The sequence below is a fragment of the Camellia sinensis genome, chromosome 5 (assembly GCF_055761805.1).
Source record: "Camellia sinensis isolate YWXY chromosome 5, ASM5576180v1, whole genome shotgun sequence".
Lineage (NCBI taxonomy): Eukaryota > Viridiplantae > Streptophyta > Magnoliopsida > Ericales > Theaceae > Camellia > Camellia sinensis.
In genome coordinates, this window is record NC_138965.1 from 191,273,007 (window position 1) to 191,345,095 (window position 72,089).

At 32.6% G+C, this 72,089-nt stretch overlaps 2 protein-coding genes and 1 long non-coding RNA gene across 7 annotated transcripts; all 3 read left to right on the plus strand.

Annotated features, from left to right (window-relative positions):
* The first annotated feature begins 22,827 nt into the window (after positions 1-22,827).
* On the plus strand, positions 22,828-23,535 carry LOC145791088 (uncharacterized). Its single transcript, XR_014330738.1, has 3 exons — positions 22,828-22,884; positions 22,998-23,081; positions 23,195-23,535. It is a non-coding gene; the product is annotated as an uncharacterized LOC145791088 (long non-coding RNA).
* A 732-nt stretch (positions 23,536-24,267) lies between these two features.
* Positions 24,268-28,327, plus strand: LOC145791087 (glutamate dehydrogenase B-like). 4 transcript variants are annotated; one of them, XM_082870915.1, is made up of 9 exons: positions 24,268-24,424; positions 24,575-24,796; positions 24,941-25,015; positions 25,355-25,471; positions 25,748-26,253; positions 26,713-26,776; positions 26,869-26,971; positions 27,379-27,551; positions 28,181-28,327. In XM_082870915.1, exons 1-5 carry the CDS (start codon positions 24,305-24,307, stop codon positions 26,009-26,011), a joined length of 798 nt encoding a protein of 265 aa, XP_082727041.1. In that variant the 5' UTR covers positions 24,268-24,304; the 3' UTR covers positions 26,012-26,253; positions 26,713-26,776; positions 26,869-26,971; positions 27,379-27,551; positions 28,181-28,327. The 4 variants fall into 4 exon arrangements, with proteins under 4 accessions (XP_082727041.1, XP_082727042.1, XP_082727043.1 ...); XM_082870916.1 differs by lacking the exon at positions 26,869-26,971; XM_082870918.1 differs by having other exon boundaries at positions 24,269-24,424; positions 26,713-26,971.
* A 26,306-nt stretch (positions 28,328-54,633) lies between these two features.
* LOC114288914 (LOB domain-containing protein 40) lies at positions 54,634-55,951 on the plus strand. 2 transcript variants are annotated; one of them, XM_028232531.2, is made up of 2 exons: positions 54,634-55,036; positions 55,188-55,951. In XM_028232531.2, the coding sequence occupies exons 1-2, from the start codon at positions 54,967-54,969 to the stop codon at positions 55,766-55,768; spliced, it is 651 nt and encodes a 216-aa protein (XP_028088332.2). In that variant the 5' UTR covers positions 54,634-54,966; the 3' UTR covers positions 55,769-55,951. The 2 variants fall into 2 exon arrangements, with proteins under 2 accessions (XP_028088332.2, XP_028088331.2); XM_028232530.2 differs by having other exon boundaries at positions 54,636-54,885.
* Positions 55,952-72,089: the final 16,138 nt, after the last annotated feature.

Sequence of the window (72,089 nt, forward strand, 5' to 3'; positions counted from 1 at the left end):
CAACCACCGTGCCTCACCTCGAGGTTCCAAGTCCATTCAAGCTACGGCTGTTTTGGGGTGTTCGGATTCACTCTTCTGTTTCTGTCTTGTAATAGATGTTATAGACTCCTACTGTACAGTTATGGCATAAGGATTGAATCCCTAACTTGTATGTATGTGTATCTGATATGTAAATGTGTTTTGGTTACGAATGTGACTTGTTTATAAAAGTCTTTTTGCATTCAGACTGTCACAGCTCATTGGACACCTTTTATTTATTGTTTTGGCTTCCGCCAGCCCCTTTACTCTGTATTACTGTCATTACTGTTAAGTAGGCCTTTGGTAATTACGGATTATTGGCCGGTTGCAATGCTAAACCCATAGGGGCGGGTTTGGGTCGTGACAAAACCCAACTCCAAATGTGCATTTCGAAGTATTGAGTCGAAGCTGGTATGTTCTAAGGATGTCAAAAACTACCTTCAAGTCGGCCAGATGATCATCAGGTTGTTTGGTCTTCACGACCATGTTATCAATGTATACTTCCACTGTTTTGCCAATTAGATATCTGAACATCTTGGTCACCAACCTCTGGTAGGTTGCTCCTGCATTTTTTAACTTGAATGGCATCACTTTGTAGCAATACAGCCCTTTTGGGGTAATAAATGCAGTCTTTTCCTCACCAGGAGAGTACATTGCTATCTGATGGTACCCCCTGTATGCGTCCAGGAAGCTCATCCTTCCATGCCCTGAAGTGGCATCCACCAATTGATCGATTTTGGGGAATGGAAAACTGTCTTTGGGACAAGCCTTATTCAGGCTAGTGAAATCCACGCAGACCCTCTACTTTTGACTCTTCTTCTTCATAACAACTGTGCTTGACAACCAAGTTGGGTAGTTTACCTCTCGAATGGCTTTGGCCTCTAGCAGTTTATCGACCTCCTCTTTTACTGCCTCAACATGCATCAAGGTCGGCCTTCTTGCTTGTTGGATGATAGGTTTAGCCAACCTGTCTACATTCAGACTATGACAACTGATTTCGGGGTTAATGTTAGGTATCTCGTATGGTGTCCAGGAAAACACCTCAATGTTTGCTCGTAAGAATGCTTCTAACTCATTTTCCTCCTTCTCGGCCAAACCTGAGCCGAGAAGGAAGAAGCGTTCTTCATCCTCTTGTTGGACAAGGATCTTCTTTAAAGCTTCCTCGCTTTTGTCGGGCAGTTCTTTGCCGACGTCATCCAGGACCTCCATGTCTTCGTCTTCAATCTCTACTGTTTTTACTTCTCGCACGTTGCAGGTGGATTTCATTACTGCCATGGAGCAATTCTTTGCCTACACCTGATTCCCTTTGATCTTCTCAATTCCATGCTCTGTTAGGAACCGCAATAGCTGGTGCAGTGTGAAGGGAACAACCCTCATTGTGTGCAACCATGGCCTTCCCAAGATAACATAGTAAAGGGAGGGGATGTTAATGACGGTAAACTCTGTGCTCACCATCCTACTGTCTGCCTATACCTCCAAATTTATTGCCCTCAAGGGCCATGTCGGCGTTCTATTGAACCCGACTATTGGACTGTTGGACAGCTCCAGATCATATTGGTGAAGGCCAAGCTGCTTGTAACATCTGACATACATGATGTCACAAGAGCTGCCTTGGTCAATTAGAATACGCCTTACTTGGCATTCTCCAATCTTGAGGGATATCACAAGCGCATCGTTGTGTGGATACTGCACTATGTCTAGGTCGGCTTCAGTAAAGGACACCATTGGTCCCTTGCACTCGTTTGCCCTAGGCCTTTTTTGTTGGACCTGATACACGTGTTGTAAGTATTTCACCCTCTGAGTCTTCCTACGTACGTCATTCTCATTGATCTTTGAGTGAATTACATTGATCACTTGAGGTCCGTCTGCTGGCAGTTGTGGTGCTGGTGGAGGTGGTGTTATCGGTGCCTAGGACAGCCTTGCTTGTTCTTCCTTTGTTCTGGCCTCATCTACCAAGTCCCTTAAGTGACCTTGTCTCACAAGGTCTTTCAAATGTGTCTTTAGGGCTTTGCACCCCTGAGTCAGGTGCCCATCCTCATTGTGGTAGGCAAAATGCTTCCCCAGGCTTCTTCCCATAAATTTGCCAGGGATCTTCTTTGGTGCTCTGTAGTAAGGCTGGTTCCTGATTCTTTCCAGGACTTTGTAAACAGGGATCCGGAACACTGTGGTGACTGCTTGTGCAACCCTTAGTCATGTTTCTTGTTTATTAAAATTTGTATTACCTCGGCCTCGCTTCGGCAAACCGTTCATCTTCTCTTATTTTGACGCATTTGTCCCTGGCGTGTCTTCCTCCGTTCTCGCGTATTTTCGATCCTGGCCATAAGTTCCTCTTTACTTTTAGGTAATGTCTTTGCCAGTAACTTTCGAAGCAGACAGTCGTTGTTCAGGCCGTTCTTAAAAGACACGACCGCCACCTCTTGGTTGAACTCTGGTATTCGGTTAAACACCTCATAATTCCTCTTGGCATAAGCCCTGAGGTTTTCATCATCGCCAATTCTCAAAGCCATCAGGGAGTCTACCCTCAATGGCTATAGTTTGTTTGTAACAAACTTGGCCACAAACATCTCGGCCAAGCCTTTCCAGTTTTTCATAGTTCCTTTCGGCAACTTATGAAACCAATCTGATGCGATTTCCCTAAAGAATAAGGGGAACACCTTGCAGAGCAACGGCTTGTTCCTAGTCTATAGTGCCATTGAGTTCAGGTATAAGCCGACATGAAAGTTGGGATCTGACTTACCGTCGAATATTTGGAATCTCAGCATGTGAAACCTTTTCGGGGCCTCAAATTTGTCCAATTCCACCGAGAACGGTGTTCTCGGCTTAACAGGAGATGTTACCTTGACATCCTGTCGCTTCCTCTAGAGGTAATCCTTCAAATCCTCCTTAGTCCGTCCGGGAGCTCGGTTGTCAACGGATTTCAGCCTTTTTGGTGCGTCACTCCTGGTATCGTTGTGAGTCCTTTTGGACCTTCCTTTATTTATCGTGTCAAAGCAAAGCTCATTTCCTTGAACATGCCAATGTTCTTTGGCGTAGGTTTCTTTGGCATGATGTGTCTTTTGAGACTCTCCTCTCATCGATTTCCTCGCCCAACCTCCCGTGAAGGCCGATGAGAATGCTCTCTCGCCCTGTCATGCTGGGGGACTGCGGGGATTGCTTTCTGTCCCCCTTTCTGGGCATCGTTCTTGGCCGCTGGAATCGGCGTGTCCTCCAATGGAAACGGTGGTTGCATGACGTTGTTCTACATCATGAAATTATCAACCGATTGTAGGTCTGCCAATTTGTTTGCTATTCCTTTCATCTCGTCGTCCCTCTTCAGGCATCTATCTTTCCATACCTGGAGGTCGCTTTGGTTGTAATACCCGCCCTGACATGCTTTCTTCGATACATCTCCCCCTTAGCCAACGTCTTTTTTTTCGGGATTCTTATCCCGAGGTTCTTCATTGTAGTTGTCCTCCTCTATGTTAGGTTTGGTGTTTTTACCACTCCCACTAGGGATGTCGCCCCCAATTCTTATTTCTGCTTATTGTTGGCCATCTATTCTTCTTACGTTTTCTATAGACGACGCCAAATTATGGGTGCTGATTTCTGACCACACTGCCAAATAGGTACTCAACAGGAGAGCACAGGCAAAATAGACTGTGCCCGAACAACGTGTCACAAAAAGATAAGAATTCTGGCGGTGGTTCGTCCATCCGGAGGCACTTCGACGATCAAGTATGTACTTAATTATCTCTCAAAGATAGCAAACAATGCTTAACTTACTAGCCAGAATACAAAAAACATACATTAGACCCATAAGGGTGCCTTATTTTTATAGTCAGCCCTAATCTGACCCTTGTAGAAGCATAGCTTCAATGGACTCTGGCTCAATGCTTATCTTGGACTCCCAGCCAGATAGAGATAAACTCCCTAAGAGCATGTTTGTTTTGAGGGATAAGGGTGTGGGATTGAACTATTAGTCCCACCGGACTAATAGTCCATTGTTTGTTTGCAAAATTTTGCTTCGGCCGGACTATTAGTCCCACAAATATGAGATTATTCTATCCCATGGGGGGTGTGGGATAGAAACCATGGGATTGGTATCCCATGGGATTATTTGGTGAAATGTCCATTTTACCCTCCATGCTATTACTTAGTAAACAATTAGAAAGGGTAAAATAGTCTTTTGAACATTTATAAATTATTTTTTTAGTGTTGTTAATTTAAAACTATATATTAAATAAAAAAATTAAATTATAAATTATAAATTAAATTTAATTAAAAATAATAAATTAAAAATTATGGCCTTATAAATTAATTTTTTTTAGTGTTGTTAAAAAATTAAATTTACATATTTCTCTAAAATTATTTTTTTAGTGTTGTTAATTTAAAATTATATATTAAATAAAAATTATAAATTATAAATTAAATTTATTTAAAAATAATAAATTATAAATTATGGCCTTATAAATTAAATTGTTTTAGTGTTGTTGAAAATTTAATTTATATATTAAATAAAATTATTTTTTTATTGTCGTTAATTTAAAATTATATATTAAATAAAAATTATAAATTACAAGGATAAAATAGTCTTTTGAACATTTATCCTTATCCAGTCCGTCTAACCAAACATTAGATTCATTAAAAATAGTCCAATCCAGACATCTAATCCCATGACTAAACAAACATAGGATACAAATCCAGTCCAACCAAATAGTCCGGGGACAATGTATCCTGGGACTAACAGTCTGATGGATTACAATCCCCCCTTATCCAGTCCGTCCAAACAAACGCACCCTAAGGCCATGTTTGTTTGGGTGGACATGAGCTTAGGATTGGACTAATAGTCCAATAAAATTATTAATCTGATGTTTGGTTAAACAATTGAAGTACGGATTAATTATTTTAAACTTGACTATTAATTAAGATAGGATACATAATCCAACGGATTCGTAATCCTAGGACTATTAGTCATGGGAATGCTAATCCAGTCCGCCCAAACAAACATGGCCTAAGGGTGTGTTTGATTGGGGGGATAAGGGGGGGACTATCCACTATTTGGACTCCATGTCCGGCCTCCCTCCTTATCCGTCGTTTGATTTTTTTTTAGTCTGGCGGACTCCATGTCCGGCCGGACTCCATGTCCCTCATATGGGGGACTATCCTATCCTGGGGGGGTGGGATTGTTTTGGGGGGACTAATCACTGTTTGGATTAGATGCGAAAATGACAATTTTGACCCTCTACTATTTAATTATATATTATATTTAATAAAATTTAATAAAATTTAAATGTCTCAATTTAAAAATAAAATAATTTTATTTAACTTTTTATTAATGTTTTATTTATTTAATTTTTTAAAATAATTTTTTATAGATATTTTATTGATGTTTTATTTTAAAATTTTGTTTATGTTTTATTTAATTTCATTATTTAAATTTAATAAATGTTTTAATAGATGTTTTATTTAAACAATTAAATGTTTAATTTCAACAATAAATAATTTCATTTATTTAAATTATGTTTTATTTAAACATTTAAACATTTGTACATCAACATGTTTATTAAATTATTTCAACATCTGTACATCAACATGTATATTTATTTAACATCTATTAAATTATGTTTTAATACGTCAACATTTGATTACATCTACATTTGTTAATTGTTAATTACATCAACATTTGTTAATTGTTTAAACATAATCTGTACATCAACATTTATTTAATTGTTAATTGTTAATTGTTTAAACATAATCTGTATCAAAATAATTTCAATGTTAATTGTTTAAATAAAAATTTAAACATTTAACCATTAGTATGTTTAATTTCAACAATAAATTTTTATTTGTTTAAATAAAAATAATCTGTACCAGTCAATTTTTTATCAATATTAGTATTTTAAATATCTTTAAACAAAATTTAACCATTAGTATGTTTAATGTTTACTAAAAATAATTAAAATATTAAAGATATATTTAATATTGCTATTACTTAGTAAACAATTGAAAAAGGGTAAAATAGTCTTTTGTTCATTTATCTTATCCAGTCTGTTCAACCAAATGTTGGATTCACTGAAAATAGTCCTATCCAGACATCTAATCCCATGAAAAAACAAACACAGGATACATATCCAATCCGACCAAATACTCCGGGGGATTCGCAGTCCCAGGACTCAAGTCCGATGGATTCTAATCCCCCCTTTTCCAGTCCGTCCAATCAAACACACCCTAAGAGTCTTATCTTTATCCAGACTAAGATCTTCCCCTATTTTAGGACTCATGTCTCTTATCCAATCATCTCGGATTCCAGTATCTCCGCAGATAACCTCGGCCTAGCCGAGATAACCTCGGCGCCATGACCAAGACACGTGACACTTCAGCTGACACTTCAGTGTCACCTTGGCCACGTGTTATCATTCACAAAATATGTCCCCACAATAGCGATTCAAACTAATACTTTTAACACTGAATATGATTTGCCCAAACTTAAAAAATTTATCTTACGGCTTGGTTTGGAAAGTGGGTTGACTTTTTGACTTTTTGGTTTTTTTGACTATTTTAGCTTGGGCTAAAAAGCTTGGTTTGGGGAGGATTTTTTAGTTTTTTGATTTTTTTGACTTTTTTTGTGAGAGAATAGTGTAATGATTATGGGTTAGATGTGATATTTTATTTTTTGTGACTAAAATAACTTATTTTATTTTTTGTGACTAAAATAATTAAAAAAATCCCATATTCTTCTTTCCAAATGGTGCATAATTATTTTTGTCTAATCCTGAATGCTAGTAAAAGGAAAGGTTCTTACCCAAATGCATGATAGTAAAAGGAAAGATTGTTACCTGAATGATAGTCTAATCCAAACGGTGCATATGTACTATTACCCAAATGACTAATCCTGAAAAGAATAAAACGTAAAATCTCAAGATTTTTGTCTCAAGACCTTGTTAAGTTGCCACACCTCTTGGGTTGGATGGGGTTAGGAGAGGGTTAGGGCTGAGCAAGGAATCCGTGAATTTGTAATCCAATCCAGTCTAGTCCAATTCGATAGGTTTGCATTGGTTTTTTGAATTCGCGGTTCGGTTTCAGATTGAAGAATTAAAAATCCGTAGTTCACGGATTGGTTCCGGATTGAATCCCACGGTTCCGGATTGGAACCGATCCGGACCGTATACAAATAGTCTATATTTTTATTATACAACCTCCCCCATAGTATCTTCTCTTATTCTATATAAAATCTAAACTCAAACCTAAAACCGTATAATATCTTCTTTTATTACTTTTGTTTGTTAGTTTTAAGTTTTAATTTGCAATGGTCTAAATACTTATGGTGAAACCAGTTTTCTTATGGTTGTTTAAATTATAGAACAGTATGTCGTTATTATAGAAAAACATATTGCTATTATGGAACTAATATAGCGTTATATTTATATTTTTATGAAATTCAAGTGTTATATATATATTTTTGTTATATTTAATTATGTGAATCCGTGGTCCTAAACCGATCCAATCCGTATTTAAACGGATTGGTTCGGATTGGTTCCATGATTTAAACGGATTGGATTGGTTCCAATTTTTCAGGAACCGTAAATAACGGATTGGTCCTGGTTTTATCCGAATCCGATCCAATCCGGACCATGCTCACCCCTAGAGAGGGCTAGCCAACAATGATTGTGGAGACGTCGAAGGAGTGGAAGGAAAAAAAAAGAATGATAGTAAAAGGAAAGGTTGTTTTGTAATGGAAAATGTCTCGTAACTCAAATTTTGTGGTTCAAAAGTGGTTTAAATGGTCAAAACGATGTCGTTTTGATCATTTTTATGTTGTTCTGTACTTAAAACGACGTCGTTTTGGCCATTTGAATCACTTTGAGCCACAAAATTTAAGTTACGTAGCATTATCGTTTTGTAATTTCGCAAAGATTCTCACATAATTATAATTATTTTATGATTTTTTTGGCCATTAATTTACAATTTGTTCTATAAAAATAATAAAGGGCTCCTTTGAAAAGTGAGTTAGTTTTTTGACTTTTTAATTTTTTTATTATTTTAATTTTGAATTAAAAAAATCTCATTTAAGATAAATTTTTTGACTTTTTAAACTTTTATAAATATATATATATATATATAATGATTATAAGTCTTATTAAATTAAAAATTTTATTTTATTTTATTTTATTTATTTATTTATTTATTTTTGACTATTTCAATTAAAAAAAAATCCTACACTACGCTTTCCAAACGAGCCTAAAATAATAAATATAGCGCTGTTGGTTTTCGAATCGAGTGCATAACAGTCTCTCTTTCTCTCTCAAACGGTAGAGTCGCCAGCATAAGCTCACTACTAGTACTTGATCCTAGAGAGAGAAATAGTAAGAGACAACCATTGTGCATCCGAAAAAGAAAAAAAAGAGAGAGAACCCAAAAAGCTCCCAAACTTCATCGACACAGCAAATCTAGACAAAAAAAAAAAAGTGTCATATCAGCAAAAAGTCAGATTTGGTGAACTTTTTGTATTGTATGTGGGTTCAGCGGCGATGTGGTTCACCGGTAATCGGAGACTCATGCACTCTTCTCTGGCTGTGTTTCTGCTGATGATCTCACTCATCCATATATGGGCTTGCTGTGATTGCAGAGTAGGGGCAATTCGGACATTTCCACAAAATAGTGTGGTTAAAGAGAGAGAAACACAAACAGTGAAGGCCACCAACAAGAAGAATCAAGAAGAAGAGGACTTGTTTCAAAAGTACTTCTTCAATGGAAGTGCTTCTCAGCAGCTTCTCAACAGTAGTAGTGGTTTAGAGCAGAGCAAACGAACAGTACCCAGTTGCCCAGATCCTCTTCACAACAAGTAGCATCAAAATTATATTATTACTTCTTTTTATTTTATGTTTGTGTTATTTTTATCCAAAATACCCACGTTTTTCTCTGTAATTTTGGTATACAACTGTTATGGGTTTTAATAATTTGCTGAGAAAATCGGGGGTATTCTGGTATTTCAAGATGCCTAATTTGTCTGCATGGAGCTAGAATTATTGAAGAAATGGATTATCATGATCTGTATAGACGATGACTTTTTCTTTTTTTTCCTTTTTTTAAGGTTTATTTATATATTGTTTTTGGTCTGTGATGCATGTTGTATGTTACTGATGAATAAAATTGAAATGTACCGAAGTGCGATAAAATAAAGGAGAAATTACTCAACAGAGGTCCTTTCAAAAATATTTGCATACTTATGGAAAAATTTATAATTTAAAAGTTTAATATTTATAATATATATCATTAATATGTAATTATTTTTAAAATTTGGACTGAATAGATATTTTCCATAAGATAAAAAAAATAAGTTTACATAGACAAAATTAAAAGATAAAAAAATGTAAGATTTATTTGGAAATTGACTTTTTTGTAATAATTTTTTTTTATAAAAAAACATGTAAAAAAAAGTAAAAGTATGAAGATTAAGTTTTTGAAACTCTCCTTTCCCAAGTGTATACAAGGGGTTGTTTGGGGAGTGATTTTTTTTTTTTTTTTTAAGACTAAAATAGTTAAAAAATTAAATTAAGTTATCATTTCACTCTCTTTATTTTTTTTTTAAATAATAAATACATAAGAGTTAATAAGATTACATAAAATTTGTTATTCAAACATATTTTTAAAATAATCTTATCCATCCATATTCAAAGTATATCAATTTTGTGAGTTAGTTTATGTGTTTCTTGACTTGTTTATTGCAAATTTAGTACATCTAAAAAACATTATCTTTAAATAATAATGATAGAAACTTAAGTGAATTATTAAATATTTTACGCAACAATACCAATGTGGGTTGGATCATTGGATGGACTCAACTTATTAAAGTGATGATTTTGACCATATCAACGTGCAACACCCAACAAACAAAAATAGGCAATTATCTTAGAAAAATGTTATAAATTTTAAATAATTTATCAAAATTTTCATATGGGTGTGAGACTCACACAAATCAACATGTGTGTGGGTCCCATACCGTGTGAGAGCTTTGATAAAAAAATTAATAAATTATTTAAAATTCCTAGCATAACTCATAATCTTAACGTGTTAAAATGCCACTTGTATTAGTAAAACAACATTGCCAAAATTTAACATTTTGACACCATAGAACAAATTATAATTTTGACACCTATAAAGTTGCTCTTAGCTGGATTTTAGTTTATTCATTTTTAGATTGATATATAAATCTTGGTATTTCTCTCTATTCAATTTTGTGTACGTAGGGCATTCTCTTTTTATTTTATTTTTCTGTGTGAAAAAGAGGGACAAAAATGTAATTACAAGCAGGGATTCAAGTTCTTATATCACTGTATAAAATTCAAAAAAAGAAGTAGACAGACACTTCTTTCACCATTGGAGTAAATATATGCTTGGTTGTCTTTCTGTGTGTCTGTCTTTGAAGAATAAAACCTTTCAATTTTGAGTAGTTATTATTCCTGCCTTTATTGATTGATCAGTCATTGCGTTTGCAGTTTTGGTATTCCTTCTTCTTCTTCCAATTGTTATTTTATATTCCTTCTCTTTTGACACCTTTTGGCAAACTTACTGTTTTACAGTTGGTGTTTGTCCCTCAGTAGTTTTCTATACATGCTAATAAATTTTGAAGGATTCTCATGAGATGAGCATCAGATGATCTATGCCATATGATTGATGGGCCTATGTTGATACGTTTCACTGACCCAAAATTCATGCAATGTTTTTGAAAATAATAGAGTTAATTATACTTACCTCCCCTAAAATTAAGAGAAAATAGACTAATAATTATATTGGGTCCTTTTAAAATTTTAATTCACATAACACCTAATCACATTATTCACCCAAAAAACACCTAACCGCGTTTTCATATATTGTCATCTCCTCTACATAAGAATGTGCATTTTACCTTATTTATTTTTGTGTCTACATGCTATCTACATTATTCAGTAATTAGCTTTACTAAAAAAAAAAGGATAAATTACAAATACATCCTCTAAAGTTTGCTTAAAATACAGATTACTCCCTGTGATTTGAAAAATTACAAATACCCCCTTATTAGAATTTTTTATTTAACTGAATTAACTAAAAAAAATAAAATTCATAATTGCTCTCCTATACAATAATAAAATTACCTAAGTTATTAATTGAAACATATTTTTAATATCATTTTGATGATTTATTAATAAAATAGGCAATTTGTTATGAAATTAGAAACTTCAGGGGTGGAATGTAATTTTCAAAATTACAGAGAGCGATTCGTATTTTAATCAAAACTCAGGGGATGTATTTGTAATTTATCCCCAAAAAAAATATTTCATAGTGTCATATATATAATTTATATGTATCAACAAAAAAAAAATTCAAGTTGTTAGGATTACTTGAGTATGCACAAACTGTTTTCAAATTTAATTTGGATTAATAAATTTTAGTCCAATTTCTAACTAAATTTAAAATTATATAACTCAAGCCCTAAAAATTTTTGGGCTAGGCTCAAGTTCTTCGGATTAGCTCTACCCAAGTTGCATCCCTCCCTCTAGGTCCAATTGTATTTTGTTCTTTAATTTTTTACAAATTGCCAATTTAGTCCAACTGAACAAAAATCAGGCATAGAAGGATATATATTCAAGAGAGAATGGACCATTTCATAATAGACGCTAACTTCTCAATCAATTTGAGGAGAGAGTAATGAACTATTTTGTCTTTTAATTTCAGACCAATTTTTAAATGAGCGTTATCAATTAGACTAGATAAACACAATACACAAAAATTCAAAAGTAAAATTGGTACAATTAGAATTATAAAGATCAAATTAACACAAGGGATGGATTATAAAGACAGTGGGTATGATATGCCCTAAATTTAATTTTATTTAAAATTTAAATGGTCGGTTGTATTTTGTAAAATTAAGATATTTGGCACGAATTAGTAATACCACTTGGATTCTATGTGAGAAAAAACAAAATCTTCAAAACTGAGGTCCCTCAACTTAAATTTTGAAAGGTGAGATAATGTGATTTTCATATCATTTTTATTTTTATGCAAAAATAGTCTTTAAAAAGTCAAAAATAAATTTTTAATATTTCTTAAAAAGTTTGTTATTTAAAAAAAAAAAAATTTAAACCTGTCGCCAAACAGAAATGAAAACACAGTAAAAAAACCAAAATCACAACAAAAAATTGTAGGTTCACCCCTGGGTAAAGTTACAGAGCATTATATATCTATTCTATTATTAAAAGCCAACACCAATTTTGGTGTCATGAAGCCTCAATCATGTCCACGTGTAAATTAGATGATTTGACAAAAAAAAAAAAAAAACAACATCCCACGTTTACCACTTTCTCTCTCAATCAACTACCCAATACTTGGTTGTTCAAAAAAAACTACCAAATACTCAATTTCCTATCTCTCTCTCTCCCCTTCGTTCACACATTATAGCAATTGGTGCTTTTATTGATATGTGCATAGAACTTTTGAATTCTACACACCTAAAGTTCTTTGTCAACGGTGTCTTCAACCCATCTCACATGAACGATTTTGAGCACTCTGGAATGCTTCTCATGTTCTTCATCTTTGGTGTGGTCACTCTGCTCTCAGAAAAAAATGGGCCAGTCTTTCTCTTCCTGAACATTCTTAATGTTTCTCTCTCTCAGAAAAAAATGGGTCAGTCTTTCTCTTCCCGAACATTCTTAATGTTTCTCTATTTTGTTTTACATAATCTGTTTAGTTCTGTGAATAGTATAGGAAATAAAAACAATAGCTTCGGTCCTTGATTTTTTTCATCATACTAAAGTTACTAAATATTGTTAATCATACTTTCGATAAAAAAATGTATAGAAAATGAAATGTTTCATTGTGTTATCAGGTTTAAAAAAAAAAAATTGATTATTATTTTTCTTGGTTTATATCAACATTTGTGTTTGTGTGTTTATAATTTATGTCTTAATTTTTTTAAATTTTTTTGGATTTTTTATTATTTATATTAATAGATTATTATTTATTTTTTGTATTTATATTATTTAAAAAAATAATATGAAATTTATATTATAATTCTAAAAAAAATTGCACACGCATCGCGTGTGCTCGGCCGCTAGTATATATATATATATATATATTTATTTATTTATTTTCCTGATCTTGTGTCCCTTTCAAATTAAGAAAAAGATAATGCTCACTAAATTTTTCTATTGGTGGTAGGTTTCAATCTTTTTCTAAAAAACTAAAAAAATAAATGTTTTGGTCAAAATTGAAATTCAAATCCAAATCCAAATCCATTACAGCAAATACTATCGCGTCTTGTACTAGTGGGATGTATGCATGAGTTGTCTCAGCTAGGCGGAAAACAACATTGATTGAGACACGTTATGTTATGCAATCATTTATTTTCAATAATACTATGAACATATTTAATTATTTAAAAATTATTTAAAATTATCGTCTTATAATTCAAATTTATTCTATATATAAATATCATAATACATATAATATTCACTTTACAGCCACTTATTCTGAAAAATTTGAGTTGATAAATCGAAGTTCCCAAACCTTTTCATTTATTTTTTGTGCATAAACAAGCAAAAAAATGTTTTTTCTTTTTTATAAATACTTTTTCATTTTATTTTCATTTTTCTAATTAAAAAGAAAAAAGCTTCTTCCATTTATTTTCTTAAAAAAATTCAAGTTCCAAAAATATCCTGACTTGGCTAATGGCAGGATTTGCATTTCATATTATGATAAAAGAAAACCTCTTCAATTAATTTCATTCAATAAAGTAATGTTAAAAAAATAAAGAAATTTTATAAATAAATAATGCTTGTAGAATTACTATGCAATGACATGATATTTTGAAATCATTTCATTTTAAATAAAATGCCTGCTATTGTGAAGCATAAATTTAAAAATATCATTACCCTATCATTCTTGATAAGTTTTTAATATTTAGTTTATGTATTATTTTTCAATTTGATATTTCAAACTCACTTTGTAATAAAATCCATATGTCTATATTCTTTAAGCGTTTTGTTTGATTACGAATCTTCAACGAAAAAATAATGAAAGAGTGGATTCAATCTTTAAATTGTGTTAAGAAGATGATTAGTTGATAATTAATATTCTTTAATTATTAACATCATCTTCTAAATACATCACTAGATAGAAAGAAGGTCTAAAAGTAAACCTTTATATCATTTTTCATAATAAAATTTTCACATTGTAGGTCCAAATTCTTAGTTTGGGAATGTTATTCCTATTGAAAAATATTCAAGAATCAATTTCATTCCAATTTATTCAAAATACTAATGCACTATTTAGTTTTAGGGAACTTACTTGTAAGTTTAAATAAGTGGACTTATTGTCCAATAGGTCTGTGAGAATTAATTGTATTTTCATTAAACACTATTAAAAAAAATCACTAATTGTTAATTTTCAGCAATAGTTTAAAAATTGTCATAAAAAATGTCATTAATTATAAGTTTTAGCGACAATTTAAAAAAATAGTCACAAAAATGTCACTAATTATAAGTTTTAGCGATAGTTTAAAAAAGTAGTCACAAAAAAAGTCGCTAATTTCAACTTTCGGTGACAGTTTGAAAAATTCGTCACATAAAAAGTCACTAATTATAAGTTTTAGCTACAACAATGACAAAAAAAAAAAAAAAAATCATCAATTGTCAATTTTTAGCAATGTATACAAATAATTGTCACAACAAATTATTTTTAGCGACGCTTTTGTTAGAAGTTATTTTCAATAGGACTTGATAAGAATTAAATCCAACTATGAAGAACTATTAGGCCCCGTTTGTTTGGAGAGTTAGAGGGGGGATTGTGATTGATAGTAAGGTGGGACCTACTAATATAGCGTTTGTTTTGAGAGATGAGGAGGGGATTGATAGTGAGCTCCGGATCAGGATGGGCCTCCCCAAGGGCATTTGGATGGGCCTCCAGGACTTGGTATTAAAAAAATAGTCCGGCGGACTAGAAATTTTTTAATTTTATTTATTTTTTATTTTATTTTTTACATGTCGGACATTTTTTTTTGAACATTAATATTTAATTTTTTGTATTTTTTGTTAAGTAAAAATTATTATTTTATTTGTTTTATTTTTTTTGGAAATATTTTATTTTATTTTTATTTTAAAATTTTTTTTTACATGTTGGGCAATTTTTTTTAAAACATTAATGTTTAAAGTTTTTGTATTTTTTTTATTTGTTTTATTATTTTATATTTATTTTATATAAAAATAATTTAACAATCCCTACACTAACAACTATCATCAAAATAAACATAATTTTACTTAATTCCATCACTATCAATTCCCTCTATTCTATCTCTGAAAACAAACGGAGCCTTAATAGTTTACCGTTTATTGGATGGAGATTGGAATTGAATTGAATAGTGATTGTTTGGACTTTCTTATCTAATGATTATTATTTTAAAATGATGAAAAATGATTCCATTTTTAATTCAGTTGTGATCATTTCTTTAGCCTAATCAAATATGAGAATAAATATTTTAATGAAATGATTTTTATTCCAATTCATTCCAGTAAACTGAACACTATCTAACAATCATGGGATGCATAATCACATTTTCATGCCTGTCATTCAAACAACATTTGGGTGTCAAAAACTTTGAAATGAATGAGAATGTAATTTTAAGTGATTCCTAATTACCTTCTCAAACTTAAAATAATTTTCTTGTTAAAATTATTGAATTATCCAAACACTTGCGGGTGTTAATTTTTTAATAATTAAGTGACAATACTATACAAATAAAATTTCAATACATAAATTTCCATACAAAATTATATGATCTTTTATAATTATTTTATTATATCCGAAACACTTTTTATTGGGACTCTCAATTATACACATGTATGTTACTGTAACACCATTCTAAATATATTTTATAGTGTAAATTGTGTTTTTAAAACGCTTTTCATAATTAAATTTTTTTTAACTTTTCTAAATTCTGGTCGTTTAAACATAAGTGATAGAAGGAGAAAAAAATTAGACGTACAGGAAAAACTAAACACAGAATGCACAGATGTAACACAAATGTTTGCATTTGTAAATAGGAACATGTTTACAACTACAAATGCAAACATACATATGAAAACATTTTATTTTATTTTTGTAATGTTATATTCTTTCTAAACACGTAGCACAGCTGAAACCAATAGCCCACAAAGTTGTTGGTATTAGATAGAATGTTTTTAAATTCTGTAAATATCTAAAGACATGAAATTAAATTTCGAAGTTGAAAGTATTAATGAGAGTTTTCGGTAGGACTTATTGTACTTTTCAAATTTAAAAAATGAATGAAAAATAAGTTCATTGGTGGTAGGTATATTTAGAAAAAAAAAAAATTAAAAATTATTCAAGAAAAGTATTGGATAGTTAGATACATTTTAAGTATCGTCCCATTATATAGAATTGAAATTAGTCTTATATAAATATCAATTTTATTGATTTCGTTACTTTCTGAAAACTAATTTCACAAGTTTCAATAACAATTTGTTCAGATCAGGAAACAAAAAAAACCGTCAACATATCATTTTTTTTTATTATTTAAAATTGTGTTTGAATCTTATTTTTGTTATAAGATTTTTAAATGAAAAAATATCATTTCAAGGTGAAATAGAAGTTTTTTTTTCCTCTCAAAACTCTTACTTTTCTTTTTCTTCATAAATATTTTCACAAATTTAAAATCCAAACATCATTTTATTTTAAAATCATAGAAAAAATAGAAAAATATATTTAAAACTAAAAACTTGTACTTTAATTGTATTTATTTTTTCATTGTTTTTAGGTTGTGACTGAATTTTAGATCTATAAATGATGTGTGAATTGAAAAGAAAATAGATGAGATTTGTGAATGGTATTTATAAATATTAAAAAAAAAATCACAAATCTTTTATTCTTTTTCTTTCAAAAATTGAAAATTTAAACAAAATTCTATCCTAAAATCTTATAAAATTAAGCCACATACTTTCATACTGTGTTTGGTTGGGGGATTTGAGGAGGAATTTGAAAAGGAAAATGGAAAAGGTAGGTGAAATGTGAATAAAACATACTTATATTTCACCTAGTTTCACACATCTTTCCTCATTCCTTTTCCAAATCTCTCTCTAAATCCTCCAATCAAACACAATGTCAATATTTTTTCTTTTTTCTTTTTTTAATTGTTTTTCGTCATAACAAAACTAGGATCTATGATCTTAAGAAGAAGAAGAAGAAAGAAAGAAAAAGTGAGCTATTGATACATGTGTAGCATCAAAAAGAGAATATGCAAATGAGAGTGATTCATATCCATAGTTTTACACTACATTGATTGAATAGACAAAATTCATTCAAGAAGTGACCTCATAACAAAATTTTAGATGCACATCTTAGATTTAAAATTTTAAATTATTTTCTAATCATTTTTACAAAAACTAGTAGGCCAACACTACAAAAAAAGGCGTTTTTTGCGACGGTAAAGAGCCGTCGCAAATGCCCCGGAAGCCGTCGCTAATACTTTTTGCGACGGTAATTTGGCTTTTTGCGACGGTAAGGGGGGGTCTCGACAAAGGGGGTTGCAAAAGAGTTTTAGCGACGGTAAGTACCGTCGCCATTAGTTTTTGCGACGGTAAGGTGTGTTTTTTGCGACGGCACTTTTCCTGTCGCCAATAATGGAAAAAAAATCAATTTTCGCGACGGCATGTAATTCCCGTCGCTAAAAGTGAGTTTTTGAGACGGCAACATTACCGTCGCTAAAACTCTAGCATCTTATAAGTATTGGCGACGGCAACGATTACCGTCGCTAAAGGTGTCTTGTAAATTCCAATTGCACAGCTTTTGCGACTGTGTTGGTGCCGTCGCAAAAGCCTATTATTGTTTTTTGCGACGGGTTCTTCTCCCGTCTCAAAAAAAAAAAAAAAAAAAAAAAACCTGCTGAAAAGTTATTAAAAAAATTAAAATAACCTGTATTAGATAAAAAATAACTATAAAAAAATCGAAAAATTACAGAATAATATAAATACGTACATAAACAAAAATTGACAAATAATGAAAATTAATAATATTGTTCCATTCATAGCAATACATAAATAAAAATTCATAACAATAAAAATTATGCCACTACATAACGTCGCATAATACATACATAATGTTGCTCACAAATTTAAATAACATAAATCAAAACCAAAAGTTTTCGTCTTCATTCGTTTGTGGGTTACAAAAACAAAAATTGGTCATAATCTTGATACGCCCGCATTCTAGAAGAAGCCAACTGCTACTCAGGAAATATCTGAAAAAAACAAGATAAAAATAATTAAAAACCATATAATGGTGTTAATATTTTAATTATAGAAAAATATAAAAAAAAAAATTGACTACTATATAATTAGAAAGATAGTTTAGTAAATAATTTTGACTGGATCGAAATCCGACTCTAACTCCCAAACCGGGAACCCGATTCGAGCCCCGTCTTCTCCCACAAGTCTCTCGTGCCTAGGCGGTCGTGTGTGCCAAGTTTCGTGCTAAACCGACGCTGTTTGGTGATTTTGGGGCGTTAACGCATCGAATTAAAGTTTCTTAAAGAAGTAGTTTGCCTAAAGTGAAATCCGACTCTAACTCCCAAACTGGGAACCCGATTCGAGCCCCGTCTTCTCCCACAAGTCTCTCGTGCCTAGGCGGTTGTGTGTGCCAAGTTTCGTGCTAAACCGACGCCGTTTGGTGATTTTGGGGCGTTAACGCCTCGAATTCAAGTTTCTTAAGGAAGTAGTTTGCCTAAAGTGAAATCCGGCTCTAACTCCCAAACCGGGAACCCGATTTGAGCTTTATAATATGAGTCCGGGAGTTTCACACCCAACGGAAACGCCTCATTCAATAACTCAAGCAACATGTCAACAGACTTGTCCGTCCACTGATTAAGCACCTTCAAATGTAGAAGTCGAACAATGAATGACAAAGATGTGAACGTCTGACAACCCGGATACAATTCACTTTGTGCATCTTGAAGAAGTTTGAAATACTTTGCAGTCTCTGCATTTGGACCGAGCTGGGGTTCAGATGCATGGGGATCAGGCCCCTGTGGTTCATCACCCTCAACACTTGTACCGGCATGTGAAATAGAAGTTTTTTTTTCCTCTCAAAACTCTTACTTTTCTTTTTCTTCATAAATATTTTCACAAATTTAAAATCCAAACATCATTTTATTTTAAAATCATAGAAAAAATAGAAAAATATATTTAAAACTAAAAACTTGTACTTTAATTGTATTTATTTTTTCATTGTTTTTTGGTTGTGACTGAATTTTAGATCTATAAATGATGTGTGAATTGAAAAGAAAATAGATGAGATTTGTGAATGGTATTTATAAATATAAAAAAAAAAATCAGAAATCTCTTTTTCCTTTTCCTTCAAAAATTGAAGATTTAAACAAAATTCTATCCTAAAATCTTATAAATTAAGCCACATACTTTCATGCTGTGTTTGGTTGGGGGATTTAAAGAGGGAATTGGAAAGGAAAATGGAAAAGATATGTGAAATATGAATAAAATATACCTATGTTTCACACACTTTTTCTTATTTCTTTTCCAATATCCCCAACCAAACACAGCGTCAATATATTTTCTTTTTTCTTTTTTTAATTGTTTTTCGTCATAAACAAACTATGATCTATGATCTTAAGAAGAAGAAGAAGAAGAAGAAGAAAAAAGAAAGAAAAAGTGAGCTATTGATACATGTGTAGCATCAAAAAGAGAATGTGCAAATGAGAGTGATTCATATCCATACTTTTACACTACATTGATTCAATCGACAAAATTCATTCAAGAAGTGACCTCATAACAAAATTTTAGATGCACATCTTAGATTTAAAATTTTAAATTATTTTCTAATCATTTTTACAAAAACTAGTAGGCCAAACTTCTCTTAGTATTGTTCCTAAATATACGTTGGATCTAGGTCAATCAGGCCACATTGGCAAGTTTAATGTAGTGGAGACAATATTTAATAATTGGACATAGCACTGAATGGTAGAGAATCTTGTAAAATATGAATCACGATCTCACGTGTCTTTCTTTTTGCTTGTTTTTTTTATCTGACATTAAAAAAAAAAAAAAAAAAAAATTGGCTTGAACATTTTTTAAATTTTTTTTGTCAAGGTTTGCACTGTAGATTGTTCTAAAATTGGGTTGATTTTATGTGCGAGCCCATGGGCCAGGTATTTCCGTAACATTTACGACCCAATATTCATTAATTTCGTGAGGCCGGCCCATTATTCATTATAAAAAAAATAAACATAAAAATCCTAGGGTTTATTTTTTTTTTAATTTAAATTATCATTTGATATTTTTATTAAAAAAAAAGGATATAAAAAAAAACAAGTGTTTGAGGTTTAAAAAAAATTGAGAACAAATTAAAAGAAAAATAAAAAAAACTTATTTGATGAATTATCCAAGATGGGTGAATGGATGTGGTGGTCAATAGTGGCCACCGAAGATTATGAGGTGGTAGAGGGCCACCAAAAAGTGGCCAAAATTCATAGGCGATAGTGGTCAGAGCTCATTGATGATAGGCCCAAAAGTGGTTGGTGATCGGTGGTGATGGTGAGCAATGGCTGAAGGTGGAGAGGAATGGAGGAGAGACTGTGGAAACATATTTTAAAAATAAATGAAAAAATATTTTTTTTTGTTTTAAATTTTTTTTAAACTTATGGAATCAATTTTACCTTCTTAAAAATTGAAAATAACAATTGAACAACAATCATTTGAAACAATCTTAGAGATGGTTTGAGAATTAAATATTTTCGTTGATTTTTTAATTTGTTACAAAAAGATATATACAAAATAAAAAGTAATGTGATAACTTATAGTAATTTTTTAATTTTTAAACTAAAATATCTGATGTGAGCCTAATTGATTTTAAATTTTGATTCATTAAACTGGTCCACATAAGTAAGAATTATTAATTAGGGGCACGCTTCTCTCACTACAGGAAATAAGGGTTTAAGTGGCGTTTTTTTTTCAGATCTCAGCGATTCAGATCGGTCTCAGTGATTCATATCTCGAAATCGAAATCGAAGTTCGATTCAGATCGTGATTCAGGTATCAGCGATTCAGATCGGTCTCAGTGATTCACATCTTGAAATCGAAATCGAAGGTCAGCTCAGCGATTCAGATCGGTGATTCAGCTTGGTGATTCAGAGGTTCAGATCGATCTCAGCGATTCAGATCGGTGATGAAGACAGTAAGATTACCACTGTTCAACTAATGTTACTACAATTTTTCCACAAAACATTATCACATGTTCAGGAGACACAACTTATGATGAAGACAGTAAGATTACCACTCTTTATCTCTTCACTTTTTCTTCTCCCTACAAATCCCTTCACATATCCAATATCCAAACATAGCTCAAGCATTTTACTTCTTGTTTTTTATGAGTGACATGGGATTTGCTTATATGTCTTTGATGTAATAATGATTTCTTGAAGAATTTACTTCATAACAAATTCTTCTGGTCATGTGAATTCTGAAATTAGGGCTGTAAATTTGATGCAAAATTGCTAGTTATGCCAAAGCTCTTATGATTAGTTTGAATTGAGATGGAGGTATTTGTGTTAATGCATTTCTCCAAGCTCTTATGATTACATTATTTTCATGAGGAATGGCATTTTGCTTATGTTATCTTACAATCCTATGCATAATTTTTGTTTTTTAGATATACCACATTAATGTGTGCATAATTTATGAAGTCTGTTGTTTAGGAATTTGATTTCAGAGGGCACGATTCTGCATTCAAAGACTACAAACACATATATCAACACACATGCATTTGAAAAAGAGATGGCATGTAAACATACATTACATGCATAGATGAGAAATTATGTAATGGATTGAGAGTGATCAATAATTATATTCATAATGTTAATGGATTTACCTGGCTAAGTATTCCATATATATATTATCTTGTTTTCCCTGAAAATGTGACTACTTGACTGTGTTTCGTAGCTATTAAACAGGAAAAGCTGATCCTTGGAATGCTGAGCCCTATCGATGAATTCTCCAACATAAATAGTAGGAACAACCAGTGAATGATACTAAACAGAAAGCAAAGGTGTGATGTCTGAAAGTTGATTGCTTGAAGAGGTAATATGTTAGTAACTTGAGATCCTTTGTGATTGTTAATGTTAATTGGATGGTTATAGGCAATGTATGAAGAAGTTTATGACAAGCTCACATGTGATTGATCCGTGTTACATCTAGTGATTCTTTAAGGATGTATGGCCTGCAGCCCATCGTTTTGGCCCGGGTCCAATCTCGCCCTCCTATCTCAGGTAAGGCTAGATATATGGAACATTGCTTGGTCTGAAAACCCAACCCGATTTCATGAAAACAGAAGCATAACTAAGTATTATTATTTGGATTAAAGACCCAGGATAACAATGACATCTTAGCCTGCTGTTTTGGGAAGTAGCTATTTTAGTTGATTTTTTAGATTTTTTTTTTAAAAGACGTGCAAAGAAGTAGAGAGAAAAGTTGACTTTTTGGTAGTGACCTTTTAGCTATTTTAGTATGTTCCCAAACTTGCCAAGTGCTTGTAAAATTGCCTTTGTTTTGTGGTTTTGCTGTTCATGGCATGTCAATTTGTGTACTCATACTCATGAACCCTTTATTTTAAAAAAACTGATTGAAACCTCTGTATCTTAAGTGATTGATACTGATTGTGGCTAATTTGTTGATTTAGCAATGGAGCTTGCACGGTCTTTGGAGAAGTTGACAAATGAAAAACTTCTGAATTTAACATGTGAATTTTGTCGTTTGGAAATCAAGTATATTTTATTCTCTTGCTTTTGTTACAGAATTGGCGGGTGGGAGAATTTCTTCCATTGCAATAAATGCCGTAAGTCTCTGTTCTTTCCTGTATTGTTTATATGTCATATAGGTGTTTTGATTACGTTTATGTTAGTATATTTTAATTGTTTGTGCTAATTATATTGTGGACATACCTTTTAGGATGCTGCTACTCGGTTCTTTTGAAGAATAGCCATCCCTGTGTTGAAGGAGCAATGCATAATGACTTCCCTGTTTGCTTTTGAGGTATTTGACATTATCCATATTTGCTTTGGTTCTTCCTATACTATAATGATTTCAGTGTTTTATGTTTTAGTACGTGTCCACAAGCACATGCTAATCAAAAGCGGTTTCTGCAGTATCTATTTGAGTCGAGAAATGATGTAACCGTCATGCCCTGTGGGCATACTATTCACGAGAGCTGCTTAAAGGATATGCATGAACATTATCGGTGAGGGTCTAAAGAATTAATTCTCGGGTAAATGGTTTTGAGAAATATATATTTTTTTTGTATGTATTAATTTACTTGGTTATTGAATGGGTATGCATGTCCTATCTGCTCCAAGTCAGTCTGTGATATGTCGAAGGTATGGGAGAAATGTTTACTTTTGCATGATTATGTCCTGAAAATAGCTTGCCTCTATAAACTGCAGTAATTCTAGAAATTATTCAAAACACTAGTCCAGTCATTTTTGCTTAAAAAACCCTATTCTCTTTGTAGCATTTTTCTTCGCTCACCATACACATGTGCTCACCATACACATGTGCACACATGTATAGATTGTTCTGGAAATGCGTTGGTTGTGATCTGTGTTGATTTTATGGGTTTAGTTCCTAAAATGTTGATTCCGTTGTTGGTTATTCTTTTGTGTATTCGTCAATTTCTTTTGATTGAAATGCTGTATTTGTGAGATGGGTTCAATTGATTTCATCCCTTGGCTTCTGGGTTTCTTTTACTCTACAGCAGTTAGAAGGGGAAAATTAGTACGAGGCTGTGGATTCTGATTACTGGGTCTTTTATTTATTTATTATTAATTTTATGTTTGATTTCCTTGTATTATTTTTTATCACAGAGTTGAAAATTTGTCTAAACATAGATTGTGATCCTATTCCTCTTAATTCATAAGTCTCTCTCTCTCTCTCTCTCTCTCAATTACTATGCAAATGCCTTTGACCTGCATTAGATGTTTGTGGAGGTACCCATCAGAACTATTCCTTCTTCTAATCTTTTATACTGACCAGATGTAATGCCCCACTATTTCTTGTAACCCCTTGTAAACTATGTTGGATGTTACTATAATGCAGCAATACTATAGTTTATGTCATGGATTTAGCGCATTCCTTAAATTTCTTCCGCATTCATTTTTTATTCCCAAATAAGTTCTAGTTTCTTATGAGCTTTCACGATTTTGTTTACTTCAAACCTTATTTGTTTTTACTCTGCTAACTGCGCTGCTTTTTTACGAAAAATGAAGGTTGAGTGTACCATACCAAAAGATGATGGCAATTTGGCTTCTTTTGTTGGGTTCAGGGTTCAGCATGACAATGCCAGAGGCCCCATGAAGGGAGGAATCAGATACCACCCAGAGGTTTGTTCATGACCTATTAACTGAAACCTTTGCTGACAGGGTAGAAATTGGGTTTCTAAGATTATACCACCCAGAGGTGATGATTATGTTTTTTCTGGATTTTAAAGATTATTTTGGGTTTCTGTTGAAATAGTTACCTGGAAACTGTAGGTTGACCCAGATGAGGTGAATGCTTTAGCACAACTAATGACGTGGAAGACCGCAGTAGCCAATATACCATACGGTGGAGCCAAAGGAGGGATAGGATGCAATCCAGGGGAATTAAGCATCTCTGAGCTAGAACGACTCACCAGAGTTTTCACCCAAAAGATACACGATCTTGTTGGAGTGCACACTGATGTTCCAGCACCTGATATGGGAACAAATCCACAGGTTTACAAAAGATCTACTTTAGTTCACAGAATTTTAATGGTTGTTTAGGTTAATAACTAATGCTGTTGAGTAGTTTCCATGTATATACTTTCTAATGTTTGCTGAAATTCTGAACTGATTTTTGATTGTTGTGTGTTTAAACAGACAATGGCATGGATATTAGATGAGTACGCAAAATTTCATGGCTACTCACCTGCTGTAGTGACTGGTAAACCTATTGTAAGTAAACATAGACTGGTCACAAAACCAGGTCTCGTAATTGTGGTTTTTCTTGTAAATATTTTGATTCTCCTAGTAACACTGATGCAGTATTTTGCATAATGGCATTAACTTTTTGATTTTTTCTTCTCATGGTTGCTGATGCTTTTGCTCTATGTTATATTAATGGTTGTTTGATGAAACCAAACTTTCGAAGTACACATATTGTGAATACAATGTATAAATAAAAAAGTTTTCATTCTACATGCACTTGGGAATCGTTACAACATTATAGTTTGTTATGTTTTCACAGTACTTCCTCATTTCTGTAATTTGACAGACTCAAATTCTTTATATCAGGATCTTGGTGGATCCCTTGGTAGAGATGCCGCCACTGGAAGGGGAGTCTTATTTGCAACAGAGGCCCTGCTCAACGAGTATGGGAAGAGCATTGCTGGACAACGATTTGTTGTACAGGTGAACCTTTTATGTGACTTACTAGAATATTTGAAATTACTGTGGAGTTGTCCACACGGAACAAAATAGCATAGCGAATAATAACTAAAAAGTAGGTTCACATAAAATAACAGATGAGGTTATTATTCCAAAAAATTGCAGAATGAGTGTTGAAGAAGCACAGCAAGAATGTGCCAGGGATTTGAGGGAGGACAGTTGACAAAAGAAAGCTAAATATCTCATTTATACTCCTTTTTCTTCAATCAATTATGTTGTGATGATTGGTTCTGATCTCAGGGATTTGGGAATGTGGGTTCCTGGGCTGCTGATCTCATCAGTGAAAAGGGTGGGAAGATTGTTGCAGTAAGTGACATAACTGGAGCTGTAAAGAACAGCAAAGGACTCGACATTCCAAGCCTACTAAAGCACGTCACAGAAAATCGTGGAGTTAGAGGATTCAATGGTGGGGATGCAATAGACCCCAAATCAATATTGGTCGAAGATTGTGATATTCTCCTCCCAGCAGCCCTTGGGGGTGTGATCAACAGGTCTTTTCCTTAAACATCTGATGAGCATAATAATGTCACGGGCATGGTTTGTGAGGTTTTACATAAATTTTCGATTTGAAGGACACTTTTTTATCTGGAAAAAAATGAATTGCAGTAAACATGGACAAGGAATTACAGCAATGCACGGAGATGTCTTCACAAGTAAAGAGACGTCGAATGCTGCAGTTTGACAATGAGATTTTGGGTTCCCCTCTTTGCAATGAGGAGATATCATCTGTCTTCTTAAAATCGAAGGTTTGTGCAAGCCTATTTCCTCGTGGAAAATGTTACATGATACATCTTTTGCTGTTCTTGGGGAAAAATTCTACATAGTGGTCTTATTTTGGTTTCACACAAAAGATAATTGTTGAGATACCTGTTCTGTTGTATATTGACAATTATATGACTTCTATCTTTTGGAAGGGAAACAAATTTATCATCCACCACATATCAAGATAAATTATTTTATGATATCAACATTTTGTCAGGGGATCATTATTGGTCAATGATCATTATTGGTCAATGCAACTTCTGAACTAGTTTAGATTTGGGTTTCACCTAATTAATTTGTTCTTGCTCACTTCATTAAGGAAGTTTCAAACACTTGCATTTATAATCAAAGTTTCAGTTGAAATTACGTTTTAGTATTAATTTGTGTGATTGAATCAAGTTTCACAAAACCATTGGATCACTCTTTTTTGGTTCTTTGATTAGGAGAGAGAAGATTCGCTTGAAGAGGCTTTATCTGATATGTCGCATTGGGTGTCTGGTTTTGAAGGTTTGTCCTGTAAAGTTCTGTTCTGAGATGAATAGGTTCTTAACATTCATACATGTTTTTTTTTGTCTTGCTTGTTATAATGTGCTTAATAGAGGAAACATCTGCAACTGGTCATGAGGGCCTGGATCAGTCATCTGAGGGATGGCTAGCTGATTGCTTCAATAATGATGAGATGCATTGCAGCCCTGATGATCTGTATATATCTCTTAACTTTTCAATTCAGTCTTCTTCATCTTCTCCCTTATTTTATTAGAAAAAAAAAATTATGTTTCTTTTTTGTTTATTATGTATATAAATTATGATTCAACCACTATAATATGTGGAACACAGAAATCTGTAAATGAAGTAGTAAGGTAAATTAAGCAAAAATTTAATTTATATTTTTTCATATTCTTTTTTGCTTTTATATTTTTAAAGTCATAAGCAGTGATCATTGATTCAATGATAAAATCTTGCCTTCTAAAGGTGAAATGCCATATTTACATAAATATAATGCAAAGATGGATTCCTTGTGTATTTCAATCCAAAGTTTGTTACTTCTCCCGGTTAATTTCCAATCTAAAAATGCTCGTTGGATCTAATGCTTTGATTGACACTTCCAGGTGCGTGATCTTGTGGAAGCGTCAAATATGTATGGCACTTTAAATAACGTACTTGACGTTGATGTCAAAAATGACACAGTGAGAACACAAGGAAGCCTTTCATGTAATCTACGCAGAGTTAGGCAGGGTCTCGACCTCATCAGAGCTATATTCGAAAATTTTTTGTCTTCAGAGTATGTTCCTCTCTTTTATAGTATCTTCCTTCTCTCACATCTACTAAAATGTTTCCTGGCACTTGTTATTTGGAAAAATTTATGTCCTCCTATTCAGGCTCGTTGATATAATATGTGCTTTGATGATGCATATTATTGCTCCACTAGATGTAATAAAGAATCTTTGGTTTTGGACATTGAGTAGTGTGTTACCAGATTATCTACTCTCTTGCTGTCATTCTTTTCTTTCTTTGTGTTTTGTCACTTTATGTTTAGTCTGCTTTAGATGAATCAGACAACATATTAATGAACAAAAATATTTCAATGCAATCTAATTAATTCAATGAGTTTAAATATTTCAGTGCTCTATTCCTGTTTTGCATCTGCCTGCTATTCCCATCTCAAGCTAAAGGCAAGGACACAGACAACATATTAATGAACAAAAACACACATGCAAAGCATGCCAAGAAACTTCATATTCAAGAAGCATTTGGTCTTACTAGACTCAAAGATCAACTCTAGTTCTTGAATTATTTTGTTGATGGTTTCCGACTCTGTCATCATTTATCTGATTTATTGCAATCTTTGCTTTTGTTTCTCCTTGGCAACAAAATCTCATTTATTTGATTTATTTTTTGTGTTTCTGTTAGGTATTGCTCTTTAAAAGAAGCAGCCTCAGCAGCTTATGCACAAGTTTGTGCACCATACCATACATGGGCAGTCAGGACAGCAGTTTATGCTGGAATGTGTGCTCTCCCAACGTGGGAACAACTGCTGCTGAAGCTAAATGAAAATGGTGAGATTGTGATCCCTTTATAGGCAGAAGTGATATGGTTTTGTGTCATAATTTGACCTGGACCATTGTTAAAGTTTTGAATTAAATTCCACAAATTAGGCCTTTACTAGTACCGGAGCCGAAGTAAATGAGCACACCAAAACATGTTGACAGTATTAATAATCATTGATAAAGCATGCCACAGTAAATATGAATACTCTGTGTGGAAATTATTGACTAATGGGTCTATAGTTATTACTTTTAAATACTTAAGGAAGTTAAGATGGATGAAAACACTAATGAGATTGTGTTTGTTGAAGTGTTGTATAAACAACATCACTAATATCAAATTTTTCCTTTTCCCTTCCCCCTACATTTCGAAGCACCAAATGGGGCCGTTGAGAAAAATGAAAAGATGCTATCTAGAAGTTTATACCAGCATGTCGTCAAACTTGTGGTGTTTACAACATTCAAATTGATTATACTTATCAGATGAATAGTGTATTCTAAAATTATTGATGTTCTCAATTTCTCCATATGCTTGTTGACAGTTTTTATACATTTAAAATGATAATTGGGAAAAGAAATCAAAGCTGATTTTTATCTTTCCAAAGAACTATTATTTCTTTTGACAGAAATACCCTGTGCATAGTATACAAAATGATTGTTCCGAGACTTAAACTCATAATCTCAAAGATTATTAGACTAAGATTTTATCATTGAATCAATGATCACTGCTTATGACTTTAAAAATATAAAAGCAAAAAAGAATATGAAAAAATATAAATTAAATTTTTGCTTAATTCAACCACTATAATATGTGTAACACAGAATATGTTTTTGTTATTTTTCAGCTTTATTACAGGTATGTTTTTTAGTTAAATATAACAGATTCAGAATAATTTTTTTTTAAAAAAAAGAGCTATAACGGCGTTTTTTCAAAACGCCACTACAGTGCCAACGGATATTTTTTTTAAAATAAAAAAATCTATCACGGCGTTTTAAAAACGTCGCTAAATATAGGATGACGTCATTTTATCATTATTTATCGCATTTAGCGGCGTTTTAAAAACGCCGCCTATACTAATTTTACGACGTTTTTAAAGCATCATAAACTTATAGCGACGGCCGCGTCCTCGACGTTTGGTGATAAGCGTCACTAAAGGAATTAGCGGCGTTTTTCATACATATAGCGGCGTTTTTAAAACGCCGCTAAAAGTCATTTTTCCAGCAGTGTCTCTAATTTGTATTTAGATTGGAGCATATTGTTGGACTTGTGGCAGCCCATCACGGATCCTGTTTCAATAATCCGAATCGTCAATATGTATAACTTGTTGAGTATTTTATTCCTGTAAAATATCGCGTTGATTGGATATCGATAGCTACTTGATCGGATCAAATTTCTATCAAAGGCAAATATAATTTTCAAAATAAATTATTGACAAAAATCTGATCCTATGAAATAGCTATTAATATCCAATCAACGTGATTTTTTACAAAGATAAAATAATCAATGAGTTCTATACATTAAACGGTTCGGATTAATGAAATAAGACCCGTGGTAAACCTCACGAGCCCAATAATACTGTCTAATACACTTTGTAGACCGGAGACAAGTTGCTCCCATTTATTTAATACTGAACCGCGGTGTCTGTTTGTTTGGAGATCATGACCATACTAGTGAAAATAATGCTTTAAGGATCAGTTTTACTGGATAAGCTTGGAAAATTAATCAATAAATAAAATACCAGATTAATTTCCAAATGATTATACTTCAAATCACATTAGTCATTTATTTTTATAGATATAGATGTAATTTGATAAAATAATTAATAATGTTAGGTCAAATTAATTTTTTATAAGTAATTTTTACTCGATATATTTTAAAAAATGAACGATTTAAACTAGTAAAATAGGTGTTAAAATGAGTCCGTATCACCATACAATAGTGTGCAACAGTCACCCCATTTCCTTATTTTCCTAAACTAATACTATTTTAGACTAACTCAATAATTTATTCACGTTAATTGGAACATCATTGCTATTCGTACTCCTTGTTAATTAACGCATAAAAATTGTTCAGTGTTGCAAGTGGAGAATAGTTTTATGTATGAATTACAATATATTAAAATCTATTTTGTAATTAAAATACAGAAAAGTGGGCAATATGTGATCTGATTTGAAATACATAATAATGGTTGAAAATTTATTTATTCAATGGGATATGTTTCGCTTAAGGTCAAATTTAAACGTGATCATCATGTTTGGACTGGGAGAACTCACTACAGTTCCATTTAAAAAGCACAATAAAAGTTTAATTATTGAATCGATTTTTTTTTTAAAGATAAATACGATAAATAAAAAAAAATTATGATTATTTAATGAATTTTTTTTTTCATGGATGATATATAAGTAGAGTACTAAAAAGTGAATAATTTAAATTATCAAAATAAGATTCGTAATGATTTTTACGAGTCACAATATAACAGTGAAATTCAAATTCAAACTTGAAAAGTCCAATCCTTTTAAATCCACATTTGTGTGCCACGTTAACATAGTCTCATAATTGTAAAAATTGGCCCATATGTACAATATCAGCGGGTATGTAACGGTTTTTTTAGTTCTATCAGCTAATTCCCGTTACGCATTAAACTCTTAACTACTATGGTGAATTGCAATGTGTCCATAGAATCATATTACATGACAATACATTACATTCTGTTAATGATTTTTAAAATTTTACAAGCGCAACACTTGATTCTTAATTTGAATCAACTAATATTCTCGATACAAAAATACTCTACAATTGATGCATTTTCATATTTTGATACCACGATTTAGAATCATAGATTTTCATATCTACAGAATAACTTCTCTGAGATCTGAAAACGAGGATTGAAAGTTGGAGCATTAAGGGGTGGGTGGAGTTGTATTTTTCCTGAAAAATGTGGCGCCTTGCGGTCGCAGGCAGATTGGGATCGCTGCATGATGCTAGGGGTGAGCGCGGGTCGATTGCGGCCACGAAACCTTCAATCCGCCATCCGTCCGCCAGATTGGCAGATTGAAAAAAATCAATCCGCATCCGTCCGTCAATCCGGCGGATGTGGATTGAGCGGTTTGGCGGTTTGGCGGTTTGGCGGATGGATACGAATCGATTTGTCGGTTTGGAATTTTATAAATTTTTAACATAGTTCAACTTGTGCACTTCCTCAAAAAAAAAAGAGAGAAAATATTACAGTCAATGACTTAAAAAAGTATTACAATTACTGCATGTCTCATCCAACGAAAAAAAGTTTGAAACTTTAGAATATCGCAATCACTGCATGCCTCATTCACATATTACAGTCACAGCATGCCTCATCCACATAAAATATTACAATCTGTGGTTCTTAAAATATAAAAACAATTCAAACCACCAAAACCATGAATAGAGCAATAGTAGAGATTATATGTCTCTGTATTGTTACATTTATATATGTTCTTGAAAATAAAAACCAACCAACATATATCATATTTTCTATTTATTACTTTTAGAGTTAGATTTAAAAACCAAAAAATATAGATAAATAATACGTTTATTTTTTTCAATTTAAAAAATATATTCAAGTTGAAAAAAAAATTTTAACAGAATATTTGAACTCTTTTTCAATTGAAAACACAAACAAAATATTTAAACAAATTAAAAACACAAAGTTTTATAAATTACTAAGGGTGCTTGCGGTTTGGCGGTTCGGTTGCGGCCAAAGGAACCTTAAATCCGCCATCCGTCCGCCAAATTAGCGGATTGGAGAAAATCAACCCGCAACCGTCCGCTCGTCATCACGCATCCGTCCAAAATGCGACGAGTCGATTCGATTCGATCAATTTTAACGAATCGATATATCCGCTGCTCACCCCTACATGATGCGTGTGTTTGCTAGCTATACACACCGCCACATTTCACCGCCCTCTCTTTTTTTCATTATTCTCACTTGTTTTGCATGACTGTCTCTCTTTCTCTCTCCTACCTTTTGTTTTGTCCTTTCTTCTTCTTTGTCCAACTCTTCTGTTCTTTACGCTGTGTGATGTATCCAATTCATATTCATGCCCTCATCGAGTTGTTTGTTCTCCCATTTTTACTTACTGCTATATGTTGTTGATTAGTAATATACGACCAGAATTCTATACATAATGAGTTGATTATTTTATTTTCAATCAAAACATATATTATTATCTTTATAATTCTATACATATTATTATCATATTATTTTGGATGTATTTTATATTTTTAAATCACTTTTTTATATTATGTTTTAAATAAGGTCAGTTCTATATATATATAAATTTGTATAGATAAGGAGTGTAATCGACTCAATTTGATCTAGTTGTCAGAAAATTTAGCACTAAAATTGAGTTCTTTAGTTTTATTGAAGAATTGAAACCGATCACATGTTATGATTGATGTTGTCAATTTTTTAATTTAGTGTATAAGATAGATGAGTGTTTTGAGAAGATGATTAAAAATTAATCTTTTTTATTTTTTTTGACTTTTTAACTTTTTTATGTGAAAAGGGATACTTTCCAAAATATGCCAGAATTTCCAAAATACTTTCCAAAATATGCCGGAATTTAATAGAAATTTATAAAGTCCCTTCGAGAATAAATAAAGAGAGAGAGGCTTGTTCTATAAAACATCTCACTCTCTCTAATCGTTATTGCAAAACATATAGTATTAGGCACATATATTTTAATAGCAAAAAGTTATACTATAAAAGATATTTAAATATAATATTTCCATCTATTAGATTGGTACAAATGTAACAATTTTCAAAATTAAAATATATCCTACCATGTGATAAAAATAACAAAATATTAAAATTTCGATTGGTCGGTTTGAGTCTACTATTTTCTCAAAAATTTACCATAAATGCACATAAAAATATAAAATGATAAAATATATTAATTGAATTATATATATATATATATATATATATACTATTTTAAAACGGTATGTTATTACAGTATGTTTAAATTTTGTATTTTGATATTTTTTTTTAAATTAAAATATTATTTTATGAAATTAAATAGTATACATCATTAGCAATATGATATAATTATGTGGTATGATATGTATCAGTTTTTGATTTTTTATACATCTAATGATGTATATTCTATTTCTATTACCATATCATTTTGGGTAAATTTATGAGTCTTTAATATTTCTTCTAAATTTATAATATAAAAATTATGGTGTGTAGTTTTGTTCAACAGATAAATATAAAACAAATACTAAAATAATTCTCTCATCTAAAAAAAAACTACTAAGATAATTCACTGAACTAATAAAGAAGAAGAAGAAAATACACACACACACACAGAGATATATATATATATATACATATATATATATATTCAAATGATTAATTTTATTAATACATAAATTATATTCGTATAACAAATGATCAATTTTGCTAATAAGTGAACTAGCATAATTACCCGTGCTATGAACGCGTATAAATAAATAATCAAAAATTAATTTTTAAAATTAAATAATAATCTAAAAAAATTATCTACAATATTTAGCAAAAATAATTTAGAATCAATTAAATTTTATTCATTTTTATCATAGTTACATATAAGAGAATTTTTTAAGGTAAATTACAAATACACCCCCTAAGGTTTGATTAAAATATGAATCGCCCCTTGTGATTTTGGAAATTACATTCCACCTCTGAGGTTTCTAATTTTATAACGAATTGCCCCTTTTATTAATAAATTATCAAGTCAATTAACAATTTTTAATGATATTAGAAATATGTTTCAATTAATAATTTAGATAATTTTATTATTGTATAGGAGAGCAATTATGAATTTCATTTTTTAGTTAATTCTGCTAAATGAAAAATACTAATAATGAGGTATTTGTAATTTTCTAAATCACAGGGGACAATCTGTACTTTAAGCAAATCTCAAGGGGTGTATTTGTAATTTACCCTTTTTTTTATGCTTATGTCATTAATTGTGTGGCGTAAGTTCTTAATAACAAATATATGTCATAATTTAAGTGATAAAAATTAAAAAATAAATCACAAAAATAATATTTATGATAAAATATAAATACATTTCGTCTTATGAGTTTCGTAAATTTAATTTATCATATAATAGTGGTAAATTACATTTGTCAATATAGTAATTTTTTCATATTTTGTGAAGTCTAAAAATTATAATTTGTCTTATGTTATAAGATTTACGTAAAAATGAATTAGGATTCACTTGTGATATTAAATTTGGGCTTAACATTAGATTTATGCTAACTTGTTCTTCACCTAATCATTAAAAATTGTCTTATTTTGTTCCTAACTTATGTTAATCATTTGACCTATCTATTTATTAAATTAGTAAATAAATATTTGTAAATATTTTTTTATAATAAAAATAAGAAATATAGACTTATTTTATGCATACTTATTAAAAAGTTTGAACTATAGTTTAAATATATATATATATATATATATATATGTTTAAAACAATTAAATGAATAGTTATATATATATATATATATATATTTATGTATTAAAAAATTATTTAAGATAAAGCCACCCTAAATTGTAGGTCATATTCTAGTTCTAATAAATTTAAATTATATCATAGTTTATCGGTTCATGACTGTTATAAGCTAATTTTGGAGTTTTACTATTAGATTAAATACTAAAAAGTAGCCAATAAAATGTAGTTCAAGTTGATTTTTTTTGCCAATAATTCTTGATTTAAACCAAGTTCTTAGAGAATCGTCTAGTTCATGTCCAATCCATCAGTTAGTAGACCTACTTATTTATTTAATTTTTAATTTGTAAATATATATTTTTTAAAAAATTTATAACAAAAATAGGGAATATATATATATATTTGTTTGGTATATTTATTAATAATTTAAAAATTAATTAAGAAATTATGTACTTATTCTTAAAAGGATAAATTGCATTGGTAATCCTTATATTTTAACTCTTGTGTGATTTTTGTCCTTGCATTTTTAATTTGCTCAATTTTGACCCTAAATTTATAATTTTGTCTCAATTTGGTTCAATTGTTATAATTGCTAAAAAAATTTATAGAAAATACACACATGAGTAGAATCTGTTGTACTTTTATAGACAAAATTATAAACTTGTTCAACTCAATAAGTTAATCTCAACCAACTGAATAACTATTGTCTTTCAAAAATCTTAACCGGCATTATCAATTCGACCAAATTAATACAAAACCTAAAATTAAGGTACAAATCAAACTAATTGAAATTCCAGAGACTAAATTGACACAAGAGACAAAATGAGAGGACTATTGGTACAATTTACCCTTCTTAAAATATGTCTAATATTGATTGTATCAATATTAAGATTTATTTATATTTTAAAACTATTTAAGACCAGATCAGACTAAAACCTGAATAAAAAATTAATGGCTTATTAAAAATATTTAATAATTATAAATTCAAATTTGATCAATCTTTCATTTAAATTTTTTCATAAAATTAGGTTGTTTGATAATTTTTGTCACGACCCAAACACGTCCCTATAGATTTAGCGTCGTAACCGACCAGTAATCCTTGAATTACCGAAAGCCTCTTATCATAATATTATATAATTAGGGGTTGTGTAAGCAAATATATAAAATATACATAATCCATCGAGCTGTGAAGACATACATGGGACAAATATTCTTAAACTTTAAATAAACTTATGAGTGACATCAAAAGATACAGTAATTACACGTCATTTTATGTACATATAAATAGAAAAACTTGTTCGTGGAGCAAAAGAAACAAAGTCTTATTGTGACACCCTGAACGTTTAATTTAATACTACATAAATATTTATAGTTAATATAATTATAGTTGTATGTGATGATATATTATTAAATAAATAAATATAAAAATCTAATTTGTCTTTGGGTTATCAAATATGAGATTAATTAGAAATTATTATTTGAGGCCAAATTAACACATTTATGGAATTATAATATTAGATGGGTCAAATTAGAGTTAAAAATAGTAAATAAATAATGATATTGATAACAAGAATAATAATAATAATCTGTAAAATAAAATAAAATAAATAATTTTATGATAAAGTGTAATTTAATTTACAATAGGAACACTGGAAATTTAGCACCAAAATAAATAAATAAATAAAAAGAAAAGAAAATTAGTGAATTATTGTTGGCCCAGCAAATTCTTAGTAATGTTGGCCCAAACAATGCCTTAATAATGATGGCCCAAATATATGTATTTAAGAGGGATCTACACTTATCCTAAAAATTCAAATCTCTAATTCAAATCTATAATTAAAATTCAAATCTATTAGCATAATAATGGCCCTCCATAGAGAGGTTACGTGTCACCCAACCAAGGCTCAGTTAGTAGTATAAAAGAAGTAAGAGTGTTTGTGAATGAAGGAAAAACGAAAGAATGAAAGAAAGAAAGAAAAAAAAAAAAAACAAGAGAGAGGTACGTGAATACTGAAAGTTAGGAGCCTATAGTAAAAAGGTTGTAATAGTGGAGTAAGGTTAAGGGTCAATAGTAAGGTAAATTATATTATACCTTAAGCCACCATAATATATTTTACGTATGTTTTGACTTACCGTAATGTATTTTATACAAGTTATGTTTTATAAATTATCATAAATATTTCAGTTACGTGGTTTGATTTCTGAATCCTATTTGTGAAAATGAAACTCATGGATTTGTTTGTCTATATTTTAAAGAATATTTGACTAAGACCTTATAAACAATTATGTTTTGTAAGTACCACCACGGGAGTCCCACACCTTAGGAGACTTAAATAACCATTGGTCTCTGTTTGACCACTTTGTGGTCCTCTGTTTGTTATGGATCCATTGACCTCTATTTTGATTGTCACTTCAGTGACCTTTGTTCTGTTCTGCTCTGTACCGTGGTTATGGTTATTTATTTACATAATTCCGGTATTTCAGTTTATGCCACTTAAATAATATATTTACCAAATTGAGTTATGTAAGTGGTTTGGCTTAACTAACTATCCATGGTTATTTTGTGTTCTCTATACTCTTGGCATAATATTTCTTACTCTGCTGTGTGCTTATAGCTGTTACCCTTAAGGTGACGAGATGCAGGAGAAACTCATAACCCTACAAAATGGAACCCGCACATGGATTGTTGTTGAACCATTTTTTTTTAATCTTTCTTTTTTATTTTATTTTTGCTTCCTTTTTGTGCTACTCGGGGCCGGTCACTAATTAATAAAATAACTAAAGCCCTATAGATGTTTTTTCTTTTTTTTTTTTAAATAGTAAAATGAAATAAATTTTCTGTTTTCTTATTTTTATTTCCTCTTGCGCAGTTTAATTTGCTACAAATAAAATAAGTTAGTAAGTTGCGACTCCAACCCTAAACCCTTGGGGTTGGGTCGTGACACTTATACATTCACAAAAACAGCCACTAAACTTGACTTAATCCGGAACCTCCTCAGGAGGCGTAAAGGGTGGCTGACAAAACAGAATCTTAGGCCATCAACTCTAGGCCTATCCTCGTGTCTGATCACCTACATATATAATATATATAGTGAGCGGGAGCCCAGTGAATAATAATATAATAGATTCGTATTCGTGTTCTTGTTTGAGTCCTTGACAGAAATTAGAATTCATACTTGATCATACATAGTTCATATGTTACTGCTAACAGATCATATACAGAGCATCATAGATTATATTTGTTAGTTCCATAGAAGAACCTCCGGTCAAACACGAATAACTTGTCAGTTCCACATAAAAACCTCCGGATTGGGAATGGATAACTTATCAGTTCTATAAAGGAACCTCCAACCGGGTACAGATAACTTGTCAGTTCCATAAGAAACCACCGGTCTGGGTACAGATAGCATACTTGAATCATAGCATAAATGCCACAAACATTTGTCAGAGTTGAACAATCATTTATAGTATAAAACATGGCATTTATAGAACAGATCTTATTTCTTATATAGAAAATAATTTAACTTGAACATAGTTTTACTAAATTATTACTCACAGATAACAGATGGCTCCAAGTAAATGGAGAGGGTAGGCAATTCAAATATCTTGTGGCGCGTGACCTACACAGATACAGAATAAATACGTACTAAATTACACACACGGAATCATTAACATGGTTCTTTCTTGCCTTGGTGTGTTCCTACTTTTTTATCCTTATTATGGTGTCTTAAACTTGGCCTAGGTATTCCTAGGATGGAATGAGGATGCAAAAATGCATTTGAAAACACTTAACAAAACTTGCTGAAAACAGGGACCTTGCTCGAGCGCAACTTCCTATGCTCGAACAGACATGCAAAATGTGAGAGGTCGCTCGAGCACAAGATCTGTCGTTCGAGCAGTCTGTAAACTTTAGCAAAAGTGCTGGTTGCTTGATTTTTCCGCTCGATGCTCGCTCGAGCGTGAAGGACATGCCTTCGCTCGACTGCACCTTTTGTCGCTCAAGCGGTTTGCAAAACACAAGATCTTTTGGGAGTATGCATTTCACGCTTGAGCGGAAGTACAAAATCACAGAGTGGTCGCTTGAGCGAAGAATCCGTCGTTCGAGCGGAGAGGCGAAATCTGGGATTTTCAAATTGCTCTTCTCAGCTCCAAATTCAAATCCAAGGCTACAATTCACATCCTTTTGGGCCCAAAACTTGAGATAGCATATGTAAACTTGTAAAATATGAAGGTTTGAAGATCATTTTATGAAATCAAGGCCCAAAAGTATGTCAATTGTGCAACATTCAACTTGATATGTAGAACATGATGTGAACATTTCATGTATGTATTCATTTGAGGTCATAACTTCCAAAACATGATCAAATGAGATATTCTTCTCAAAAACATGGTGAATTCTTATCCTAGTGAATTCTTGCTCAATTTCTTCAATTCTCCTTAATTCTCCAGCAAATTTCTTGCTTGAAGACTTCCCCGTAACCTCTCTCTCTCTCTACACGTTTGTGTGTATGTGAGCTCAAAATGTGTTGATATGGAAAAAAAAAATGAGTGGGAGCACATAAGAAGCCTTATATAGGCTTGCCTAATGAGGGTTAATTAAGGCTAATCAAGTGAGCATTAAATTAATCTAATTTAATCATTCTAAATTGAATTTTAATTAAACTTACCATAATTTTCTAAAAATTCTTATTAACCCAAAAATCAAGTCAATTTCTGAATCGGATGCCGATAAGGCTTTCAATTCGCAAATCGAGACGAAAACATGAACATATATTTCTACGTTAAACAGATATAAACACATACATAAGGCAATATATGATGCAAAATTTTACTTTAATTATTTATTTAGCATAATTAAGCATAGATTAACGTTAATCATGGGTCAGGATTGTTACAGTCTTTCTCCCTTAAAGAGTTTGGTCCTCCAAACTCGAGTTATCTTCATTCTGGAAGAACATCGGATTAAAAGGAAACAACTCAAGGTATCTTCTCATCATGTCTTCTTTTGTCTCCCAAGTTGCATAAGTTTTTCCATGGTTCTGCCAATCAACCTTCACTAATGGAATTTCCTTGTTTCTCAATCTTTTGGCTCGGCGATTCACAATTTGCATTGGACTCTCCTCATATATATAATCATTTTTAGGAAGTACATAAGTCGGCTCAATCACATGCAGTGGATCTCTTAAATAATCCCGAAGAATAGAGATATGAAATACATTGTACACATGTTCCATGACTGGTGGTAAAGCCACCCAATACGTCACTGAATTAACATTCTCAAGGATTTTATAGGGTCCAACATATCTTGGTGCCAATTTGCCTTTCACGCCAAACCGTGTCTAGCCTTTCATTGGAGTCACTTTGATAAATACGTGATCCCTGATTTCATATTCCCTGTCACTTCTTCGGACATCAGCATAGCTCTTCTGGCGGCTTTGTGCATTTTTCACTCTTTGACAAATCAATTTCATATTTTCAGTTGTTTCTTATACTAGTTCCGTTCCCAATAAAGGTTTGTCACCTACCTCAGCCCAACAGATCGAAGAATGATATTTCCTACCATACAAAGCTTCATATGGGGCCATACTAATACTTGAATGGTAGCTATTATTATACACAAATTTGGCTAGAGGAAGATAAGTCTCCCAATTGCCTTGAAAGTCTAACACATATATCCGTAACAAGTCTTCTAATGTTTGAATGGCCAGTTTCGATTGGCCATCTGTCTATGAATGATAAACGCTACTTAATCTTAATTCAGTCCCCAAGGCCTGTTACAAACTCTGCCAGAATCTTGAAGTAAACTTGGGGTCTCTATCAGATACTATGGACACTGGAACTCCATGTAGTTTCATAATCTCATTGATATACAAATTAGCCAACTTATCCGCATTATACAAAGATTTAACAAGCAGAAAATGGGCGAACTTAGCTAAACGATTAACAATAACCCAAATAGAATCCATACCTCGAGAAGAATGAGGCAATCCCATGATGAAGTCCATGGTAATGTGCTTTCATTTCCATTCCGGTATTGGAAACGACTGTAATAAACTAGCGGGTCGTTAATGTTCAACTTTGACTTGTTGGCAATACAAACATCGGGCCACAAAATTTGCAATGCTCTTCTTCATTCTAGGCCACCAGAAATTCTGTTTCAAATCATGATACATCTTTGTGTTTCCCAGATGCATGGCAAATTTGGAGTTGTGAGCTTCAGTCATGATACGTTTCCTTAATTCAAAACAATCTGGCACACAAAGATGATTCTGAAATTTCAACACATTGTTTTCAAATACAAACCTGGGCCTTAGTATTGAGTCAATTTCACCACGATCTTTTTCAAGAACTCATCTTGCAATTGTTTCTCTTTAATTTCTTCGATGATTGCAGGTTGGGCAGAGATAGCGGCTAAGATCCTGCCCTGTTCTCGCATTATAACTTCAATCTCATGCTTTTCCAAATCACATAGTAATTCTTTCTGAGTGGTGAGCAAACATGACAAATTTCCCATTGACTTTCGGCTCAAGGCATCTGCCACAGTATTTGCCTTTCCCGGATGGTATAAAATATGTAGATCATAATCTTTGATCAATTCTAGCCATCTTCTCTGTCTCATATTCAGTTGTTTTTTAGTAAAGAAGTATTTCAAACTTTTATAGTCGGTGTACACCTCACAAGTCACACCATACAAATACTGTTGCCAAATTTTCAAAGCAAACACCACAGCTGCCAATTCAAAGTCATGAATTGGGTAATTCTTTTCATGTGGTCGGAGTTGCCGAGAAGCATAAGCAATTATCTTTCCAATTTGCATTAATACACAGCCCAAACTTTTGTATGATGCATCATTGTAAATCTGAAACCCATCATTACCATTAGGCAAAGTCAAAATCGGTGCAGTTACTAATCTGATCTTCAACTCTTGAAAGCCAAACTCTCTCTGATCATTCTAAACAAATAATACATTTTTCTGGGTTAACTGGGTCAAAGGCATAGCAAGTTAAGTCTTTCACAAATTTTCTGTAGTAGCCTGCAAGTCCCAAAAAACTTCTAACTTCTAACACATTCGTCGATTTAGGCCAGTCCACAATAGCTTCAATTTTCTATGGGTCTACCGATATGCCATCCATGTTGATTACATGGCCCAGAAAGGCTACGATGTCCAGCCAAAACTCACATTTGAAAATTTTTGCATATAACTTCTTTTCCCTCTGAATCTGTAAGGTAGTTCTCAAATAATTCTCATGTTCTTCCCAACTTTTGGAATAAATCAATATATCATCAATAAAGACAACAACAAATTCATCCAGAAATTGTTTGAATACCCTATTCATTAAATCCATGAACGCTGCAGGTGCATTAGTTACCCTAAATAGCATTACCAAAAATTCATAGTGTCCATATCTAGTTCTGAATGCAGTTTTCTCTATGTCTTTTGTCTTGACCTTTAACTGGTGATACCCGGATCTAAGGTCTATTTTAGAAAATACTTCGGCTCCCTAGAGTTGGTCAAACAGGTCGTCTATTCAGAGTAATGGATATTTGTTCTACACAGATACTTTATTCAACTCATGGTAGTCAATGCATAGTCTCAAAGATCCGTCTTTCTTTTCAACAAACAACACTGGGGCTCCCCAAGGTGAGGTACTTGGGCGGATGAATTTATTGTCTAAGAGTTCTTGGAATTGAACTTTTAATTCTTTCAGTTCAGAAGTTGACATTCTATATGGAATCTTAGAGATAGGTTGTGTTCCAGGTACTACATCAATGGTAAACTCAATTTCCCTATCAATTAGGTTTCCGGGTAAGTCATTAGGAAACACATCAGAAAATTCACAAACCATAGGAATAGTTTCCATGTTGGTACTATCCAAAGGCACAATCAACACACTGCACAAATAGCTCCGACAACCTTTTCTCAACAATTTTCTAGCTTTCATATATGAAATCAAGTATGCTGGAGGAACTACCCCATTCCCAGTGAAAACAAACTCAGGCATACCAAGTGGTTTAAATGTGACGGTTTTATTCACACAATCAATAGGGGCACAATATTTCGATAAACAATCCATGTCCAATATACAATCAAAGTGGTCAATGCTCAAAGGCAGCAGATCAACGTATAATGTCATATCACTAATCAAAACATCACATGCATGATATACATAAGTGCACATCATAGAACTTCCCAATGGTGTAGACACGGATAATATGCAATTCATAGGTTCCAATGATCTAGCCAACTTTCGAGAAAAAGCATGCAATACAAATGAATGCGTAGAACCAGAATTAATCAGTACATAAGCATCCTATGCACAAATAGAAATTATACTTGACACTACTAGCTCAACATTCTGTACATCTCTGGGTACTAGAGCAAATACTCTCCCTTGCCTTAGTGTTTCACTCCCAGTGTTATTCCTGGCATTAATTCTTGTATTGGGACTCATTACAGGAGTAGATTCGGCTGAACTTGTTACTGGATGATTTGCATTGTCAAACCTCATTAGATAGTCCTTCATTATATGACCGATTTTGCCACACCGAAAACACGCGCCCAATGCACGATGACACATGCTTTTGTGTTTTTTTCCACATTCTGAACAGATTGGCATAGACCCACTACTTTGACTTGAGCTGCTTGAAGATCCACTATTTTGCTTTTTGTTCGTGAAGAAGAAACGACCCTTTCGAAAATTAGACCCAGATCTTTTGCTTCTCCATTCTGTTGTTGGTACCTTGGCTTGTTCCATTGTTGCTATTGTGGCTTCCGTCATTATTGCTCTGTCTAAAACTTCCACATAGGTAGGCAATTTCAAGACGCCTTCTCAGTCAAATACTTCCAGATCTAGTTCGCCTTTAAATTTTCGTGCCTTCTTGTAATCAGTATCCACCATATGTAGAGCAAATCAAGCCAACTCAATAAATTTGGCCTCATACTCAGCCACAGATATCCTGTCTTGTTTAAGTTCTTGGAATTCAAAAACTTTTTGATCCTAGAAACACTGAGGAAAGTATTTATCGTAGAAGATTGCATTAAATTGTGCCACGTCATATTCCCATTACTGTGTTAGATTATCAACCACCACCTCTGGGCTTCATCTTTCATAGTGTAGGTGGCCAGAAGGACTTTTTGAATCTCAAAACAAGAGAATACTTCAAATAGTTTCTCCATTTCAAGTAACCATGTTTCTGCTTTTAACGGTTCAATGCCACCCAAAAAGGTTGGCGATTTCATTTTTAGGAACTTCTGAGTTAAATTTATGAGATCATTGTTATCCGGCTCAACTTGGATTGGCGAAGAGGGTAGAGGTTGTTGCCTATGTTGCTGTTGAGTCATTGCCTCAGTTAAAACTACAAGCATTTGTTCCATGCGGCTCATTCGAGCCTCAGATGATTCAGTTGTTCTATCACTTCTTGTATTTTTCATTTGCTATGGGTAACTAGAATATTATAAACATAGGCCAATAGTCCTTTTACAACATTCAAATCATTTGTTTCCATATCATGTGATCATAATCAGATTTAGGTTTTCACTTTCAACATACACACACTTACACATGCAGATGGAATGCCCCTACTTCTTATTAGGACATCCTAAGCTCATATGGACTCGTGTGTGTAGTAAAACACGTGCTCTGATACCACACTGTCACGACCCAAATCCGCCCCTATAAGTTTAACGTCGTAATCAGCCAATAATCTTTGGATTACCGAAGGCCTCTTATCATAATATTATATAATTAGGGGCTACGGAAGCAAATACATAAAATATACATAGTCCATCGAGCTGTGAAGACATATATGAGACAGATACTCTTAAACTTTAAATAAACTTATGAGTGACATCAAAAGATACAGTAATTACACGTCACTTCATGTACATATAAACCAAAAAACTTGTTCGTGGAGAAAAAGAAACAAAGTCTTATACATTCACAAAAACAGCTACTAAACTTGATTTAATCTGGAAACTCCTCAGGAGGCGTAAAAGGTGGCTGACAAAACAGAATCTTAGGCCATCAACTCTGGGTCTGGTCTCACGCCTGATCACTACATACATAATATAAATAGTGAGTGAGAGCCTAGTAAATAATAATAAAGTAAAGGGTTAAATGTAAGATGTCCCGTAACTGTGTCCGTACATTAAATAGATTCGTGTTCGTGTTCTTGTTTGAGACCTTGACAAAAATTAGAATTCATGCTTGATCATACATAGTTCATCCGTTAGCGCTAACAGATCATATACAGAGCATCATAGATTATATTTGTCAGTTCCATAGAGGAACCTCCAGCTGAGTACGAATAATTTGTCAGTTCCACATAGGAACCTCCGGACTGGGAACAGATAACTTGTCAATTCCATAAAGGAACCTCTAGTCGGGTACAAATAAGTGCCATTTTGGGAACCAAAATAAAAAGCCACGTTTTTGTCAAAAGGTCCAAAAACGCAAGTGGCAAAAACGCAACAAAATTGGTTTGGGAAGTTATAAAAAAGCAAATGTGAAATTACAAATTGGGGCCTATGACAAAAAAAATAAATTTCTTATGTTGAGTAAGGGTATTTTGGTCATTTTAATTTGATTTGACACCATAAACAAATATTAAACTAAAAAGCCAAAAGTCAGCTTTTTACCAACTTCCCAAATCACTTTCCAAAGAGCTAAAAAGCTTGGTAAAAAGCCAAAAGCTAACTTTTTATCAACTTCTCAAAACACCCCTAACTTGTCAGTTCCACAAGGAACTTTCAGTCCGGGTACAGATAGCATACTTGAATCATAGTATAAATACCACAAACATTTGTCAAAATTGGACAATTATTCATAGTATAAAACATGAAATTCATAGAACAAATCTTTTTCCTTATATAGAAAATAATTTAACTTGAACATACTTTTACTAAATTATTACTCACAAATAACAGATGGCTCCATGTAAACGGATAGAGTAGGCAATTCAGATATCTTGTGGCGCGTGACCTACACAAATATAGAATAAATACGTACTAAATTACACACCCAGAATCATTAACATGGTTCTTTCTTGTCTTGGTGTATTTCTACTTCTTTATCCTTATTATGGTGTCTTAAACTTGGCTTATGTATGCCTAGGATAGAATGAGAATACAAAAATGTACTTGAAAACACTAAACAAAACTTGCTGAAAACAGGGATCTTGCTCGAGCGCAACTTCCTATGCTCGAGCGGATATGCAAAATGTGAGTGGTTGCTCGAGCGCAAGATCTGTCGCTCGAGCGGTTTGTAAAATTTAGCAACAGTACCAGTTGCTTGATTTTTCCGCTCGATGCCCGCTTGAGTATGAGGGGCATGCCTTCGTTCGAGCGCACTTTTTGTCGCTTGAGCGCTCTGCAAAACACAAGAATTTCTGGGGGCATGTTGGTTGCTCGAGCGGAAGTGCGAAATCATAGAGTGGTCGCACGAGTGGAGAATCTGTCGCTCGAGTGGAGAGGTGAAATATGGGATTTTCAAATTGCTCTTCTCAGCTCCAAATTCAAATCCAAGGCTACAATTCACATCCTTTTGGGCCCAAAACTTGAGACAACATATGTAAACTTGTAAAATATGAAGGTTTAAAGATCATTTCATAAAATCAAGGCCCAAAAGTATGTCAATTGTGTAACATTCAACTTGAAATGTAGAACATGATGTGAACATGTCACGCATTTATTCATTTGAGGTCATAACTTCCAAAACATGATCAAATGAGATGTTCTACTAAAAAACATGGTGAATTCTTAGACTACAACCAAAATATGAACATGCATGGGACAATTTCTTAGACAACATGCTCTAAATGCAATGTAATGCACATGCATGTGTGTATACTCTTCTCTTCTATTTCATTAAGCTTAATTCTTGCCCCGACTCACTTAATTCTTTTTGAATGCATGAGTTAAGCACCCTAATTACACAACTAAAGGCTTGGTTTCATACCTTAGGTTCTCAACACCTTGAATCCTAGTGAATTCTTACTCAATTTCTTCAATTTTCCTTAATTCTCTAGGAAATTCCTTGTTTGAATACTTCTCCCTAACCCCTTTCTCTCTCTCTCTCTCTCTCTCTCTACACGTTTATGTGTGTGTGAGCTCAAAATGTGTTGATATGGCAAAAAAAAAGAATAAGTGGGAGCACATTAAAAGCCTTATATAAGCTTGCCTAATGAGGGTTAATTAAGGCTAATCAAGTGGGTATTAAATTAATCTAATTTAATCATTCTGAACCAAATTTTAATTAAACCTACCATAATTTTTTAAAAATTCTTATTAACACAAAAATCAAGTCAATTTCTGAATCGGATGCCGATAAGACTTTCAATTCGCAAAATGAGACGAAAACATGAACAAATATTTCTACATTGAACAGATATAAACACGCACATAAGGCAACATATGATGCAAAATTTTACTTTAATTATTTATTTGGCATAATTAAGTATGGATTAACGTTAATCATAGGTCAGGGTTGTTATAATTTTAATTTATAGTTCCAATTTTTCCTTCTATTTTTTAAACATATTTTAAAATTATATATAATTATAATTTCTTTTGAAATTTCCTTTTCAATCTCAAATTGGTTATAACTTGAATGTGGTTAAAATTTATTTTTGACTTCTCATCTACAAAAACTAACAATAAACATAAATTAATTTTTTGAACATTGTAAAAAGGTAAATAAAGAAATATATTTTCAACAATAATAATAACAAAACATATTTTTATTTATCATGTGATGTCTCACCACTGCATTGATAATAGACATTAATAATAAAATTTGTTACGATAATACAACAATAATATATCAAATGATAAGTAACATGTGATCACAATAATTTTTGATAATTATACAAAAGTACCCAAAATTATATATAAAAATAATATATGATTTATATTCAATTTTTATATGGTAAAATTCACACTTAATCTCAACCACACATTAATTTTCTAAATCAATTTATGACCCAAACTATCTACTACTCTTTTAATATTTACCTTTTCAAAATCCATCCAAAAAATGCTCTGGCCGAGCGCATCATCACCCCTGTTGTTGCCATACTCACCACCTCCACTAACTATTATGCAACTCCGGTCTAATTTTTTATTTTTGTAAGTATAAAAAGATAATGTTGTGGAAATAAAAAGATACCGTTAGAGTTTTAAAGAGTTAAAAATGAAAAATAAAAAAAATGAGTGATTTTAAGTTTTCTTACTCCATATATGGGTGTTAGATTTTTTTTTTAAAATCCATAAATTATGGAATAGTGTTCATTATTTAAAATTTTGTTTATTGGTGGGCAAGTCAATTAAATCTTTTTAATTTTTTACAAATAAAAAATTTGAAAATTTTGTTTAAGAAATTTAAAAAATGGCCAAATTATAAAGAACAATATAAGACACCTTATTCTATAAAAAATAAAAAATAAAAAACTCATAACTATATTATCAATTTACATATATCAAAAGAAATAATAATAACAACATAAAAAATACCCAAACATCCACACACAAAAAAAAAAAAAAAAAAGAAGCTCAAATCAACTCCCAAAATAAAGATAGTTAACATATATATATTTATTATCAATTTAGTTGAAAAAAAATACATTGGGAAAAAAAAGTCATATAGAGAAGAAAAAAAAAATACTCAGACGAAAATATTAAAAAAAAAAAATCACAAACAAATAAATTTGAAATAAGTTTGGACTATTGACAAAGAAAAAGAATAACCATTGCGCCATTACATTTTGGGAGGAGTTGGCCGAGCTAGAAAAAAGATCAAATATTGAGTATTTTAAAGAAAGAATTGTATTGAATTTTTAATTTGATTGGATTTTTAAAATTTTAGATTTATATTATTTTTGAAAAATGTGAGAGTAGGTTGAATGTGGCTTACCATATTATTTTAAATTTTGAATTTTAAAATCATAGATAATTAGTGTGTTTATTTATTTTATTTTTTTTGAATTGCTTTGCTCAACATTATTTTTGGAAAGAGTGATGTTGACTTATCATATTGTTGACTTATCATATTGTTTTGAATTTTAAAATTCAGAATTATAGGCAATTAGAACTTTTTTTGTTTTTGGATTTTTGACTTAAGGAACTAACCAATAAATTTTTTTTTTACTTAAAAATTAACAAATTAACAAAATTAGTTTGGGAGTTTGGAGCTTCCACAATCATTGTTTTCAAAAAGATTTTTTTCCTTATATATAGATTAAGAATTTTTAATGATATACAAAATATTTTTCATTTAACAATTTTGTTAATAAATAAATCATAGTTTTTAATGTTGAGAAATATTTTTCAATAAACAATTTTGATAATTTATTATTGCATACGAGAATAATTTTTTTTCTTTTGTCTGAGTATTGATATTTGTAATTTCTAATATTATATAACCGATTTATATTTTACACAAATTTTATGGATGTATTTGTAATTTGTTAAAAAATAAAGCATTTATGTTTCATAATTGACCAAGTTTATTTACGTAATTACGGAAAAACTTATTTCATAATTTTTCAAGAATATTTATGTAATTACAAAAAAATTTATTTTATAATTAATTAAGAATATTTATGTAATTACGAAATTTTTTTACACAACCTATAACTCATCATTAATAAATTATTCAAAATAAAAATATAAAATCGTAAAAAATGACGATATATATATTGTTATTTTGCCTCCTTACCAAATTCTTACCCATTTCTTCTAACTTCCAAAGATTACGTACTGGGGAGGCAACGACCCAGTCGCGTCAAATATTAAATGCAAAGTGAGTCAAAGTCTAGGAGTAAATTAATTCATTTTTTAATAATTTTTCTTACCGCGTATTCAGGATTCACTAGATGCCAAAAACAGCCAACATTATTACTGCCTCCCTAGGGATCGGCATAGCTCAAAGCCACTTCCCAATTGATACCTTCCAAAATTCAAGAATTAGGCCTAGTTTGGAAAAATTAAATTTAAGTATATTTTTTGATTTTTTATGAAATATGAGTTAGATTTGGGTTGGGTTTGAAGTAATGTGTTAGAGAGGTGATGTGACTTAAATAAGATGATGTGACTTAAATAGGATAGTGACTTTTTGACTTTTTATCTTTTTTTTAATCATGCCAAACTTGACCTTAATTATGCGAGAAATTACATAACCGATTTGGTTTTAATTTTCGGAAAATATTTTTTTGAAAAATTTTATTATTTTATTTTCTGTACTTTTTGTTTTTAATAAATTTTGTTAATATTTTAAGTAATTTTTTTTAAACGCACTTAATATAAATAAACTTAAAAAGTATAATATTTATGAATTTTTTTTAAAAAAAACTCATTAAATACCAAAAATATAAAAAACAAAAATACGAAAATTTAATATATTTTTCATATTTTTGTATATTTATTAGTTTTTAAAAATATTTTTTTACAAATATTTTACTATTTAGATATATCTAAATAAAGTGTATTTAAAAAAAATTGCTTAAAATTTTAAAAATATTCATTAAAATAATATGAAAAATAAAAAAAAATTAATTTTTAAAAAACTGAATTCGAAAAACTATGATCAAACACACTAATAGTAATTTGTTTCCCGGCTAAATTTAGGTGCGGTCTCAATTTATATATATATTAGTTAAAATATTAAATCTTATTATTTTCTTGTTTAATTTAAGAATATAACAGAATTATTGTCTAAACATAAATGATGTAGAATAATATTTCAAAACCACCAAATAGAAATTCTTCCAATTTAACTAAAATAACAACATTCTTAGACATAATTGTATTTATTTTTCATCATTTCTTGCCGATCTAAACAACCCCATCGTAACATTGCTTTTCTTATATTTTAATTAACTCCAAAACATGACACTTAACCAAAAATAAAAAATAAGAAACTCCAAACATGTCCTCGTGGTAGAATTGTAATATCAAAAAGGGGAATGCTATAAAATAAAGGCTATTTTGAGAAGATGGTTATAATAAATTTTTTAATTAAAAGCTGATTATAAACAGATTATAATCAGTTTTTTGTGAGAGAAGAAAGTGAGTTATAATCTGAGAAGTGGATTATAACCCACTTATATAATTAGCTTTTTGTGAGAAAGGAAAGTGAGTTATAATCAGCTTTTTGAGCATTCTAATGAATTAATTACAACAAAACTCCTCAATCACTAGCAAATTTATTTCTCCTCTATAAACTTATTTTTGATATTTTGATTCATCAACTAGAAAACTACATGGTTTTAAATAATCGTATCGAGAGATATGTTTTAATGTCAAATACACAATTATATATTGGTTGATATCACACAATATCAATCAATATATAGATGAATATTATATAAGTATAAGATATACAGAATCTTGACATGCATCAATCGACAAGGGCGGACTCAGGATTCGTTGATGGGATGGGCTAATATTAAAGTAAAATTATACAATATATTTTAAGTATAACCATATAAGAAAAAAGAGAATTTAATAATATACTCTAGATTAATATCTAAATTTATTGATTAAAAACAATCTAACTAAGTTGTGCTCGACGAATCTTTAAAGATTCGAAGTCATCAATTACAGAATCTAGATCAATTTTCAAAAAGCATGAAAACAATATGCTTTATCCTTTGAAGGAGAATACTCCAGCTAAGAAAATTGTTTAAACCAAATATTTTGAAATCGGCGATTCTGTTTTCCAAATGAAGACCTAGGATATTCAAGTTTAGATTGATAAGACCCCAAGTTCACATAAGCTTATCTAACCTCATCTCGTTGATTAATCAGATATTCACAAATTTGCAAAGCATAAACCAGGATCTCATTCAAAAACAGCGGAATCAAATTTGCTTGGGTTATTTGCTTGAGGCATAGAAGACGGTAGAACATTAGAAAATGAGGTTTCAACAACATTGGATGTTGTACTACTAGACTTCTGTTTGATTGATAAAATGAGAAAATGTTTTTGCCTTTTTTGAGTGTGGAGGTTCCATTATTTATAACCTCAAAAAAATTAGCCCATATTTAATATTAAATCAGAGTATATTCGCAATAATTTTAAATATTAGAGTTTTTATATATATCCTCAACAATTTTTATTTAAGCTTTCATTATTTTTATATATGTCTAAAAAAACTCTTTCAAAGTTCAAAACTAAGAGCAATATGAAACATTGAACAAGGCAGCATCATAAAAAAAATAAAGAGCAATATAATATTTGTTGCATAAAGACAAAATTTCAAAACCATTGTTAATCAAAATCATTCTCAACCAACAAAATAAAATAATTGGTTAATTACACTTACCAAAAATGTTAGGAACGTGTAGTTGCTACAGGCTGCTGGAGACGACGAAGAGGGCCGCTGCCTATCTATTAGAAGATGTGAGGATTTTTTTGGAAGATTTGTTCTTTAAACAAATATAAACCTATTGGGCTGCCTATCTTTTTTTTTTTTTTTTTTTTTGTAAGTATTGGGCTGTTATTGGACTGCTTATCTAAAAAACAAATAAAAAAATTATTGGCTCTTATTTGGGACGTGGCTGCGTTGGGAGAGGTTGGGAGGCTGGGCTGGGTTGGGAAAAATAATTTCTACAAATTTTTTAAATTTTGGGCTGGGCTGCAGCACCTATGCCCAGCCCTAGGTCCGCCCTTGCCAGTCGATGTTTAAAACAAGAATACTTCTACCCATAGTAACAATCTTACTAAAGATACAAAAGACTAAATGTGATTGGTTAAAAAAAAAAGAAAAAAAAGAAATCAATGATATTTAAACACCTAATAATGTTTGGCCATGTATATTTTTAATAAGATTGTTAGTAAAAATTTAAGTCAATGTAACATTGCACTTAAAACAATGCCTTTCATCACTTCATAATAGATATCCGTGCAATTTTATTTTATTTTTATAATTATTATTACTTATAATTGAGAGAATCAAAATATATAAACCAATAGATGATGAACTAAAATGATATTTGACAAGTTATGATATAATTAATTATATTCTAAATGAATTTTATATATAAATTTTTTATTTAATAATTAATTTCTTATATAACATGTAAAATTATTTAATACTCTACCAATACCATATAAAATTACCTAAGTCATTCTCTAAATTAACAATTTAACCAAAAATTTTACAAGACCATGCTAATTCATATTTATTAGATAGTTAAGTAAACAAAACCAAACCAAAGTTTTAACTCTCAGAGTCGGTTATATGAATTTTTTTTTCTCTATTCGACTTTATTACCGGCCATTGGTTAGTTAAATTAAGGATATTCATATTTCTATTTACTACACTAGCATACATCAATTTAGGTATGTCCTTTCCCCAAACACTTCCATCTATCATCACTGATTATATCTTTTCATTACTGTCTTTGTTAGTCTCTGTTATCATATGACCAAACTATCTCAATATATTCTCTCTTAACTTATTTTCTATCGGTACTACTCTTCTTTATTCACGAATATACTTATTTTTAATTCTATCTTTTATAATATTACCACACATCCACCATTGTTATTTTTGATTGATCGAAAATATAGCATAAAATAATGAAGATAGGGTTCGTTTAGAAATTGGATTGGCTTTTTGTCTTTTTAATTTTTTGACTATTTTAATCTGAGATTAAAAAGTCTTGTTTTAGAAAGAGTTTTTTGACTTTTCGATTTTTTGTGAAAAAAATAATATAATAATTATGAATTAAATGTAATTTTTATCTTATTAAATTAAAAAATTTATTTTATTTTTTTATAACTAAAATAGATCTCAATCCAACCCAACTCAACTCAATCCAACCCAACTCAACTCAATCCAACCCAACCCCGACCCTTCTTCTCAAGCCATAGATATCTCATAATTTTTTTTTTGGGAACTTACTGATAAGTCCCATGTACTAAGTTCAAAACCCAGTTAATCCCAAAACAAAATACTTGCACCAATTAGTCCAATACATTTTTAATTGTTACCAAAAAAATCCTTTTTTTTTTTTAATTTATAGACACTGTTCACATTTTACTACCGTCGGACTTCCGTCAAACGGTCGCCGGAGACTCGTCGGAATGTTCAACATCGCCGGAGACTCGTCGGAATGTTTAAAACATGTTATGAAACTGTAAAATTTTACAGTTTTCACCGCCTGTAACTAAAACTCAAAAATTACTTGTTCAGAATTCGAAAATTTTCTCATTACAAATCTGTGTGATATCTGTACAAATCTGAGTCATTACAGATCTGTTTCAATGATATTATAGATCTATTTCATCATCAACAACAACAACCATAGATTAACAACTATCCCAAAAAAAATCTGTAAATAGAGAGAGAAAGAGAGAGAAATTGACAAAGATATATACACAAATCTGTTCAATCTAAGCACAGATCTGAGGATGAGCGTCTTCTTGTTCTTGTTCTTCATCGTCTTCTTGTTCTTGTTCTTCATCGTCTTCTTGTTTGACTTTAGGACTGAGATTAGGGTTAGAGGAGGAGGCGTAAAGAGGGAAGTAAAAAACAGAGACAGAGGGGAAAGGACTTTTGGGTGTACTCAAAAAGTTATGAGATTAAATGGTGTCTACATGTTCTACATGGGACCTATGGGTAATTTCCCCTTTTTTTTTTTAACAAAAAATATTGTATGATCCTTCGAGTACAGAAGGGACATGTTTAAGAGAAGTAAAACAAAAAAAGAGAAGTAAAACGAAGTCTCACTTCTCCACTACTCTTTTCACGAAACCACTGCGCTAATTCCTTTCCTCCAACCACACCCACCACCACCCCAATCAACCATTTATATACCCCCATTTTGCCTCTTCCCAATCTACCTCCGAACCATTCCCAAATCCTCTCTCTCTCTCTCTCTCTCTCTCTCTCTGTGTGCAAGTATGAGGACTAGCTGTAATGGGTGCAGGGTCCTCCGAAAAGGCTGCACCGACGACTGCAGCCTCAGACCTTGCCTCCAGTGGATCAATTCCCCCGATTCCCAATCCAACGCCACCCTCTTCCTCGCCAAGTTCTACGGCCGCGCCGGCCTACTCAACCTCCTCAATGCCGGCCCCAACCACCTCCGCCCTTGTACTCCCCCCCACCCCCTCCTCTCTCTCTCAATATATATATATGTATATATAGTGGGTCCAATGGACTCCAATAGATCGAATGCCCAGTTGTAAAAAATATATATATATGTGTGTGTTGTGTATCAATAATAGTAGTAACACAAAATCAGGTACAGAAAATTGTGAAATGGCTAGTGAAATTCACTTCTGAAAGATCATATCAATCAATTTATTTCCTGTTTGATTTCTTAGAATTGTTGTTGTTTTTCTTTAATAAGAGGTTGTGTTGATGGGTTGTTTCTCTCTCTTGCTCAAATACAGCGATATTTCGATCACTCCTATACGAGGCATGTGGGCGGATCATCAACCCCATATCCGGGTCAGTCGGGTTATTGTGCTCCAACAATTGGGACCGTTGTCAAGAAGCCGTTGATGCTGTTCTGAATGGGTCGCCGATCATGAAGCTCAATTTCGACGATGCTGATGCTGCGGCGGCTCAGCCTATCATGCCTCTCAAGGGCTGCGATATACGCCACCTTACCAAGGATTCGGATGATAATATCCGCCACCGGAAGACCCCATTCAAGCGCTCCGGTGGCCGTGGCAAGAGCAGACTCGATGAGTCCACAACTGAGCCGGCTCGGTTCTGTGTTGCTAAGTGGGGTGGTAATCACCCAGAAGAGGAGGTGAATCGGCACCCGAGTCATGACTCGTCCATGTTCTCTGTTGAAACATTGGAGGCTTCGCTATTGGTTAACCGGGCTGTGAAATGCGAGCCTCAGGAGATCGAGGTTGGATTGGACCTTTCTCTGGGCTTCAATCCGGTGTTTCACCCCCAGGTGCCTACTACGGTGGAGGAGCGGAAAGTGATCCAGTTCTTTGATGGTGGTGGTGACGTGTAAGATCGAGAGGCGGATGCGAGACAGAACCCAGTTTTGGCCTTTCAGATGGTTTTTGTAATAATTTCAGTTCAGCTCAGTCCGGTTTTTCTTTTTTCTTTTTATTTCTTTTTGTTGGTATTTAAAAAGTTTTCGTAGGTTATACATATGTAATTATCTATATACAGTATGCTGTTTTGGACTTCATTTGATTTTGATCATCATGCTCCACTTTACACATTTTGTTTTAAATTATAACGAAAGAAACCGTGATATGATGAGGATGGGGTCAAAAATGAAAGAGAAAAGATAGGGATCATGAAAAAACTTTTATGAAATTAGTCATGAAAAATTTATGACCCTTAGATTATCTTGATTAGTGTGTGGTGTTTATTTTAAGTGTAATCCAAGGGTCATAAATATTTCATGATCATTTTCATGAAAGTTTTTTCATGATACCTAGCATTGCTCAAAATGAAATTGGAATCGAACTTTGTTGAGAGAGTGAGTGAGAAGAGAAAGAAAGATTATTTAGTAATTTTGAAATATAGATACGTGATATTTTATAGTATTATGATTGATGGAGAAGATGAATAGGTAAAATATTATATTAAGTGATTGAAAAATATAAAAAATATATTGAATGATAATTAATTAAAAAATATAGACATATCCAAGATCATTCTATAATTTCTCGAAAGGGAGGGTGTGGGTCATGCACAAGTACACGTGAAGAGCATGCGGATGGGATTAGGAAGATATGGAGGGGGTGTCATGAGTTTTGACACCTGCTCTTCATGCAAAAGCCCGTCTACTTTGGAGTTTCTCATTTACAGATGCTTTGGTCTATGTTACACATGTCTCTAAATCTGCCCTTGGGTTGTTTGAAATGTTTTAAATAAATATATTTTTTATTTTTTTAAATTAAAAAGTTGAAGAAAAAATATATAGATGTTTGAATTAAGTTTTTGATTTTTTATAAAAAAAATATGTATTAAAAAATTATATAAATAAGTGTGTAGGAGAAGATAGGATAGGAGGCCATACGGATTGGCTGAGGCGCCGGTTGGGTGAGTATATGAGGAAATATTATCTCTTTCTTGGGCTTTGATTGGATGGTGTTGTTTGGTCCGTGGGGGCTCACCACGGGTCTCGTTTTTCTAATCGGAACCGTCAATATGTAGAACTCGTCGAGTACTATATGCTTGTAAAAAATCACGTTAATTAGATATCGATAGCTATTTGATCATGTTATTTTTTTTGTTAACTATTAACTGTTAACTGTAACAAAACTGATTTGATCATATAGTTAGTAATATCCGATAGACGTGATTTTTTACAGGCATATAGTACTAGACAGTTCTACATATTCAACGGTTCAGATTATCAAAACGGGACCCATGGTGGGCCCCCACAGGCCCAATTTTACTATTAAGATTTAGTAAATATTCTACTATAAATTTTTTTTTTCTTTGTAACTCATCATGTCATACCATCATTTGGGCTAACTTTTTGATTTGTATTACTATTTGTATATTAATTTTTTAATTTTTTTTTGTTGAATAGTAATAACTTTTTAACTTTTTTTTGTAACTTTTTGACTTTTTAACTTTTTCTGAGGTTGCCAAACCAGCTCTAAATTTAACTTATTTTGAAGTTACTGAGTCAAATAGGGTAAATTTTTATTAAATATCTTATCAAAATTTTTATTAAACATCTTACATAGATGTGGTATTCACATAAGACTTATATGATATGAACCTTATACATATATAAGATATTTAGAAAAAAAATTAATAAAATTTTTAAGATTTTTAACATTCTTCGAGGCAAGTATAAGCCGGTATTGCAGTGTGATTGGATTTACAATCATAAGTGTCATTCTTGTTACATATCAATCTGTAAAGATTGCGACAGTCAAATATGGATCGTATGATTTGTTATAAGACTGCATAAAAATTAGTTTAAAATTTAACAACTGTGATACCCGATTTTTGATACATACGAATCAATACTATTGACATTGATACTATTATGTATTTTGATACCTCAATTTCGAACCACATAAACTCAGTTACTTGATTTAAATCCGTCAAATTTTAATTTAATTTAAAAAAAGTCTAACATGTCAAAAACTAATCACAAAATATAACATAATTCTTTTATATGAGATGGGTTCTATCTTTTTATAGGTCTCACATATATGTGATAGAGTTATATATGATTTTGTACTTGATTTCTATATAAATAGAACCACTATTTAAGATTATATGGATTCATAAATAATTTTTTAATATATTATGTGAGATGAAATGATATTTTTATAAAATATACCATGTTAAAAAGATTTTTTACTCATAAAAAATATATCATAATATATACATATATTAATACAAATATATAAAATGTATAAAATGTGTGATAAAAACTACTCATATCCTATAATTTATTTAAAAATCTGGTGTCTGACATGGAGATTTGAGTTATTTTCATGAGTTTATGTAACATATGCTTGGCATGGCCAGAGTGGACTAAAATTTGTATAAGAGTATATTTTGTAACAGAAATGTTAGTTAAGTTGATCTTGGTTCTTGATGTGTGTATAGGGTCCACCCATATATGTGTGAGCCCCACATTATGAGTAATTGAGATGAGAGTGAGAGTTGTGAGGGTCATATATGTGTGGGGTCTCTATCATAATTGATTACGTAATTGTCAAGTTGTAATATGACTAATTAATAATGAAGTATATATATATATATATATATGGGTTAATAAGAGTATATTCTGTACTCTTGTATAGTTGTTTTTATTAATAAAGTTTTTTTCTGATTGATAAAAAAAAGAGGTTAAATTCATTTTATTCTTTCGTGGTTTGGGACTGGAGTATTTTACCTCTCTACCATTCAAATATAACCAAAAAGTCTGTTTGTGATTTTGGATTAAAGTATTACCGTTAAATTTTTTATCCAAACTAACGAGAGGTGTATTACACATATTAATTTTGAGAGTGGGTTTTGTTTTCTAAAAAATTAGAATGAAATTAATACAACAAAAGGACAATTTTGTCACCATTTTTTTCCAAATCTGAAATTAGATTAATATGTTAATTAAAATAAAATTAAATTAATAATTGATCTAAAATATAATTAAGAATTGATTTATAATATAATTAAATAAAATATAAAATAAACAATAATTAAAAATTGATCTAAAATGTAATTAAATTAAAATTAGATTAACACGTTAGAAATTATAATAAATAATTAAGAATTTAGGATTAATTATAATATAAAATGTAATTAAATTAAAATTAGATTAAAAAGTTAGTAATTACATCAAATAGTTAAATATTTAGGAATAATTGTGATTTAAAATATTATTAAATTAAAATTAGAATACAAATTTAAGAACTATAATAAATAATTAAAATTTTATAATTAATTGTGATTCAATTGAACTAATACTAGACATTCTAAATTGTGTGTATGAGAGATGAGATAGAAAGAAAATAACAAAAAATATAGGGTTAGAGGGTATTATAGTCATTTCATATCTATAATTAACGGTGTTAATTGTTATATTTTTGTCCAAAACAACATGGGGGTATATGACTATTTTTAAGAGATAAGAGGATAAAGTGTTATCAAACCATACCATAAGGAGATAAAATAGATTTTGCCTTATATATATATTAGGGGTGAGTAACGGATATTTCGATCCGTCCAAATCAACCGAATCGTATTGATCCGCCGCATTTTGGACGGATGCATGGTGACGAGCGAACAGCTATAGATTAAGTTTTCCAATCCGCCTAATTTTGGACAAACATTTGTAGAAAAAAGCTACTTAACAACTACCATATTCTTCTATTTCCCACACTTCATACTACTTGATCTTTCACTGCATATCCATGTCTCCATAACTTCTCCAATTCATGCTCCATGTTCTCCACTTTATCTTTCATCATCTTTCTTCATGTGTTTAATAGTTTATAATTTTTTATAACCTTCAAATGAGTATGAGAGTGTCACATGTCCTACAATTATATAAATAATAACTAATAAAAATTATTTATTTATGGTGCCAACAAATACCAAGATTTTCAAGGTACATGATATTTTTGTAATTTTACCAACTTTTTCATTTCTTAGATAAAATTTACACAAAAAATTTTGCATGTATATTTAAAAAATAATAATTTATTTTATTATTTTCTTAATATGATAAATTACACGTATGTATTTATTATATTACAAAAGTAGGGCACAGGGCTGGAGTTCAATGAGGTCAAATGAGGTGAGCAATAGATCCTCAACTTTTGTTGAGTTCGAATGCTTACTGCTCGGGCTAGTGTTGGACGTTTTTGAGACAAGGGATTTTATTTTATTTTTTTAAGTTTGGTATCTTAAAAAATGTATAATTGATGGAAAATATTTTTTAACTTTAGGATCTTTGTTCTAACGCTCCCATTCTGATGGATTAAATAAACTCCCAGGGGATTTTAATTATGATTAAAAAAGATAGTCTTAGCTTTAATTACAATAATTCAAAGTTTTGATTAGCCTAATCGTTACAATCTCTCTCCCTTCATAAATTTTGTAAAATATTTCGTACAGTCCAAATTTTTAGAGGTGAGTTTGGAACATCTAATTTTATTGTTTTCTTAAGTAGAAACATCTCATTTTAGGAATTCACAATATAAATTACACTTTGTCCCGTTAAAGTTTACCTATTTCTCACTTTGACTCTTTAAATTTGATTTTTCTCACTTTGGCCCTTTATGTTTACGATCTTTCCCACTTTGCTCCTTCATGTTTGCAATCCTTCCCATTTTGGCACTTTAATGCTTGTTTGGGATGACCTAAACACTTTTTGTCTTTGTACAAAAAGATGTGCAGAAAAGTAAAGAGATGATGTGATGGAAAAAAGATAAAAAGATAAAAAGTGTGTACTTATTTAGGATAGCCAAACTTGGCCTAAGTTTGATTTTTTCCATTTTAGCTCTTCATGTTTGTAATCCTTCCCACTTTGGCCCTTCATGTTTGTAATCCTTTCCACTTTGACTCTTTAAGTTTGATTTTTCCTACTTTTGCCTTTCATGTTTAAAATCCTTCACACTTTGGCCATTTATGTTTGCAATCATTCCCACTTTACTCTTAGACTAACTTCTGTCCAAAAAAGTAACAGAATTTATCACATCACTAACACATCAGCTCCATATGTAATGTAAAAAATTCACTAAAGATGCAAAAAAATAAAAAATAAAAAACAAAATAATTGGTTAAAAACAAAAAAACCTCTTAGACTAACTTTTTTTTTCTTTTTTTAGTTAAATTCGTTTTTATTTTTTTAGCTGCATCTAATTTAGATGCATCTATAATGCAATAATGTTTATGCATAAATTTGAAAAAAAAATCACTAAAGACTAAAAAAAAATCTAATTTTTTTGTTTTCTATTTTTTATGTTTTGCATCTTTAGTGAATTTTTTACATTACACATGGGGTTGATGTATTAGTGATGTGGTAGATTCTATTAGTTTTTTGAATGGAAATTGGTCTAGGAATAAAGTGAGAATGATTGTAAATATAAAGGGTCAAAGTGAGATGGATTGCAAATATGAAGGGTCAAAATGGGTAAAATTAAATTTAAAGGGTCAAAGTGAGAAAAATTAAATTGAAAAGGCCAAAGCGAAAAATGAATTAAATTTTAAGAGGGCAAAGGGTCAAGAATCACATATCCCCTGTCTATAATACGGTCAAGTACATCAAGTAAGCTTCATCGTTTGATAAAAAGAATTTAAGTTGATCAATTGATAGAGAGATAATTTGAAAAGGGAAAGGAAAGAGAAGGGGACAAAGAATTCCGACTCATTTCCAATGAGCTTACATTTATATTAAGGGTGAGTAACGGATATATCGGTGCATTTAAATTGATTGGATCGAATCGATCAATTTTAAACAGATGTGTGATGATGAATGGACAATTGTAAATTGATTTTTTTTAATTTGTCTAGTTTTGGATGGATGGCGGATTTAAGATTTCTTTAGTCGTAACCGAACTGCCAAACCATAAGCACCCCTAATAATTTGTAAAATTTTGTGTTTTCAATTTGTTTAGATATTTTATTTGTGTTTTTAATTTAAAAAAAGTTCAAATATTCTGTTGAAAAAGAGTTTTCAACTTGAATATATTTTTTGAATTGAAAAAAATAAATGTATTATTTATTTATATTTTTTTGATATTTAAATCTAATTCTAAAAATAATGAATAAAAAAAATGATATATGATGGTTGGTTTTTATTTTTTAAAAACAGATATAAATGTAACAATACAGAGGCATACGATCTCTACTATTTCTTTGTTCATGGTTTTGGTGGCTTGAATTGTTTTTATATTTTAAGAACTATAGATTGTAATATTTTATGTGCATGAGCCATGTTGTGATCGTAATATGTGAATGAGGCATAGTGATTGTAATATTTTAAAGTTTTAAACTTTCTTTTTTTGGAGGAGGCATGCAGTGATTGTAAATACTTTTTTAAATCATTAACTATAATACTTTTTTTTTTCTTTTAGGAAGTGCGTAAATTGAATTATGTTGAAAATTTATAAAACTTTAAATCACTAAACCGATTCGCATCTATCCGCCAATCCGTCAATCCATTCAATCCATATCCGCCAGATTAGCGAACGAATGCGGATTGATTTTCTTCAATCCGCCAATTTGATGGACGGATAACGGATTGAAAGTTCCATGGCCACAACCAACCCGTCCCACCCTTTGCTCATACTAATACAAAATAGTCATATTAAAAAAATAGTTATGAAAATAGGATAATTTGGAGATGACCATTGACTACTTGAAAAAAATAAAAATAAAGAAAAGAAAAAAAAAGAAGAAGAAGATGTCTTCTTCCAATGATCCAGCAAAGTTCAACTGCAGTTTACAATTAAGAATAATAATAAAAAAAAAAAAATTAAAAAAAAAGGATGTTTAGTGGAGAGCTAGAATGAGGGGATTTGTGGATTAATTGATTTTTGTATATTCCCTGTTCTCTTGAGAAGATAACTTTTGTATTCTACTTGTGCCTGCCACACGCCACGGATTTAAAAAATTCAATTGAATAATATACTTTATAATTTCATCATAACGTCATGGGTTGAACTCTTACTTTCCTTTTAATATAAAAAAATAATAATAAATAAATAACTATATGTTCAAAATAATAGACGAGGCTAATTTATTGGGTTAGGAGGGTAAATTGTGCACTTTTTTTTTTTTTTTCTCTCTCTCCCTCCTAAATTCTCTATTTACTACACGACTGAAGAACAAAGAATTCACACTAATTCCAATTGATCTTGTAGAAAATTATTAGATAAGCTTGGAATGCCAATGAAAATTTCTTAATAAGTAGGTCATTTTTTAGTTTTTAACTACTAAACAAAAGTGAGCTATATGTCTCATTTGTAAAACTTTCTGCTATATTATTGATTTGGAAATAAACAATGCTCAATAAAATTATTGAATAATTACTCTCGACTCTACCAATATATAACAGTCATATAAAAAAATAAGAATTATGTTAGAGACTCCAAATAAATTATCAAACCTCTCACATGGGTATGAGACCCACACAATTAATCGCATGTGTGTAGATCTCACACCTATGTGAGAGGTCTGGTAATTTATTTAATAATTTACTTGGGTCTATAGCATTTTCTAAAAAATAATAAGGAAAACAACTTAATTTGGAGAGGACCTTGGACTACTTGAAAATAGGATTCCTCCTTCCAGTGGTCCAGCGAAGTTCAACTGAAGTAAGAAATTTAAAAAAAAAAAATTAAAAAGTGGTTAGTGAAGCTGGATTGAGTGGGATTCATGAATAAATTGGCATTCTTAATGTAATTTTATATTCCTTATTCTTAAGAAGAAGTAATTTTATATTCCTTATTCTTAAGAAGAAATAAAGTCTAATTTGTATTCTGCTTGTGCCTGCCACACGCCATGGATTTAAAAATTAAAAAAATTCAATTAAATAATATACATAGTATCAACTAGACCTAAGTCTGGCCTTTATTTATTTCGTGGTAGATTATCTCCGTGTTTCTAGAATCTTTGACAAAAACTCGAATTCATTCTAAACTTTCACATTTAGAAGAAGAATGTTATATATATTAATTAATATATTAATAAAAAATATGATATGATTTTAAAATTTTTTGATATTTATAATTTATATACTAAATGGAATCATTAATATTATTATAATATATATTATTATACTAACTAATATACTGATTAATATATATAACACCATCACATTTATAAAGAAGTATATAGACATTAAAAGCAAGGAGGGTTAATTCGGTGCATCTGATTTAATTATTACAACGACTTTGACCAAAACTTATAGCTACTATACTATCTGCTAATCTACAATAAGATCATATAAGTGGTAATGTCTTGGAGGAAAAGATCTCTTTGTTATATAGAATCAGTCATCAAAATAATATGATAGTGGCATTTATATAATTAATAACTATTTTAAAAGATTTTTTTATTTTATTTTAAAGTTATAAGTTCGTAATGATGTCACATTATTTTGTATAAATTTTCTTGATATGTTTTTCTAGTGTTCGTATAATGAATAATGCTATGTGTATTAATTAGTATACTAACAAATAATATGACATAATTTTAAAGGTTTTGAGTATTTGTAATTTGTATAATGGATGCTGTCATAATTTTAAAATAATAATGTCATAACATATATTAGTATACTAATTGATATATCAATTGATACATGTAGCACCACATTTGTATAATATTACACTATTCTTAGGTATATCATGAACACAAGCATGGGATAAGGTAATAAACGAATCCCATCTCGAGAAAAAAAAAAAAAAGAAAAAAAAAGAAAGAATAAACGATTGAGTTGTCTATAGATATTGTTTAAGTTTCGTTTGTTTAAGTTTCGTTTGTTTAAAGATTTTATGAACTCAATTTGTTTGCTTAGTGTACAGGAAAGAAATAAACTTTCTCGTATAATCCTGTTGATCAAGTCAGCGTTCCTCCGTACGTCGTCGTTTTATTCCCTGAAAATACAAACGTAAGCTAGCCGGCGGGTGTATGCCGGATACCTCTCCGATGCCTAAGTCAGCAAAATAGACAAAGACAAAAAAACTCTGTGTATTTGAGAATCAAAGTTGTGTGTTACCTCTCCATAGGTGATGTTATGAGTTTTTATAGGTTCCGCGTGGCACAATCCTAATAGGACTCTTACTCCTCCATGTAGAGTCCTCCTAGGATTCATACTCCTGAAAGATAATGTTTATCCGTCAGCACCCTCCTCACTGCATAAACCAAGTGAGATGGTTCTACCATGGTCAAACTTCAACATGACCGAGGTAAGCATGGCTATGCTAAGCCGCAGACTAGACCGAGATAACCTTAGTTCGGCTTTTCCATTCACTGCTCTTACCTTGGGTCTTCTTAATGCTAACCACGGTATGTCTAGACCGGAATAACCAATACTTCGGTCCAAACCGGGATAACTTTGCGAGTGACTTCAGTTTCTTTCGGACCGGAGTAACTTTACACCTCTTGCGGATCGGAGTAACTTTACACCTCTCTTGGGTCGGAGTAACTTTATGGCCTTTTTACTCAGCCCTTCGCACTGTGGCCCATAACGGCCCATTACCCAGCTCGGCCCAATTTTCATATAAATTACCCTCTCAATTGCCCCTTAATTCCATCTGCGCAGCATGATAGGGATTACCTTGTCTACCAGCCGAGCTAAAAAACTCTTTAGCCTTTCCGACCGAGCTAAAAGACCTCTTAGCCTCTCCAGCCGAGCTAAATTCACGCCGGCTCTACCTGTCCAGTCAAAATGTCTCTTCAATCACAGCAACTGAATCGTTTCTCATTCCAAGGACACGTGGCCCCCTCTGATTGGCCCAATGCAGCTGTCACGCCGTCTTCGTTCTCCGTGTATTTTGAACAGTTTCCGCCTCCGGTTCTTGCATTAAAACAAAACTCTTTGTTTTTTGAATCACTTACCACACTATTCATTTCCTCTTCTCACTTTCTCGTTCCTGAGCTTCTTTAACCCTGAACTTGTTGAGTTCGTGTTCTTCATTGCCGTTGCTTCCATCTCCGATATTTTCTTCTTGACCTGGTAAGTTTACTCAAATCTGTCTTGTTTTTGTTGTTTTTGCATTTGCTTTTATAATACATGTATTTTGTGTGTTTTTTCAAAATACATACCTTTCTTTCGTGTAATAGACCCTCTGGCTTTTTACGAATAAACTGAAAAACATTGATTTTGATCCAAAATCATAGTATAACCGAACTAAAATTCGTTTGTAGTTGATGTCATTCTAGCCAGACCATTCAACCGAACTAACACTTCACGTTATACCATTAGTTTTAACAAGTCAAACCACCTTTTGTTTTAACTCAGCCGAGCTAGCAATCCGCACTAAGTCTGCGTAATAGTGCGTCTGTTAGTCTCAACCACGGCCGAGCTATGACTGGGGCTAAACCAGCCTTCGTAGTTCAGCCGAACTACAAGTGCTGCCCCTAGAGGCTCAACCGAGCTAACAAAAACTCTTGCACGAACTGAGATAACGAATCCCTTGTAAAAATCGAGATACCAAATCCCTGCTCAAAATCGGGCTAAGACACGTAGCATCTCACATAGCCGAGCTAAGATTTGATACATCTTGCCTTTATTTCTCTTTAGCACGGTCCAACGGTCTGTGCTTAACACCTCTGTTTTTTCACTTTGCAGACTTTAGGTTGCCCAGGCACTCCTTTGAGCGCTCAACCGAGCTACTCAGCCCACTTCTGCGATCGAGCTTAATCACAAGTATACTTTATTCATAACTTAAGACAAAATGGGTAAATATAGGTTTTTAGTAGAAACACCTGGTGGCCTGGCTGAATTCCGAAGGGAATATAATATTCCTGATGACGTCCATCTCACCTTAGCCGAACAAGATATCATACCTTGGGGAAACCCTGGTTTTGTTCCCGTCACCCTCATTTCCATTGTGGAGTGCGGTTTACGCTTCCCTGTACAGCACTTACTTTGTGAATTCCTTAGACAAACTAACCTTTGTCCTACCCAACTTTTCATAAACTCATGTCGTATAATAAATGGCATAGCCGAGCTAAACCACCGTGGTGGTATTAACCTCGGCTTAGCCGAACTCTTTCACCAATATTCTATAGGCTCAAAAGAAGATGGGTGGGTTTATTATTTGAGAATACGACGCCGCCGAGAAAAAATAATCCAACCCCAGATAAAGATTTAAACGACGATGACTTCTTCTGGGTTTCTGGGAACTTCGAAGGCCAAGAAGCCCAGATTCCTAGTGACTGAATAAACTAGAATAAAGGGACCACCGGTATAATTACCTCAGCTCTATTGCATGTCTCTTTTTATTTCGATTTCCTGTTCCTGAACCGAACTGACAGTTATCTTCTTTATGCAGACTCAGCCCACCTCAAGTCACTGTACAGTTACCCTAACCTAAACACACTTCGCGCCACACTACGGTATCCTGAAAGAAGTTGGGCCATGCTGCTCAATTTTGAACCGACATACAGATACAGCAGTCGCCGAAAAGCCAGAGTGACAAACTTTTTGTTGGAGGCATCGCCTGAACCGGATCCAACCTTGCCACAAATTAACTTGGTCCGTACCACCGCTAAACAAGAGATGGTGAAGAGGAACAGAGTGAGAGCCCTCCTAACCGAAACACACCCAACCGACGTACCACCAACCACTCAGACTCAAGAGACCGTGGTGGCTCTTCCATCTCAACAACCCTCCTCATCTCGCCCCAGCAAGCATGCTCGGACTACCCAAACCGAGCAACGCCTTATTGACGAAGATGAAACCCTTCTTCCACCAAGCCTTCTACCGAGCCCGCAACCGGAGCATTCCGACCGGGCTGGCTCCTCCAAGTGGGCGCCCAAAATCACTTTTCAGAACCGAGCTATTTAGGACACTGACTCGGTGGTTGCTGAAAAGGATCACATGATGGCATTCAACCTTGCCAGGAGTGTTTGCCTCCCAGCAGACATGGAGCATCACAAAAATTTAACCGAACTAAAAGCCATTCGTTCGGCCACGAAATCCATGGTGCTTGTAAGTAGCTTTTTCTGTTGATCTTTCTAATTTGCATAACTTTCATCTCAGTTTGATTACAAGTCTTTCCTTCTTTTGCAGGCCATGCAGAAAAGCCACATCGCCCATAAGCGTGTGCTAGAACTTCGCAAGACTGCAAGGCAAGCCATGGCCGAGGTGACTGAAAAGACTGTCAAACTAGAAGAAGCCAGGAAGCAAATAACCGAGCTAAATTCTGAGAACGGTCGTCTGGCCGGACTTGTTAGCTCGGCTGAAGCAGAAAAACAAAAAGCTGCAGCCGTAACGAAGGACAAATATTTGTGCGAACTTGCTAAACTAGAATGAAAGAAGAATGTCGAAATTGAGGAGATGAATAAGAAGCTGGAGGGTGCTGAGACCCGCGATTTTAAGGAAGGTGAAGCCCTTTATATTAAGCAATGTGAAGCGGCGAAGGACCTTTTCTTCAAGTGCGGTTGGAGGGCGGCCGTGACTCAACTCGGTCATCAACCAGAGACCGAGGTCTACAATCCTCCACCGTATTTCATACCGGGCTCAATGGCGGAGTATGCTGCGACCGTTCAACAACAATTTCTTGAAGAATCAGATAAGGAAGAAGAAACCGTGCCCAACGATACCTTGGTCGTCAATGACCCTGCCGATCAGTCAGCTCGACTGGAGCCAGGGGTGGAAGACCTGACTGACGAGCTGCCTACTGAAACCGTGCTCGCAACCAGGATTGTGCTGCCAGCTGAAACCGGTCTTAGAGTTGATTTTGACGCCGATCTAGACGCCGAAATAGATGATCTGTTTAACTGACTTTGTATTTTCTCTTCTTTTTGGAAACAAATTGTAACCGGGTTGAGGCCCCACCATTTGCACTTGCTTTTGAATTTTGAATGAATGCTTATTTTTGGTTCAAACTCTTATTTCGGTTGATCTTTATGCTTATACCTTTACTTTCTAACTGATGTCTTGCATGAGGTACAACATTCTCTTGCCGAGATACTTTATCTCGGTCTTAATCATTGTAACTATGAGTATACCTGCCAATCATTCTTTAGCTGAGATCCCTACTTCGGCTGAAGAATACTAAAAGTTGGTTTATTCCAGCCAATCACTCTTCAGCCGATGTCGTTACTTCGGCTGAAGAGTACTAAGAGTTGGTTTAGTTCAGCCAACCACTCTTTAGCCGATATCCTTACTTTGGCTAAAGAGTATGAAGAGTTGGTTTAATCCAGCCAACCACTCTTTAGCCGATGTCCTTACTTCAGCTGAAGAGTACCAAGAGTTAGTTTAGTCCAGCCAACCACTCTTTAGCCGATGTCTTTACTTCGGCTAAAGAGTACTAAGAGTTGGTTTAATCCAGCCAACCACGTTTTAGCCGATGTCTTTTCTTCGGCTAAAGAGTACCAAGAGTTAGTTTAGTCCAGCCAACCACTCTTTAGCCGATATCCTTTCTTCGGCTAAAGAGTACCAAGAGTTGGTTTAATCCAGCCAACCACTCTTTAGCCGATGTCTTTACTTCAGCTAAAGAGTATTAAGAGTTGGTTTAATCCAGTCAACCACTCTTTAGCCGATGTCTTTACTTCGGCTAAAGAGTACTAAGAGTTGGTTTAATCCAGCCAACCACTCTTTAGCCGATACCTTTCCTTCGGCTAAAGAGTACCAAGAGTTGGTTTAGTCTAGCCAACCACTCTTTAGCCGATGTCTTTACTTCGGTTAAAGAGTACTAAAAGTTAGTTTAATCCAGCCAACCACTGTTTAGCCGATATCCTTTCTTCGGCTAAAGAGTACCAAGAGTTGGTTTAATCCAGCCAACCTCTAAATTGGTTATTCCTGTCAATTTAGAATAAAATGTTTGGTTATTCCGACCAAACGTCCTGCAGCCTGGATCCTTATCCTGGGCTTAGGAGGGGTGTTGGTTTTTCCAGCCAACCTCTAGATTGGTTTTTCCAGCCAACCTAGAGTAAAGTGTTTGGTTGTTCCGACCAAACGTCCTGCAGCCTGGATCCTTATCCTAGGCTTAGAAGGGGTGTTGGTTTTTTCAATCAACCTCTAGATTGGTTTTTCCAACCAACCTAGAGTAAAGTGTTTGGTTATTCCGACCAACTTTGCTGTTGATGTTCCTAACTTACTTAATACAATCTATTTTTATAGAATAAAACATTTATGCTGAAAAGAAAACTACTTGTTTTATTGGGGAAAAAAGAAAATTACAAGTATTTTGAAGAAAAGCTAAAAATAAAATAGTTTGAGATTGGCAGTGTTCCATGGCCTGGGAATTGCTTTGCCGTCCTCATCTTCTAAGTGGTATGCCCCCTTGCCAGCTAATCCGACCACTTTGTAGGGTCCTTCCCAATTAGGCCCTAATTTGCCATCTCCTGGGACCAAGGTGTTTCCCATTACTTTACGCAGCACCCAATCTCTGATCTTGAATTGCCTTGGATGCACTGTTTTGTTGTATTTCCTGAAGAATTCTTATTGGTATGAGGCAATGTGAACCAGTGCTCTGTCTCTTCTTTCCTCTGCAAGGTCGAGCTCCAATGCTATGACTTCTCCATTCAAGTCTGGATCAAAATTTTCGCTTCTAATTGTGGAGAGGCCAACTTCCAGCGGGATTACTGCTTCCATGCCATAGGCTAAGGAGAATGGTGTTTCTTCTGTTGATCGTCGAGGTGTGGTGCGGTAAGCCCATAAAACATGAGGAAGCTCGTCAGCCCATTTGCCTTTTGCTCTTTCTAACCTTTTTTTCAGTCCATCCAAGATGACCTTGTTTGACGCTTCCGCCTGGCCGTTGGCTTGGAGATATGCCGGTGTAGAATTGTAGAACTCTATTTTGTATTCTTCACAAAAGCCTCTAAAGATTCTGCCATCAAACTGGGTGCCGTTGTCTGATATTAGGGCTTTAGGTATGTCGAATCGAGTAATGATATTCTGCCAGACGAACTTCTTCACATCTTTTTCCTTGATTGATGCCAATGCTTCTGCTTCCACCTACTTTGTGAAGTAGTCTGTTGCTGTGAGAAAGAACTTCTTGTTTCCGGGTGCTGTTGGAAGTGGTCCTACTATGTCCAAGCCTCACATTGCAAAGGGCCACGGGCTAGACAATGGTAAGAGTTCTCTGGCCGACTGATGTATTTGGTGTGCGAACTTCTGACATTTCTCGCACTTCTTCACATACTTCTCCGAGTCTGCCTGCATGTATGGCCACCAGTATCCTTGTGAAATGGCTCTGTAAGCTAACGATCTTCCTCTTTGGTGGCTTCCGCACACCCCTTCGTGTATTTCGAACAAGAATGCTTCTACTTTGCTAGGGTGGACACACTTTAGATAAGGTCCTGAGAACGACTTTTTGTACAATGCCATAGATGGGGAGAGCCAAAATCGCTACGACTTTGCTTTAATTTTGTTGGCTTCTTTCTTGTCTTTCGGTAAGACGTCGTCTTCTAAGAACAGTATGATGGGATCCATCCATGAGGGGCCTAATTCAGCGCAACATACCTCTTCTACTTCGGGGTCCTCAATGCTTGGTCTCGGTAGGTAGTCAATTAGTAGTGGGTGAGGGATGAATGTATCTGCCATTGGCGCGAAGCCTGCTAGTTCGTCTGCTCTGCTGTTTTCCTCCCTGCCAATCTGTTCTATTCTTACTACTTCAAATTTCTTGATCTCTGTTCTGACCAATTCTTGGTACTTGGCCATCCTGTCATCCTTTGCTTCATAGTCGCCAGAAATTTGATTTACCACCAGCTGTGAGTCGCTGTAGACCATTAGTTTGGTGGCCTTCATGTAGAATGCTGATTTGAGTCCTGCAAGAAGTGCTTCATACTCCGCTTCGTTGTTTGATGCTAGGAAGCCAAGGTTGATTGCTTGCTCCACAACCAGGCCGTCTGGTGAGATGAGGACTATGCCAAGTCCTGCACCATGCCGGTTGGATGCTCCATCCACCAAGAGCTTCCACATCTCTCCAACGAACAACTTCCAGCAAGTGGAGAGGTCAGATGATGTCGTGGGGTCATGGATGTTACTGGTGTTCTCTTCAAGGTCCATACTGGCTGTTTGCCCTTCGCTATCTGATTGAACCAAGTCTTTATTTGTTGGTGAGTCTTGGCTTGGTGTAGCATGGTTCGCTTCAACCTTGCTCTCTTTATTCTGGTCTGCCTTGGGGTCTGACTGAGTATCTTGCACCAGGGGTTGCGCTATT

Excerpts from the sequence above, each read along its gene's own strand:
- LOC145791087 (XM_082870915.1), top strand. The coding sequence starts at position 24,305 with ATGAAGGTTGAGTGTACCATACCAAAAGATGATGGCAATTTGGCTTCT. Across the intron at positions 24,797-24,940 it reads ATATGGGAACAAATCCACAG|ACAATGGCATGGATATTAGA; the intron begins GTTTACAAAAGA and ends GTGTTTAAACAG. Across the intron at positions 25,472-25,747 it reads GACAACGATTTGTTGTACAG|GGATTTGGGAATGTGGGTTC; the intron begins GTGAACCTTTTA and ends TTCTGATCTCAG.
- LOC114288914 (XM_028232530.2), top strand. The coding sequence starts at position 54,696 with ATGAGGACTAGCTGTAATGGGTGCAGGGTCCTCCGAAAAGGCTGCACC. Across the intron at positions 54,886-55,187 it reads CCCCAACCACCTCCGCCCTT|CGATATTTCGATCACTCCTA; the intron begins GTACTCCCCCCC and ends GCTCAAATACAG.